Raw genomic sequence first — 69,940 nt, forward strand, 5'->3', positions numbered from 1 at the left:
AAGGGAAATATGGGAAAATATGACTTCAAACAGAACACTGCTGCCCTGATTGAAGTGTGAGGAGATTTCATTTTGGTCATGAGTAACAGTCCAAGTGAGCTTGTCTGTGCAGTTGCTCACTGAGAATGACATGAGGAGAAATGTTGGAGCTAATGTGATAAAAGTCTCCCTCGCTGTGATCTGAAGGCAGTGCTAACCACAGACACTGGTGTGTGCCACAGGCCCGTCGTCTCCGGCTCGTCCCGCAACGCCACAGTCTCGAGGCAGCCCGGTCCCCCCTCCTCCTCCTCCTCGACCGTCCTCGCGACCAAAGCTGCCCCCAGGGAAACCAATCACAGACCTGGTACAGCTCTCTTGACTTTTTATTCTGATGTTTCAGTAAAGTATGTGACAATTTATAATCAACTCTTCACAGTTCGTCTCATAACTCACTGCACTCTGTTTTCACTGTAATCAAAGTGTGCGTTTTGTGTCTCCAGACTCGGCCGTTCAGTCCACCGGTGTCTGGCAGCCCGCCACCTTTTGCCCCACTGGCCCGGGCAGAGAGCTCTTCCTCCATCTCTTCCGTTACCTCGCAGAGTGCAGCGTCCACTCCGACCTTAGGGAGGGATCTCAACTTGTCCAACACAGGTACGCTACCAGCAAGACTGGTCTCACTCATCTCACTGTGTCCATCATGTCTCCGTCTTGTTGAGCGCTCACCTCACAGTCTTGTCCATGTCCTTGTCTCCATGATTCTCTCCTCCTCATGTCTCTGCTCACTCAGAGGTCTCACAGCCTCTGGTATGGTTTGACCACGGCAGGTTTTATTTAGCTTTTGAAGGTGAGTCGAGCCTCTGTAGTGCCGACCAGTGCATGGACTAAAAGCACCTGCCCTGTTTTTACCTCTTTTGCTCATCCCATCCCATGTCCTACTCACTACAACCTCACCTGCAATCTGAATACTAGATTGTCAATTTTGATTTTCTCTGATTGCTTGTGTTTGTTTAAACTCCCTGATCCCCCGCTGAATATTTGAGCAAATAATAGGGAACAGCCCAGGAGAACTTAATTTTTTTCATTTAAAGGTGCCTTTTATGCGTGTATATGTATGTTTAATTTAGGTTGCTCCAGAGGACCCAGCCCTCTTACCATGGGACCCCAGGACACTCTACCAGTGGCAGCTGCCTTCACAGAAACCATCAATGCCTACTTTAAAGGCGCTGACCCCAGCAAGTAGGGCCACATTTTCTACTCTGGACAGATAATGCAGTAATCAAATTACACAATTTACAATTTTGTCATAAATAGTCATTTTAAGTACTTGTATCATAATGTGGGAATAATGTTTACAGACATTTACAGGAAAAATAACATTAAAAAAAGTTTGTGGTGACTGGGGAGAGATATATACAGTGAATCTGTATTATAAAGAGATTCTGGGAGTTTGGGTTTTTTTTACAGCAAGATCTCTGAGTTCTGCTTCTTCTCTCCCTCTGTCTCAGATGTGTTGTCAAGATCACAGGGGAAATGGTGCTGTCCTTCCCTGCTGGTATAACCAGACATTTTTCCAGCCACCCAACTCAACCCATCCTCACCTTCAGCATCAGCAACTACAACCGACTGGAGCAGGTCCTCCCCAATCCACAGCTGCTCTGCTGGTAGGAAGAAATGTCTGTTATAAACGTCAGTGGCTAAAGAATTGGATGCTGGTCTTTGTTTTGTAATATTAAAGCACATAATGTACAGTATGATTAGAGATTGTCTGAATAAAATATGTACCTTTCATCACTTTAGTGATTCCACAACAGACAGTGTCGACACCAAGGAGTTCTGGGTGAACATGCCAAACTTGATGAGCCATCTAAAGAAAGTGGCTGAACAGAAGCCTCAGGCGACGTACTACAACGTGGATATGATTAAATATCAGGTATCTATCCATCCATCCATCCATCCATCCACCCACCCGTCCATCTATACAGCCTACCAATGAACTAATCTCTTTTTCTGTGTGTCTCAGGTGTCAGCAGAGGGGATCCAGTCCACTCCTCTGAACCTGGCAGTGAGTTGGCGAGGTGACACCATCAACACGGACCTTCGAATAGACTACAAATACAACACAGAGGCGATGGCTGCCCCCATGCCACTACATAACATCCAATTCCTGGTCCCTGTGAATGGAGGCATGGCCAGAGTCCAGGCTATGATCCCACCTGCCTCCTGGTGAGGATTCCTTACATTCAGACCATCTTACAGAAATGCTAAGACCAGTGTGGCACAATTTCCCGCATCTTTCACCAACATAGATGTGAAAATGCTATAATCTTATGTTGATGCTCCTATCTTTTCCTTCACTTAATGCATATCAGGCAGATACATGTCCACTGTAATGTGCTATCGTTTTGTTATGAAGGAATCCAGAGCAGCAGACGATACAGTGGAAGATTTCCAGCCTGTCTCATAGGTCTGAAAATGGAGGCAAGTGTTCATTCTTATCATGTTCATAATCTTGTTGTCAAATTTATCATCCTTTTGACCTTTTTGTCCGCTAGATTTTAACACTGAAACAGTATGTTACAGTATACAACGTTTTCTTTAAGGCCATGTGTGTTTTTTTGTTTTTTTGACACACAGCATTTAAATCTTATTACACTAAATAGCATACTGTAGCAGACATGCAAAAACCTAAATTCTCAACTAAGTGTACTGTATCTGTGTCACACAGGAGTAGGGGCTCTCCTGGGCCGGTTCCAGATAACAGAAGGTCCCTGTAAACCCTCCCAGCTGGCAGTCCAGTTCACCAGTGAGGGGAGCACGCTGTCAGGGTGCGAAATCCAGCTGGTAGGGACCGGCTACCGGCTGTCGCTGGTCAAGAAGAGATTTGCTGCAGGTAAGTTTTAGTTTGTGAACTCCAGGTGACTTTATTTCAAATCAAATCACTGTTTGAATTATTCTACTGAAGTAAAACACACACAGCCAGACACTCAACTGTTGAAAGGCGGAATGACTCTCTGACTTTGACTTGTTTTGCTTCACAGGGAAATATTTGGCGGATAATTAGTGGACCTGTTTGTCAACGAGAATCAATGGCTTTTGACTGTGAAGACTACGGATCCATCCCATGTTTAGTGCATTTTAAACTTGAGATATGACAGAATAACAAAGCATAACACACACATACACACACAGATGATATTTGACTTTATAACATCATATTCAGTAGACTGACTGCTGCTGAGTTTATGCAAGTAAATACAAATCATTCGTTTTGTGCACTTGGAACACTTATGGGCTTACATGGAGTAAAATATAGGGAAACCCCGGTTCTTTGTTCTTGTTTCAACATAATTGTGGATTCATACACTGATCCAGCCTTATTCATTTCAGTTTCTTCTGTCTAACTGGTTGTCTTTGCAAATGCACTGTAAAAGATAATGTGAATAGATTATATAATATTGAAACAATCGTAAACAAGGTGGAAAAGAATGGAAAATGTTGAAAAAAAAACAAAATGTAATATAGGTTTGCTTTGCAGTTTTATTCCAGTAAGTTATAGGTTACATGGTAATATCTGATTTACACTGCCATCTCAAATCAGATTTTTATTTTTCAACCATGTGCGACCGATCTTTATTGTTGTCTAAGCAGAATGAATTGTTCTGCATAGACAACCTTGGATATGGCAGAGCCCATTCTATCAGTCTTATGATTAAAGGTGACTGGTCAGTTCACAGTTCAAAATGACCCGCAGCGCCGGACTAACACTCTGAATCTGAAGGTGCTTTTACATGGGATTATGTCTGTGCCTCAATCCTAAATGCATGACGGAACATTTTGAGCAAAGAAAATGAGTTTTTGCAGGAAAATGAGAAATTATCATCAAGAAAAATTTCTTTTGAGCAAACAAAAATCTATTCAGTGCTCAGTTGATGTATTTGCGTGTTTACTATTATCTTCATAATATCCTCTCACCCAGTCTACTCATTGTCAAGTTTTTCATTTAAAGGTGCAGTGCAGATTTAGAGGCATCTAGCAGAACAGACTTGGAAGAAATGGAATATAATATACATAAGTATATTTTAATTAGTTTATTATCACCTGAAAAATAGTTATGTTTGTGTAACCTTAGAATGAGCTTTTTATATCTACATAGGGAACAGGTCCTCATCCACGGAGGCCACCATTGTTGCAGCAAACAAAGTTAGCAACTAGCTGGTTAGCACAGTGAAGCATTTTGCTGCTACAGAGCAGACTATTTCCCTCAGGAGTTAACAGAGATGAAAGAGAAACAGAGGTGAAAGGAGAGCAAATGTTGGACTTCCATTTGTCAGGTGGACACTGATGCTTATGTTAGTAAATAACATAAATTCACCATATCAATGAAATCAATCCATTTTTAAAAGAACTACATTAATGATTAAATGCCCTGTAATGATAGTTAACTGCTGCTTACCTTGCAGGAGTAAGGTAGACTAAATTACGCAGAATAAAGAAAAACTGTAACAATGTTACAAAACTGTATTAACTAATTATTTACCATGCATTTGTCTGTGTTGTACCTACTTAGCATTATTCCAATGCTTTCCTACCTGCTTTTCCTACCTCATTAGTAACCAACAATTCTACTTGACTGAAACTGTGGCAATGAGAGGTTTTTATTACACATGCAACTAAATTTATTGAGCACAGATTGTATTTGCTCAAATTAAATCATTCTCAATGTGATCATTTCTTTCCAAAATATGTGTATGTTCCTGTGCTCAAAATATTCCATCCTGCAATCTGGACTGAAGCTCATTGATAATGCCATACTTTTATACATGCAGCCTTTACCACTACTTTGATGGCATTTTGCCGTTAACGGGTCACGTGAACAAAGAGAACATGAACAATCCCAAGCGTTACATTACCACTGTGGACACGTGCGATGCCGAGATACATCAGATTTCACACAACAGTGGACTTTAGTGGTATTTTTGGTGGCGTGTGATTGGTCGTAAGCTGCTACTTTCAGTTGAACAATTTATTCTGTTGTGACTGAATTAATGCCTGAAAGAGCCTTAAGATGTTTGATGCATACAGAGCCAGATGTTAGTGCCATATGGTGGTGAAAAGGAGCTTTAACTTTAAGGAGGAATATTGAGGGACCAGAGCTGACGATTGTAGGAGTTGCCTTTAATGCTGCTTGGCCAATTCCTTTGACCATGATCTTTGATAGAGGTCTTGAAAACGATTATTGGGGGGCATCAAAGAGTGAGAAGAAATGTCTATTAAGAAGACAGCACTATTCATGTCCCTTCTGTTATACTTTTCTTCCTTTTCCACTATGTTGAATAAATGTGTTATCATTTTCTAATAGCAATATTTAAGTGTAAAAAGTGTACATAAAAAGCTATGTTTCAAATATTTCTCTGGGCATATGGACGTGTCTGTGATTGTCTCTTGGTTTATTGATGTCAGCACTCATAAGGCATTAGGTTACACGTGACGACACCATTTCATCAATTGTTTTACATGTGGGTTTCTTGTACAGTGCAAAAAAAAAGTGTTACTGTTGATGAATAACTCCAAACGGTGCCGCATGAAATCTGCATTTGTCCATCACCAGTCTTTATCAATGCAATACCACCAATTTATCCATTTCAATAAGGTCATAATGCGTGTGTTACCGTATAATCGTGCTATGAGAGGAGACTTTTTGCCTTCATTTAAACCTCCACTCTCTGTTTTGCTATTGTTAAAACCGTCACAGAAACTCATTGTCAATAAATTTGGCATGTATTCATTAATATTCCCACCCCATGAATCTGCTGTAGGTGTTTGACATTCTCCTGTGTTTGACTTGCACACAAAACAAACGTTAAATTTCATCCATAAAATATTTCATGGCTTCATGTCACAACATTTAAGGTTTGATATGTGTTTGAACATCACATTTTATAGAATGTTTTGACGTGTTGACTCACAGATTGGGTGTAATATTTTATTTAGTTCTTGTTGGGCTTTAGAAAAAAAGAAAAAATAACACACATGGGTCTTTGATTTAATTAAGAATAATACTTCAAACTGTTTCTGTTAACGCTTGTGTTTTTCTTTGCCTTATTTGTGAACATACACAAGTCCTCAATATCAGAGGGTTTCTGTAAGTTTATTTTTTCTACAACTTTTTGGCTGTATTTCTTTCACTGTATTAGACACAGAATATGCAAACATTTCATGTAAATTTCCCATCCAAAGATTTTGAAAGTAAATATATGAAAAAAATCAATATAATGTAATACCTGTTTTACTTGGTAATAAAGAAGAGGAAATATGAGAAAATGATGTCTTTCTCATTTGTTCATCATTCACTTATTCAAAGGTTTTATTTGTCACATACAGGGTTGTACTGTATATGTGTCATGTTTAAATAACTATGTTCCTTATTTTCTACTTCTTACAGTTTAATGTGTTTCCATATAAATAAGATTATGGAATTGCACATTAACTATTAATGCTTTTTAATTAATCATCATGATGTATTACTAAGTTACACAAAACCTCAACTGGGTCGAATATAGCCTAGGAATAGAGAAGGCATAGGGACACATTATTAGGTTAGTTGAAAAGATAAAAAGAGCAATTCTGTCCTCCATGTAAGCTTATAAGGTAAGGGAGCAAGGTCATTCTTGGAATCAGTTAATTCAACATGGACAGCAAATTATATATGACTGAAAGCTCAGGAACAACTACTAAATCGACCTTGTGATGTACTTCTTTTCTCAACTGCTGTTTCCAATGTATGAACTTTGAAACTCAAATGATTAGACTATTTGAAGAAAACAAAATCTTGACACAAGGTCTACTCACTAGCTGTTTTGTAATAATAATAGTGTGATGATAAACTGAAATGTAATAGTGATGACATCCGCCGATGAAGACCTTGAGATGCAGCTGAGGGCTTTGGCAAAACCTTGTTAGTGGACTCTGAGGCTCTTTTTTCAGGTCATGAATAAAGAAAATGAGGAAAATGAAACCAACAACTGATGAATATAAATGATGTATATGTTTTTTTTTTTTTTTAAACTAATGACTGTTTTGTAGCCACACTTTTTACATAGGACCTGCAAGTCTTTAAATATGACTAAAAATGTCCTGACAAGGTAACTGCATTGTAGCTACAGAGCAGTTTAGTCATGGATTTATTAGTTTATTTAGGACACGCGTCACACGTACTGACGTCACCCCTCGCGTTGGAAACCCCACCTACTGCCCTGACGACGGTTGTCATGGCAACATCAAGCTCTCCAGGACGAGCCAAGTTAGTAGTTTGTTCTGTTCGGTTCAAGAGGTCCTGAAATCGGTAAAAACATGTTCAATTTCACTCACGAATAATCCTGTATGTCCCATTTTGACACGATATGTCCTGTAAACCTATTCTCTCATCCAGTGAGCGTTAATCCAAAGAATCATCGATTTACAAACGAGCCAATGCAACGAGGTTAACTTAAAAGCTAAGTGAGCAAAGTTTGATTAATTTTAACGTTATGGTCTGACTATATTCATGTATTTTCACTAATAAGCCAAAATAAGTGAGTGTTGTCCTTTATAGACGGTTTGTTTTTGATACGAGTTATGCTCCAAGCACTATTTGGGCTGAACTACAATATGTTTTGATATTAAATGAGCCACTGACAATATATTTATTGCAGGTTTTTCATCCTGTAAAGACGGGCTAAAGGAGGAGAAGGCTGTCATGTCTGATCAGCTTAAAGATAAATCCCAAAGAAGAGAGAAGAAGACAGGAAAGGCGCCTTCAGAGGGAAGCCATGGAGTCAGAGGCAAAGAAACCACTGGCAGGACAAAGGAGTGAGTTGTCCAAACATCCCAACAATATGAGCTGATATCCACCCTTTATCATTCTTGTTATTCTTTTTCAATCCTGATCTTGTGTTTCAGTTCTATAAGTACTGTGTCGTGCATAGATGAACTAGCACACCATGACGACAATGCACGGATGGTTGTATCAATGGAGAACACCTACCAGATGGGTGAGATAAGCATGACGTGACTATGACAAACACAGCGGCTACAGTTTAATACAACTGATTCAGCCCAGATTCAGTTCATCAAAGTATTTGATGATTTGATCAAATTTAATTGGATTTGATTAATTTCACTACTTCAACCTTACATCAAGGGACTGATTTTAATAACTGCATTTTAAAACTAAAATCCTCACTCTTTCATTAGTGATGGAATCTTAACAAGACTAGAAACATGTCAAAGCAGCAGATATTTTGATGCAATATTAATGACAGATTTGAATCTATCCAAGCTTTTCAATCAATGCACATTGCTCTTTTAGTTCAAATCAATGCATAAAAGTGTTTTCACACCCCTCTTAAATACCAAAGCAGTCATACAAAAAGTCACCTATCCAGTCATGTTATTGTTTTTTTGTTCTTTACCACAGGACCTTACAAACGCTTCCCTGTTCCTGCTGTCACAGACATACTGAAGGATGTTCTCACCAGTTACCTCCAAGAGGAGAAATATGAAGTAGAGTGGTCTCGACAAATGACAAAAACCATAAGTGAGGTAAATAAAAATGGGACACATTCTGTGAAAACTCATTTGTGCAGCACCTTGGTAATATCTCAGGCTTTCTGCTGTATCAAGGTTCATTGTCTGGATTGCCTCCCTCAGGTGATAAGAGCCCGTGTAAAGGATCTCATGATCCCCCGATATAAGATCGTCACCCTGGTTCACATCGGCCAGCTCACAGGACAGAGCATGCAGATCAGCAGCCGTTGTCTTTGGGATGCATCTAACGACACCTTCGCCTCTTACTCCTTCAAGAACAGCTCTCTGCTTGGTGTGGCAACTGTCTACGCTGTTTACTTTGAGTGAAGCACAGACACTACCATGGATGTTAAATACACAGGACTCATTTTTGTCATGCTTTTCTAACTGTTATGAAAAGATTGCTGTTGAACTTTTCTGTATCTATGGTGCACATTTTGCCACACATATAACAAGATAAAACAAGAAACTGTTACCAAAATTCATGGTGTTTTTTTATTTTCTATTTTTTGCTAGCATGGAAAGTGAAATCAAATCACCCTAAACATATTCTGATGGTTATATTTGAAACTAATGAATTGCTGCCTGTGACCGATTGATGATGAACTCCTTGGGATGTTGTCCTCTAGCAGAGCATGGAGAGGTCACTTCTTCGACAGCCTAGTTGACAACACACCAACATTAACGCCTGATTTTGGTCCCGACGATGGTCCATCTCTGACATGTCTGTTGTCTTTAGGAGGTTTGGATCCCTGCTGCCTGCCAAAAGATATTAGCCTTTGTTTAACAGGAGCCAAGGCAATTATTTTGCTATTCTTTTAAAATTACATTAAATAACACCACAAGTGACGATATACTAACCATCTGGCACAGCCTCCTCGTTTCCCATCAGCCTTCTCCACCTAGATCCTCCACAAGTGTATACCACCGCCCGCACAAATGCCCGGCCACACAGCCGCAGTGTGTCTGTATTATCATGTGTCTGAACCTGTGCCACACACCACACGCACAGCACCATCGCCAAGAGAAGTAGGGATTTCATGGAGCTGTCGGATATGAAGCCAGATACAGTGCTGAGATACCTTCGACACAAACACACTCTGTTTTTGATTGTCCTTAAAACATCCTTATCAGCCCTTTTATGTAGAGCCTTCAGCGGTGTCACACCCTATCTGAAGTCTTCCTCAGGTAAATTCTGAGGAAGCAGTGTGTATTATCTTGCATAATGGTCATTTAGTTTCAAACAACATGTCATTCTGGCCATTTGGGATATGTGTGGGAATCCAGGCCATTAGAAGGATCGCTGATTGTCTACATTTTCGTAAATGTTAAAGAGAAGGAATTGCTCTTTTATGTGTAAACTGCAGAGATTTTATTGCCATGGATGTAGCAAATTGTTGCCTAATGGATGGGTTGAGATATCTCTCTCACGACAAACTGATGTGATGGCTTTCTACATAGCAACATAGTGGAGTGTGTGGCCACTATCTTGAACATAAATCAATGATTCTAAGAAAAGACACTTGCATTTACCGGTGCACTTGTTGCCTAATTGAACTGTGTCATGCGATAGAGCTGATCTTGAACTAGTCATTACCGGCCCATTTCAAACATATACAAACATGGGGTTAGTGGTGCTAAACAACCAAAATCCAAAATATAGTTTCTGTTATATATTTCTTCAAATCAAATGCACGTTGCTATACAAAACTGATGACAGTTAAAATATGTAAAACTTGACTCAGTCAGGTCTTTTAGCCCCGTCACTTAAAGCAGTTGATACACTGTAAAATTAGCTTGTTTTCTATAATATCTGGTAACATCCATTACTTATTGCACATAGTGCAGTCCTTCCTCTCTTACATTCTCTGGATTTACACACAGGGTGTTTAACCACCCTGGGTTTTTTCTTTTGGTCACAGTTGAGGCATTACAATAAAAGGGGCCCTAGGGTACTGACACCACTGGCCAGGTCAGTAATCCACCTTTGAAGAATTTTAATGCAGCCGTTTTTTTAAAAAGTTTTTTTTTTAAAATTAAAACCTAAATACACCTTTTTCAATGTATCATTTTGTCTTGTTATAAAAAGTACAGGTGTTATATTAATAACATTAATGGCGTTGTGCATGCTCACTCAGTGACATAAGTTACTGGGACACTTTAGTGTAAGTGAGCCATTGTTAATGTTATTCACCTGTGCCAAAATCAAAAAATGTGTTTTGTGAAATAAGTCTAATAATTAATATGAGACAATGAACAGGATCTGTTTTGATCCAACGCTGTAAGATATTAATCAGTCAAAAATGTTCAATTGTAATTACTTTGTTCATTGTTGTATCTTATGAGTAAAGTTGAATATTTGTCATTACTATAATATTACGGTGTATTCTACTCATAATAACAGATCTGTGTCTCTGCACTGCAACAGAGTACTAAGGCCACAGTGAGAGAAAATATGTGTATGTTTGAGAATATGAGAATAATGTCGCAGGAGAAAAAAGTGGTAATATCAGTTGTAACCACCGGTAGCCTTGTAGTCGACCACTTCCAGTCAATACTTCCAACACTTCTTTATTCTTGTAATACTACGACTTTATTCTCCACACAGTATGGCCTTGATATTCTGTCGTAAGATCTGTATCCATGTTAAAAGTTAAGACTTTAGTTATATACATTATATTCGTTAGAGCACTTGTATTTCACAGTGTATTTCGGAGGCATTATTCACCATCCTTCAGGTGGGCGGGGCTCTACATCCGGGAACTGCCGCTGACCCCTGTCGTGACCCTGCAGGATTGCAAACATGGCGGAGGTAAGAAAGTGAAATAAATATTCGAGAGAAAAAATATTATTTAAAACTGCAAGATAGTAACTCCAGACGAATGTACGCGTAGTTTGTGTATCGAAGCTTTAATACACGACACCTAGAGTGGGTCGTTTGGGTTGCTAGGTAACAGCTGTTTACTGAGATGAACATGTTCTAGTAAACTTCGGCTTTAGCTAACGTTAGCTGCGCTAGCCGCGACGGTTAGCGGTATTACTTCGCGGTTTTGTTTGGGAACATTTAATTATACATATTAACACTTTGAATCAGATTCATACCGGAAGTGTCACAGGAGGAGATATATTCTATGTGTTGTTTTTTGCTCATTATTCTCAGGTAGTTGATAGCAAGCTTAGTTTGGACGCGTTAGCTAAACATATATAAATTGAATTAGCTTGTAACTTGTTATCTAAGTTAGCCAGTTGGACAAATGAACTTAGTAAGCACTCGTACTGTATAGGTAACTGTGGTTGAATGTAGGCGGTAAACAGTGCTGTGCTTCTTCTGGTTTTTCAGCACTGAGCCGCTACTTAAATTTCCCCGCAGGAAGTGGTGTCAGTCTTTGTTTCTTTTCTTGTTGAACTGCACAGTCAAGCTTTCAGGGCAGTGGGTCAGGCGCGCTTTTTTTTGTCAACTTCTGTTTCTCTCCTCAAAGGAAGAGTTCACTGCAATAGTTCAAGTATATACAAAGCTAAACATGTGACATTGTACAAGTTGTGTGATGTTTGGTCCTAACGCTGTTCAGTAACTTCATTTATGTTTATCTTTTCCGTTTTGCAGTCCTCCCTCGGGAATTCGAGCCCAGGTACATACCATTTTTGACCTTTCTGTTGTTGTTTAGGTGCATAACATGACTTTAAAAGTTAATAGCACTCAATGCAGTATGATGCTTAATGAGAACAAAAATTAAATTAAAAAAAAAGTTAGGATTGGGACATGTCATTAACATATTGATTGACAGGTATTTTGAGAGTCTTAACAATGGACAACAATTAAATAGTAATATTTTTAAAGTTCAGTTATGAATAATATTGATGATAATAAGAAATGTTAACAGGAGTTAAGCATATTTTCAATTGGGATCACCTTAGGAATTCAAAAAGTTATTAAAAAAGGTCAAACTAATGGTACCATATCTGTAATTTTATATATTCAGGGACGACATAGTGATTGGACTAGGGCTGCAATAAATCATTATTTTCAATATTGTTTAAAATGCTGATCATTTTCTGTTTTGTCTTGAAGGAGTCTGAAAACAGTGAAAATGCCCACGATAATGTCCTAAACCCAAAGATATTCAGTTTACTACCACATATGACAAAGAAAGGCAGTAAATCAACACATTTTAGCTGAAATCTGTGTTTGTTTTGCTCAAAATTTCCTCTGACATTTAGTAAACAAAGCTGTCATCAAAATAAACAAAGATACTTATGTATACTAAAGAGTAATTTTGCCATATATTTATTTGCAAAGACATCTAAAATGCTTGAGGTTTACTTTTTTAGGAGGTTCAGCAGGTTCTGATGACCATGATTTCGACCCATCAGCAGACATGCTTGTTCACGACTTTGACGATGAACGCACCCTGGAGGAAGAGGAAATGTTGGAGGCAGCAGATGAAACCAATGCTAATGAGATCGAAGATCTTGCACGGGTGAGTTTCAGGCTTGTAGCACTTTTTGTTTTTGTGGTGTATCTTTAATTTAACAGCATTGTCACTTCTCTTTCAACAGGAAGGAGAGATGCCCATTCATGAGCTGCTGAGTCTTTATGGTTATGGGGGTGGTTCACCAGCAGATGAGGATGAAGAAGAGGAGGAAGAACCAGAGGAAGAAGATGAGGAAGAAGATGAGGAAGAAGACCTGGACAATGATGAAAGCAGCAGAAGCACTGGCGAGCTGAAAAGAAATGAGGTATGTTGGTGTTGAGTTCCCTTTGTCTCTAAAAACCAAACAGAATTGATATATTTTGTTGTGTTTCTGCAGTGTTGTGACTTAATGTGTGTGTGTGTTTTCAGGGTGAAGGAGTTAAGAACACATCAGCACAGGGGGATGAAGCCCAGGCAACGCCTGAGGTTCGCACACGTTCAGTCAGGTCCCTTTGCACAGCAGAACTTATTCGTCCCCAGAAACTGAAATACTTTGAAAGTATGTGCCATCTTATGTTGCTGCTTTTTCTTTCTTCTTGTTGCAACGTAACTGTGTGTATATTTCAAAACAATGTCAATAAATTGATGTCACATTGTGTCTCAGCTAATAACGATGCGGAGGAGGAGTCAGATGAAGATGAGGACTATGTTCCATCTGAAGATTGGAAAAAGGTATGTGATAGTTTCATTTGTCAGTGTCACACACACACACACACACACACACACACACACACACACACACACACACACACACACACACACACACACACACACACCTTTGTACAGTAGAGTTATATTTATTCTCCACTTACGAAAACATTTGTCAGAACAAAAACAAGATGGTTGAAAAGGAGCGGACCCGGGACAGAACCCTGTGGCACCCCATGTGGAACGTCAGTTCTTTGTGAGGAGAAGCTTGTAACTGACACCAAGTTACAATCTAATACCAAACCGCCTCTCAATGAGAATGATCAACAGCATTGAAGACTGCACTGAGGCCAATCACAATAATGGAACATTTTATTCCTGTCACAGTTGACTTCGAGATAATTATTAACTTTGATCAGAGCAACTTCAGTGCTGTGCTTTCCTCTGAAACCAGACTGGAACTGATTAAATAAGATACTTTTGTTTAAGTAGTCTGTCAACTGTGTGTTTGTTGTTGGGTTTTTTTCAAGATTTTGTGAAGGAACAGTTAATTGGAAATTTAGAGTGGGCACACAATGCAGTTTTTGAAAATGTCTGGGAAATAACCAGTCTGCAAGGAACTGTTGAAAACAGAAAGTAGGTCAGCTGACAAGCACTTTCAGACAATTTTAAAGAAGCTGGCTGGAATGTGTTCAGTGTGATATGAGATACTTTCTGGGCCATGATGATGACTGTGACACTTGGCATGCAGCACATGTTTACATCTTATTACATATCCTACAATAAGGCTCCAACAGAGTGTGAGGTTCAGTTGGGATGCTGTGACCAGGGAGTCATGCTTTTGTCATCCTCCTTTATCTCTTACATCCGACGAAGAATCTGCCCTCACCTTCTGCTGTAGAGGTGGAATCTTGTGTGTGTTTTAAAGCTGATAATTCTGTATAAAAGGTCCAGGACAATATCATTTTCCAGTTTTCGGCAGTGAAAGAACTCGTTGAAAGACAAGTTGGCTGGTAAATCCACAGTGAGCCCAGAAGCAGTCTGATTGTTGAAAGTATCCCAGGTGACCGAGATTAATCCATCAGAAACACTGAAAATGTGAAATAGGGTCAACTAGACTGAAAAAGGTATTTTTTTTTTAAAAATGTATAAAAAGTGTGTGTTTGAGTGAAAAAGCTTATCAAGTGTCTGCTCTGTCTCTGTCAATTCATATTTTTGATTTGGTTACACCTCAGTCTTAACTGTGTGTTTATTTCCAAAAGGAAATTATGGTGGGATCCATGTATCAGGCAGAAACACCTGTCGGCCTATGTAAATATAAAGATAATGAAAAAGGTAAGCTGGCTCATGAGTATTTAGGTTGTTTAACTTTACATCCTATCTAGATCCAAATAAAACAAAGTTGATATAGTGGACAAAATGTTATAATCTTGTTGCCCTTTTCTTGTGAATTTGCTCTGTAGTTTATGAAAATGACGACCAGCTGTTGTGGAACCCAGAGTGTCTTCCTGAAGGCAAAGTGGTGGAGTTCTTGACAGAAGCATCGAGGCGAACAGGAGAGGAGAAGGGAGTAGATGCAATCCCAGAGGGATCTCATATCAAAGACAATGAACAGGTAAGAGTACTACATCTGCAGCTAGTATTAAAAGATGAGACTGGCTGTAATTTTACATTTTCTCCCATGAAATGACCAAAACCAACAATTAATGTGTCCTAAAAGTGATGTGAAGATCCCCTAAGTCATAACAATCATATTAAATATTTCAGTCAATTAACAGCCCTAAAATAAACCTATCAATTAATTGACAAAATCAAGGGGAGGTTAATTAGTAGTGATTGGTTGTTGCAGACAGACAGACATCCATGGCCCCCACAAAATGAATCCTACTGACTTTTCCTCTAGTGGCAACAAGACATGACATTTTTGGCTTTTAGTGTCTCCATAACATTTCATTATTTCAGTTACTAATAGATCCCCATGGACTTCGTCTCACATATAAATTGTTGACATAATCAGTGAAATATCTACCAGATGGCACAAAATATGACAGAAACATTCAAGTTGCCCAGAGAGAATCCTTAATGACTTTAGTGACTCCTGACCTTTCATCTGCCACCACCAGCACATTTACACTTCAGTTTATCCAACATTTTAGGAGTGTTACACTATCACAGAGACTCGAGTGTGGCTTTAGACTTACTTTAGTTTGATGACATTACATCATCAGTAGGAGCAAACAGTTTGGTGCTGTGTGACACACAGGACAGGGAAGTTTAAAAGTACCGAGTGTGTTTTAGTATTAGGAATTGTTGATGGTAATAAAGATATTACACCAGCCTCATCCTTTAAAATAAGAGAGACAAGATCATGTATAACATGTGTACAGCTTTTCACATGTCTAATGAAAACTTGTTCTACTTATATCTCTGTAGGCATTGTATGAACTTGTGAAATGTGACTTTGACACAGAGGAAGCTTTAAGAAGACTTCGGTTTAATGTAAAAGCAGCCAGAGGTAAGCATTGTCTACCTTAATGTTCTCCACAGTTTTTTGTAATTTTTTTGTCTTGTATTTCAGGGAACTAAGAACTGTACAAAAATAAATAAAGTATAGAAATGTTGATGCATCAAGATGCGTCAGTAAATATTTTATCATCACATTGTAGCCCTCTGAATCTTAGTCAAATCGCGAGGTGTTTCGAGGTTTCCACTTCTACTCTGCTTATTTTCTGGAAAGACCTGAAGTGTTAATGTGTTATGTGAATTATCTTGTCTGCAGAGGAGTTATCTGTCTGGACTGAAGAGGAATGTAGAAATTTTGAACAAGGACTAAAAGCCTATGGGAAAGATTTTCACTTAATACAGGCCAACAAGGTAAGACAAGTGCGTGAAAACTTCATGATTTAACATTTGTGATGAAATACAATATATTCACTGCACTGAAATAATTTGATAAGCATGCCATTAATTTGACATTTATGTTGATGTGTTTGTTTTGCGGCTGTTGGATGCAAAACAGTTGAAATCGGCTCGATTTGAACCATGTTGCATTTTGAGACAAATTACATTTCTTTGTGTTTTGAGTACTGTCTGTTTAGACACCTGAACTATCATTTGATTTGTCTCTTTCTTTGTTTTGTTCTGAATCTGTCTCTTCAGACAATGGTAATAATTGCTATTTCATGTCTGCTGAATTAAATCTTTCAGGTGAGAACTAGGTCTGTAGGAGAATGTGTGGCCTTTTATTACATGTGGAAGAAGTCTGAGCGTTATGATTTCTTTGCACAGCAAACCAGACTTGGGAAAAGGAAATACAACCTTCACCCTGGTGTCACGTAAGTTAAAAAAAAACAAAAAACAGTACATTGCTTATATACATGTTGTAAATTATTAAAATGAAATGATTCAGTTTTGTATGTTTCTAAATAAGTGTCAGTGCAGTGCTCATTAATATTATGACTCAGTGTTTCCCTGTTTCAGATTGTTGTTTTTTATTTTGATAGATGGTGATTCAAATCTCTCTTCAAAGCGCCTAAACATGATAATAATGAATACTTAGTGTTAGCTTAATTATATACAGACACATGCTGTATTCAGTCTTGGGTGTCTTAATGATAATTTCAAAATATTTTTAAATACACTGGAAAGCCACAAGTGCAAACATGAAAATAGAACTACCACTAAAGTTGTCCATCCAAACTCAGTGTAGCTGCAGTTTTGTCGCAATTCCACAAAAACAGCTGACAGTTGTTGCGCTCTGCTGTATTTCAGAGACTACATGGACCGGTTGCTGGATGAGACGGAGAGCGCAACATCCAGCAGGGCAGCGTCGCCTCCTCCCACCACCTCCAGCAGCAGCGCCAGCCACTCTGAGAGGGAAGACAGCAGCAGTCAGAACGGTGAGCTGATAAATACAATATTCATACATACATATACACACACAAAGGACGGAGGCGGCTGTGGCTCAGGATGTAGAGCGGGTTTAACTTCCCCCTCCTCCTGTCCATATGTTGAAGTGTCCTTGAGACACTGTGGCTAACGGTGCGGCTCCATCACCATTTGTATGTGTGTTTGTGTGTGTGGATCAGGCAAAAAAAATTGGGAAGTGCTTTGTCCCCTAAGGTAGAAAAGTGCTATGTAAGTGCAGTCCATTTACCATTTATGTGCTGGAATCAGTTGCCTGGCAACCAGCGGAGAAGTTACTACTCCCAGACAAGAATTAAGCTAACCAGCTGCTGGATGTAGCTTCAAACTAACGGACAGAATTCAGAGTGGTATCGATTTTGTTGTGTAACTCAACAAGAAAGTGAATAAGTGTATTTCACAAAATGTCAAACTATTAATTTAAACTATTCTTTGTCTCAGATGACTCACACTTCCTCTTTCTTCGTCAGGTATTGCAGGCCACAATTCCAGCCACCCAGCAGAAGGCGTTCAGTTACCTCCAGCAAACCAAGTCAAACCTGAGCCAGTTCAGTCCAACGGTCCCTCTCATCCGTCAGTGGAAGCTCCTCCTACCATTTCAGACAACAACTCCAATGGCTGCAGCCAGCCCAGTGCACCAAACCACGACCGAAATGGTTCACTGGAGCCGCCCATGGACCACAGAGACACTGCGGTGGCACACGACAGGCCGGCCAAGAGGTGCAGGATGGAGGCAGAGCCGGTGGCTCAGAGTGAGTTGGAACCCTCCAGAACACAGGAGAACTAAAAGCCTCTTGAGCTTGGCGAACTTGACTAATAGACGCTGATTTGGAGTAGAAACAAAAAAGTTGCCCCTTCCCCACTTATGGGCAAGGGGAGCAGAGGAGGAGGAAGATGAGCCCCTCTCAGCCCTCAAGTGTAGTATCTCCTGAGAGAAAGGACTCAATGACTCACTCTCTGATAAGGTCAAAGGTCACTGAAAATCACACCTTGAAGAACACAGCCAACCAAACTGCAGCTGATCCTCCAGGAGGGGCAATGGTTGCCCAGCAGCCCCCCTGCCCCCTCCTCCAACCCATCCATGTAGTGACTGCCTGCAAAGCTCATCCCAAAGTATCACAGCTCCATCAAGTCCTACTAAACACCTTCTACCATCACCTTTATTCCCTTTTTGGAGACTGACAAATTTTTGCCAAGAATCTGTTTTTTTTCTATTTGTACTCAAAGAAAATAAATTCCCTGTAATATTTTTTTACACAAGAGATATTTATATTTTTTAACAAAAAAAAAAGAAAAGTCTATGGTGGGTGTTTGCTGTTCAAGCCATTTGAACATTTGCTGAAACTGGGGACATGTTTTAAACGATTATGTGCTGAAGTTGTCAAAAAGAGGCAAAGTAGGCAAACACAAAATAAGTGAGCCGGTGCTGTCACCGGTTCGCTTTAGTTGCACTTTGATTGTATGTTTCTCATCGTTATTGATAAGGAGTGGTGATGAAACCCAGCAGAATAACATTTTTCACTCCTTCACCTCTGAACCTGCTCTGGCCTCTGTCACGGCTGTCTGTTTGACTCTGATAAATAAACCAATGGGTTTCTCCCCCCGCAGGTTTGTTTGTGTAAAGCAGCTGACATCAGTGATGTCCTGTATTATAACTCATCACGTAGATCGCTGTATTTTTGGATTTTCATAGTCAGTGCTTTGCTCAACGCTTTGTTTTTACTAGACAGAACGTCCGTGATTTTTAATGTAAAGTTTGTATAGATTTCTTACCTTGAGCAGTTGGTACATTTTTTTTTATAACCGTCTGTTCATCTCTGTTCTTTCTGGTCTTCCTTGTAGGCTGTGCTTTTTGTTGAGAAACTTATTTCCGCCTATGTTGGTCTGACATGTATGTTATAAAAGTAGCCATTCCTTTTTTTTCCTCCCTCAGTTTGGCAGCACTTCCCATTCCTAACATGACCCTGCTCTTTTTGAAATGTTTGCTGCAGAGAAGCATCTTTTTGTACATCATAATTTAATGTGCAGCTTGCCTTTGGTTGAAAAACTGCTTGTTCAAAGCTCTTAGTTTCAGCCAACATGTACTGTCTTTTCTCCAAGTGGCTTCAGAGCAGTGGATTTCCAGCAGGTAAACAGGCCAGGTTGACATGAGCGTGTAACCTGAAGGCCTTTAACCATTTTGGTACAGTAGCTGTTCAGCTTAAGTGTTTTTCTTTGTATTCCAGCTTTGAATTTACATTCACAAATTAAGACAAGTTTGTCTCAAAAGACGATCCATTTAGTCTTTTTTTTCTTTCTTTATTGATAATGTCTGTTTTTTTTCTCTGTAAATTACATGAATAAAAATGAAGTGTATTCCAAGACTGGCTATGAATGGAATAACATTGGCTATATTTAATAAATGTATTAATGAATATAAGTTGTTGTATTTTGAGTTTCCAGACTGCGTAGACATGAATACAGCAAAAAGCAACACTTTACAAAGCAATACATTTAATAGATTTCTCTTCTAAAATGCTCATGACTTAGAATTCAGTCAGAGAAATTAATTATAAAAAAATTAAGGCACTTGATTACAGATATAAAAATTGACAATTGAGTCATCAGAAAACAACATTCAGTGATTGTACTGAAAACTGATGACAAAATAGAAAAATGTAATTGATGTAAAACATTACCAGGATGGCTTAAACCCATCCAACCACATACACTGCATGTGTGTCTATATATAAACAATATAAAATACATTGTGGATGTAGGTCTTCAGTGTTACAGTGGGTCTCTGGTTTACGCCTTTTCTGTAAAATGAAAAGATGTCAGAAAATGAAAGCACGTTGGTTCATGAACACACAGAATATTCTACACATTAAAAATGTTTTATGATTGTTATTACTTTATAATGTTCTTACTTGTTTGTTCCTGTGTGAAGGTGATATATGAGTACACCAGGCTGCCAGCAATGCTGCGGGAAACAAATGTGACAAAATCTAGTCCCAAACTGGAAATAAGAGATCTTACGAGAGGGTTGATACCACTCGCATATATATGTCTGTAAGCTTAGCATGTGAAGAAGGAGCTAGCACCTCTAAAACTCATAATTAACATCTTATATCTTGATTATTTAATCCAAGTGTAAAAACATTTGGTGGCATTATGTGGGGTTGTGTTCTATTTCTTGGCAGAAGCAGTTTCAGCTGGTTTAAAGGAAAATGCTCAGAGCCAAGTAACAGTCCTGGACGTAAGGTAAAACCACAACATGCTGTTTTTACACTTTGTTTTTTGTGCAAATTAAACAAAGAAAATGGAACATGTTAATTATCAAGCTTTAGAGATGCATTTTGTTACCCCCAGACGGAACTAAGCTAGCTGATTCCTCCTGTGTCCAGTAACTGTTCTAACTTTCGGCATAAAAAAGAAAAAACATATTTCCTAAAGTGTCTGTCTTACCTTATGTTTAGACCTATAAAGTTAGTCCAGGTGAATATGTAGTCTCCACCAAACACCATTCCAATGTAGGTCACGAGAATATTCTGCAGGAATCACAGACGAGGTCACTGCACACATCTGCACTTGTGAAACAGCAAATAAATGGCAGAACCAACTTTAAATGACATACCTTGATGCAGCCCACAATGGTGGTGGTGAGTGCCGAGTTGTACTGTGTGCACAGCATGATGGAGTACATCAGAATGAAGCTGTGCAAGAGTTTGAGGAAGAATTAGGCGAGAGCAGCAGATATTATCTATTAACAAATGATGGGAAGAGATGTTAGTTTACCCCATGACACAGGAGAGGACAAACTGCACAACAAACAGCTGATCAGACCATCCATCATACTCCAAACCCTGCACACAGACAATGGAGAGTCTCAGCAACTAACTCCATTTATCGAACACTAAACTATAAATACATTTGTCTTCAAGAAACTCCCTTACCATTTGCAAGTCTCCTGTGTAGTAAGCATACACCACAGTAGGTAAAGTCATGATCAAAGCATTGTAGTAGAGAAGTCCATATTTACCCAGATCCTGTGAGGACAGTAGCACACTTTCAAACATAATGTGCAAAAGAAGCATCACACTGAGGTCGTGATTAGAGGCTCTGCTCACCTTAGAGTCTAGTTTCTGCTTCATATAGGCCCCGCTGGCTGCTGTCAGGACATTGTTCAGCATTATGAATATGTATCCTACAAGATCGAACGTTAAATCAGCACTGCAAAACACAGATCATGCAAAAGAGTGAAATACAAGCTCACACACACTGCTTGGGAAAAGGGGTATGTATGTTTTTGTGTATGACTCCATCTCACCTGGCAGCAATGAAAGCACCAAAGATCATAGTAAACACTGTGATCTTAACTGACGTAGAGAAAGTCTTTCTGCAGAGAAGAAATTTGATGTCAGTTATCAACATGAATAATTTTCAGGTGAACACACATTCACATTAAATTGCTGCAGAGGAAATGAAAAGCTACACTTACTTCAATAAGATTCCCTCAAACATCATGGTAAGTAAAATACTGAACCTCCTCAGGACTGTAAACATGGGTAAACTAGATGAGGAGAAAACACTGTTATATTTTGCTGCTTCATATTAAGTAAATTATGTTTTATATCATATAACGATATGCCAGTTAATAGATAACAAGCTCTAACTTGAGTCGTTGTGTCCCAAACAGTCCTGTTATCTGATTCCCAACATAGAGGAGAGGCAGCGGGAACATCTGGAAATATAAATACACAGCGCTTTGAAGCCAGAGTGTAGTTTTGATCTTTAATATGACACTCGCCTCTGCTTATTATCATCTATTTTAGTGCGAGTCTAATTCATAATCTATCTTGTGGCTCACCTTCCGTGGTATACTCAGATCCATATCCGGAAACGAGATAACGCCCAACATCTTTCCAGTCCTCAGAACTAAAATGGTTGCCAGCATCTGCAAAGTTGTTGAAGCAGAGAGACACAGTACGACACGGCCTGTCTGAGTCAAGAGGAGGTTATTGATGAATAAGCTTCAGAATCTTTAGACAAACTTACTTGGCCAATTCCAACACATGTTGATGACGGAAATCTGCAATACATGTAGACAATGTTATGAATGAGGAAAAATACTGACAAAGCAAAGACTGAACTGATACATCATTAAAAACAGTAGAATACTAATGGCCTAAAATAAATCTCTACTGTGTCATCATGCAAGACAGCTGCTTCTCTGCTGCAGGTCAACCTCTGGTTCACTGCCCATCCAGGGCAGCGGCTGCCGTCAAGGACAACACTGTCCTCTGTGATATTACTGGGGAAAATCATCACATGAGGAGGAGTTCACATTCTGCAATCACACACCTATTACACACCTGATTTATATATTTCTTAGACTAAATTTGATTGTTTCAGAAATGCTGAATATGTTTAAATAATATCTTGGACCAGAACATCATGTAAAGAGTGAAAAACACTAAGTAAATACATTTCTGTACCTAAGTACATTTTTGAGGTACTTGCACTTTAACTGAGTACTAGGGTATATACATATATATTTCCATAGTGGGCAAATCCTGTACTCTACTGCATAACATTTAAACTTACTAACATTACAAATTATAATCTTAGAGATTTTATAGGGAACATATAAAATATGATGCAGTTACAGATTAATATGCAACACTATATAAATAGTGACCTCCACCCCCCCAAGACATTAAAATGCTGCTTACAAATTAATACATCAGTAATAATAATTCAATTTCATGATCATTTTCATTTCTGACAGCAGTTTGTCTCGTGTATAACAAATTAAGTTTTACTTTTGAAATCTCTTAGTTTATATTTTGGTGATAATACGCACTTTTGTCATTGTCCATTCTATTTTCGCAACTTTTACTTAAAGGTGTACTATGCAGGATTTTATGGTTGCTGTTTGTAAACACAACATTTAAAGACTGGCCGGTCATCTCTGGCCCACCAGAGAGAGAGAGAGAGAGAGAGAAAGAGAGAGAGAGAGAGAGAGAGAGAGAAAGAGGAGCGGTGGTCTCGTGAGCAAGTGAATGAAGAGAGGGAGCAGTGGTAATGAGAAGAAAGCTGTGAATCAGATAAATAAAACGGTATTTTAAAATTGTATCATAGTGGTTACATTCTTAAGCACAAATAGACATGCTCACACCTCCATACAACCCTATGAGAAGGTACAGCATTGCTAGATTTAGTGTAAATGCAGAGCTTCATCCTGCTGGCTATCAATTCAAGGGATGATAATATATCAATGCTGTGTTCACAGCATGTTTATGCTGTCTCAAAGTTGACCCCAGTCAAAAACAACAACAACAAAACATTAACCCTTACATACTGTTCATATTCTGGCCCTTCAGTATGGAGGGGGCCATTTTTGAATTATTTCTATGGATTTTATTGAAAGTGAAAGATGCGACATTTTTGAATGAAAAATTAATTAAATAAATATAAATACTTTTTTCGCCATTGTGCAGACAGCTTGACAGTCATGCAAAAACACATGGCTGAAAAGCTAACTAAACACATGTGACATTTTGTGCTTTTTATGTCAGGTTTGGTGTTCTTGGGGGCCAAAATGAAACTGTTGTTGAAGTGTATATGCACTCTCTCTGCCCCAAACAGAGGATGAACTAAATCTACCTAAAAGCAGAAGAATATCCTTCTCCCTTCATTTAAACGACCACCACGTCCTTCACAGAGCAGCCTTCTAAACTCCTGTTTGCACTTTGCACCTTTACCTGTAGCTGGTGAGAACGCTTTTGTTGACGACGACAATGAGAAATGAACTAACTCCGTAAAAAGCAGCAGCCAGCAGCTTCAGAAACACGGTGGAGCTTTCAGCAGATGTGTCCCCTTCAGGTGACAACTTTCTGTCGCTGACACCGCGTCGACGTTTGTGGAGCTCTGCCATCATTTAGGAAAAGACTGACGTAAAGACGGAAGACTCCGACACATCCTACGCATGCGTACAATAGTTCGTCCCAGCTGGTTAACGTTTGTCTAAGAAAACGGAAGTTACATTTCGAGGAATAACCGTGTTAGCTGGCACTTAGTTGGCTAAAGCATCCTTATTTGACTGAAAAAAATAATAATAAAGCGCTCATTATATAAACTGTGACTGAACCCCGCTACTTTAAATTAGAAATAAAATAAATATTTAATACCTTTGAGTTTTTGCCGTCTGTCAGTGTTCATCTCTGACGTAAGAGGTTACGCTAACCGTTACATCTTCGATAAAAAAAAGTGCTCCTTTCTCCATGGTAACCCTATATTTGTGAAACTTGAAGGATTTATACGCGTTTCAAGACATTTCAACCCAAACTATGAACTTTTCTAGTGATTTTTGTACTTGAATCTAACCAAAATCTTACCACCTTGTCCCACCACAGGTCTTAACAGTAGTGTGTAACAGGTTAACTGTATATATAACTGCAAATCCATGGTTACCTTCCAGACTAACATACAGAGTTATGGTTTACAATCTCAACATATTACTGACGAAATAAGTGTAAGACTTATATGTGTAAATATGTACACTTACACCCAATATACATGAATCCCTGAATTAATTAAACAATGTCAGTCGATTTAAGTCTCAAATGTGCTACTTTATTAGGTACAGTTGGCTACAACTAATATAGCTACCAAGTTACATCATCAGCCCTGCAGTAAATCTTACATTCATTAAGTTTATGTTGTGTTTTTGTTGAAACTGGAAGTGTTGACTCCAGGCTGCAGGTTGTGGTGTTTTTGTTACTGTCTAATATTTATTTAAAGGAGGGGTAGACAGTAGTAATAACAACATTTTTTTAGTATCAAAAAGCACAACCTAGTTTTAGCTAATTGTACCCAATAAAGTGGCAACTGAGTCCCACTCAAGTCTACAGAGTAGCACTGAAATACACCACAACCTCCCTAACATTACAATTAATGATGAGTCCACAGCACGTTTGTTTACACCTTTAAAATCACAGTATTGATTTTAAAACAACCCAACAGCCATTGGCAGAGTACATGTAACACCTCTAAAGCAAATTTATTAGAACAGGGATGTTTGCAGAGAACATTTTACCGTCATGTGGCTCAAACAGTCCTACAAGAAAGCTGCTCCAGCCGTCTGTATCAGTGCATCGCCAGCAAGTCTTTGCAGAGCACAGCATGTAAAGCTTTAAATTCACTCCGTCATTATACGGTACGACCCCGCCCGCCCACCCACCCCGAACCAATGTGAAATATACCCGCTTCATTAAAATAAAATGCTCACTGGAAAATGCTGACACAGGTGGCTGAAAGCACCAATAGTTTACATTACATTCTGTAGCTCATGATTGTTCCACGATGACAGCAGACATTTCTTTCAGACAAATTATGCATTGGTGCTGCTGCACTGACAAAATAAAATAAAATAAAATAAAAAACCCAGCAATTATGGTTTACAGAAGGGAAAGGGAATGGATGGGAGGGTCTTCAGAGGATTGGTGCTGATAAAACCAAGTGCTTTGAGATCTGAAAGACATTACAGATACTCTTAAGAGCAAGATATGTCAACGGTCTATTCTCACCTAGATTTCAACAATCACTTCTCAAAAGACAGTATCAACTACTTCAGGCGAGAAATGCAGGTCTACCGTCTGAGACTGGCGAGGAATACTTAAATTCTAAGTAATTAGCTGTCAAAAAACAAACAAAATAACATTCAACCCACACACTTCGCTGCACTCATACTCTCACGAACACGCATACTTAACAAAAAATACAATATTTGCTTAGTGGTCCTGAAGTTACAAGTAGTATAGTCTGTATGACCTATGAGGACCAGCCTAAAGATATACATTGGGCCCTGGGACACCCTGAAAACACAGGAAGCACATCTGGATCAGGGGGATACAAAGCATTACTAACCACTGGTCCACCAAAAAAAAGGCAAGCTATCAAAAAAGGAAAAAAAAAAAGAGAGGCATTTTACTTTCACTGCACGACAAGCAGAAAAATACCAAGCTTTTAGTAGGAAGTCACTTCGCCTGGTTACCCGTCCTGACTTTGTGCCTCGCAAAAGGGATGGGTAGTCAGGATCAGAGTAATTACACTTTAAATGCATGTTAAGCCATACTTCAGATAACTATTACAAGTTTCCTATGTAGTGTAGTGCTACCACATCAGTGTGTATTACTGGGAGGGGGAGGGGGTGGGCACTCCAGTAGAAAGTCTTTTCTAATATGACCTCATAATACTGAGCTAAAGTCATGAGGAAAGAGCACAAAAGCTTCAGGGGAAGAGATACAACACACTTCAACCTAATCGCAGAAATGCATAAATTCTAGCAGCACAAAAAACAAAAAACAAAAACAATGAAGTATGCATAATCTCTGAAAAAAAGAAGAAAGTATGAAAACATCCCTGCTTTCATGTTCCTAAATACAAAACTTCAGTGTAACAAGAGGTCCTTTTTTCGCCTTTTTTTTTGTCTTTTGTTCTCCTTTAAAACAGGTAAAATTTTAGTCCTCTGGTGGTGTGAGTGGTATGGGATGACAGTCTTTTTTTTGTCATTAAAATCTTTTTTTTTTTTTCTCTGTTTTCTTATATACTTGAAGATGTGGTAAGCATGCAAGCCTCGTAGAGGGGGGGGCCCCGGAAGGGCTGATGGGTGGGCTGGTGGTGGAAAAGGAGCCTTTAGGCCAGAGCTGGGAAGGCCTCAGGATCATCCACATTGGGGACTGACACTCCACTAGCCTGGTGGGAGAAACACAAAAGAAGGAGGACACGGTTAAGAGTGCCTAAAGAGGAGAAATGGGATTTTTTTTTTAGTAAATCCACCACATGTTAGACACCATTGTCACTTTTGGGGACATTACATTTTCCTGGAAACTTACTCTAACCTTAACCAATGACCCAAAAATCAGCTTTTTTACCCTATTTGGGACATGGATTTCAACAAGCCATTCCTAATACTGGTCTGCGGTCTTAAATGTGTCCCCAAATGTAGCCTATGACAGACCACACACACACACACACGCACTCCCTGCATTGGTACTGGTGCGCCTATTTATAAATTTTCATTCAATTAAAATGAAAAATCCTAAAAAAAATACCCATTCCTATTTTCTAATATTTCACAGATAAAACTTCTAAGCACCATCACTACAGAGAGCCTCCTGTCTGATATGAGGCCACAGTGTGTGTGTTTTGGATGGCGGAGCATGTGGTCATTAGTCTGTTGAAACAGCGTCTGTGTTCAGCAGCACGTTTTCTAAGTTGGTGCTTTTAGGCTTAGGCCTTGTTCACACTCAGTGAACTCAATCTTTTGTGAGCACAATAAAACCTTTGTTGCTGGCAGTGACAACAGCTTTTATTGTTACCTTTTCGGAACGTCCTCCCCCGCGTGCTGGCCTGCTGCCTCCCCCGCCGCCGCGGCCTCCCCTGCCTCCGCGAGCGCCCCCACGCCCGCGGCCGGGGCGGCCCAGGTCTCCGAAGTTGATCTCCAGCTGAGATGTTATGTCGTTGGCTGGTTTGCGGAAATGGTGGTCACTGGACTCGTCAGCGGGGCCCTGCTGAGAGGAGGAGATGATGATGATGATGATGATGATGATGATGATGATGATGACGTATGCTATAGTTTGACTGCTCTCTGTATTTTTTTTTTTTTAAGACTAATGAAGTCATTCTTTATTTCCTCCAGAACCACCCACATTCAACATACATTTTATTCTCTGTATTTTAAGGAGCATTACACCGATCACCATTTTATAGAGGTAAGTCAATACAGATTGTTAAAAGTGAATGTTTTCATGGAGTGTGTGAACTGCAGGTACCTTGTACAAAGCTGGTGGTTCTACTTCCGTCTCTGGGGCGTCAATCAAAGCACCGACAGGCCTCTGAAACACACGGATGAGAAGGTCACATTAGCTGCAGAGAAAGACAAAGTGGCCTCCAAAGCAACCTACAGGCAAGCGTGTGTGCCCAGCACCGAGTGCACATGATGATTTTCTATTACGCTACATTAAATAAGATGAGAAACAAACAGAGGAAGGTCAGTTTTTAAAATGTTTTTTTAAAAATAGCAATAGCACAATAACTTAAAGTCTATATCAGCAAAAAAAAGCAAACGTTTAATGGTTCAATGTTCTCAGATGTGAGAATTTGCCACTTTTCTTGGTCTTACACGTTATACTAGGTCACACAGAAAAACAGGCCCAGGTGATGTACATTACAGTACATTTAATATTTCTGGGTTTTACACCGATTCATCAATAATGAAAATAATTGTTCGAACACACATGGTATCAGTCCATATGTTTGCATGTTTCCTGACTACATGCTTCCTGTTTTCTTGTTTTTTCACTTTGTGCTAGAAAATTCAAACTCGCATTTAACCTCTAAATCATTAATATGCTTCAAATTTTAAAAAAGCTACACAGTGAAAGTGTGGGGTTCATTATATTTGTCTGGTTAAAATGATTTTTTGAAACAGTTGTAAATACATAACAGTGACGTGTATGTGATGGAGCTGAAAATGAGGCTGCGCAGAGCCGCCTTAGCATCAGTTAAACATGTCTGTTCTGAGGGTTCAGCAGAACCAGACAACGATCGGTCCTCCCATACTTACATCTTCACTCTTGGACTTGTGCAGCACGTATCCTTTCTTCCACTGGCTGTCGGTTCCTTCGTTGGGCTTACGGATGTTGAACTCCACCTTGGTGCGTTCCTTGTCCTGCATGGCCTTCCACTCGTCCAGGGTCATCTCTTTGGGGCCTTCGTTTTTCACTTCTTCCACCTCGTTCTCCCTGGAAAACCAGCATACGACAATGTAGGAACTTAAACCTGAAAACCGACAATCCTCTTAGCTCTATACAGTTGACGATGTTTATCCCGTTTGTGCTAAAGCTTTTCTAACCACTGACGCCAAATCAGGGTCGGCTACATTAGGAGTTAAAAGAAAGATCAAGTTATTTGAATGATAAACTAAAGTCACCATCTATTCAACACAGAAAACACTTGCACAACTTCTAGCTTCATTAGAAGTCTTTAGTTACATCAGACGACATGTGTTGGACATGTCCAACAATAAATTAACAATAACAAAGCCTTCAATAGTAAATAACCAATAACATTATCAAATCAATATAAAACATGTTAATCCACAACAGACAGTCAGTCTGACTGGTTTCATATTAAATAATCTGTTTCAGCAGCTTATTGCAACAGACGCACAAACACTGTCTCTCTAACTGTATCAGCCCATTTACTGTCACTGCTAAATGCATTTACACTCAAAGCAGAGGAGTGTTATACAATATAGTACACAGTTCATCACTTTTGTATTGATTGTGTTGGAAGCGTGTTGCTTTCTGCTGTCTGACATTAACCGAGCAGCTGCTTCTGGTAAAAAAGGCTAGTTTAGTGTTAGCATGCCTCTCAGATAGCTAATGTGAACATCTGCAAAGCTACTCCGCGAATTTCCAAAACTTTACGCTTCAGATTTCATCAACAACAACAAAGTGAGCAAATCTTATTATACATCCATGGAGCAGATGGAGGCACGCTACCAGTTTGGATGCGTTTGGTTTAACAACTGGTGTGGCCCTTAAGGGTGGTCACCAATCACACTTTATTTATTAAAGAGTAAGAAGCTCCATGTAATGGTACAACAGTATACTAGATACTTGAGAAAATCTACATAACATTTTCTGACACTGCACATCCCTCGTCTTTTGCATTATTAGTTAATGTTTCTAATCGGTTAAATTATTAACAGCAATTTAACTGACAATCCATGAATCATTGACATCCTTATTTGTGATGGAAATACTAAAGCAGAAATGCTTGTTTATGAGCTAGAACAACTTGTTACTATCTGGATGTTTTTTCCACTTGTCGTGTGTGTGAGGATATGTTGGCCTCTTAGAAGTCCTGCATCAGTGACTGCAGAGTCAATGAACATGAGTGTGAAAGACGAGAAGTGGCCTCTGGTGTCTGTATACAGACTGAATCAAGGTGGAATCGATCCTCAAGTGTCTTACACAAATATTTGCGCCAGTGTTTGTACATTATAACCACAAGAAAACATCACGGTGAGCTGCTAACAACAGTTTACTGGAACTTTTAAAAAAAAGGTGAAATCTCTTTATGGCTCATCCAAACATCACCTGAAACTTGAATTTGTGATGGGAAATGAATACTCACTTGTTCTCAGAACCGGCAGGTGCGTTTTCCTCTCCCTCTGGGGTCGTCTCAGGAGCTGGAGTCTGTTCAGCCTCACTGGAAACACACACACATAACAGGCATGTCAACCCATTTTTTACTTTTTGTGAACTGTGCACTTTTGATATAAAGCTGTCATTAATTTGGTGATTTAACATAGAAAAACCCAGGAAGATAAGATAACCAGATCTGTATTTTTTTCTCGCTGCATCAGTGTATCATCATTAAAACTGGCGCACTTGTTTTAATACAAAAAGAGAGAGTCCAAGTATATACACACACACACACATACACAGCAAGAAAAGTGTGTAGACGTATCAGATGTGCATTATTATCTGGCAGACAGTATGGCTCAGATAAACATGCCACGTGTCTGTTCTTGAACACTCACCTCACTTCATCCTTCACGTTGCCCCAGTTGTGTGATCCGCTACCGCTGCGCTTCTCCTCACTTTTCTGATTGCTGGAACAAACAAAGAACAACACACACACACTGATGAATGAAGTCTGAAAATAGTTACTGCCTACCACTAAGAGGCATTCTCTACCACCAATAACCCTTGACATGAAGTCTGTAGTCAAAAATAGATTAGAGCACATAACGTTGGAGGAAAAAAAACAAAAACAAGAATCTGCTGATCGTAATCTGAGAATTGAGAAACATTTTTTCTTGTGATGTTATTTGGGCTAAATGTGTTTCTGGGAATATGTGCCGTTATTCAATGTGGCGTAAAAAAGAAAAGTGAAATAAATCTTGTGTAAGTGAAACAAAAGGAAGAGAGGAAAATACTGCATGTTCAAATAAATAAGCAGAAGTCTTTCCACCAGTGTTTAAGAACTGCGCCAAACACATTTGCTGTTTACAGTGTCACCTGATCCTGGAAACTTGGAGAAATTACATACCGCCGGGAAGTATTTTTCAATACTAAATAACAAAAGACTGAATAAGTAAATCATTTCTATTTATGGATTCACTGGTCTGTCGAGGTCCAAGTTCAGGACTGACTCACGATTTGTCATTGCCGCTGTGTCTGTCAAAGTCACGTTTCCCACGGGAGTCAAAGCCTTCTCCTCGGCCCATACCCCGACCTCTTCCACCACGCACACCCCGGCCGCCACCACGCCCTCTTGGGGGCCTGTCTCCAGAAGGCCTGATGGACACAAACACATGAACTCATTACAAAATAATAATAATAAAAAAAAGCATAACCACAATCTTATCAGAAGACTGATCAGCTCTAATCATCTATCCAAGCTCACGTGACAAGTGTATATGCTCTTAATATCAGAGGTTATAAACATAGATGTAAAAAAGAGCTTCAAAATCTACAGCTGGCTGAAATATGATGAGGTTAAGTGGGCTACGATTACATCAATAGCTGCAAACACTTCATCTACACACACACACACACACACACACACACACACGCTGATCTTGTGAACGCACCAGACTGCCTTAGGCTTGATGTTAAATATGCTCTCCATTACTCATCACAGCCACTCACTTCTCTACAGAGAACTCTCCACCTCCCTCAGGCTTGTCCTCAGCGGGCTTCTCAAAGCGGCGCTCTCGAGGAGGTCTCCGGTCCGGCCTCTTGTCTCCGGGTCGCCCCTCACCCTGCCCACCCTGATGCTGGGAACCAGGCTGACCCTGCTGGTCTGGCCGCCGGCCCACCCTCCTGATGCCTGTCAATGAAAACAGCACGTTCATAAATGGGTCAGCTCTGTTTAATGTTTTAACTGCTTGCTTTTTTTATGTGTCTGTTTACACATCAACACTTCACTTTTTTTTTTTTTTTTTTTTTTAACAACATGCACGTGCAGTAAACATGTCAGCTGTCGTGTGAGGTGTTTATTTACGCTCGTGATGCCGTGTGTCACCTCTCCTGTCTGCAGCTCTGACAGCACAAAGCACTTTCACTTACTGCAATTATTAACACTAATGGCTAACCGCGGGCCTCTCTTTCATTAACTCAGCTCTGTTGTTATTACATTCGTTTAGGATGAGTTAACTTGGGGGGGGAAGACACCTTCCACTCAGAGGAGACTCCATAAATACAAACAATGAGCCGTCTGTCTAGTTTTACCAGTGCGCAGGTGAATATGTTGCGCATTTGCTGCTGCTGGCGGAGCTGCGCAGCCAGTGCACGAAGCATCAGCCTGCAGCCAGTAACAACACTGATGCTGCTGCTGCTGGGAACCATTTCTGCGACACAAGCTCACCAGTTTGCAGTTTGCAGTCGCAGTTATCCTCTGACAGGGGACAGCTTTTCTTCACTAACCTCAGCCTGAGAGGAATGCTGTTTCTGTCCTCTAATAATAATAATAATAACAGCAGGACAGGGTCCATGTTGACCTCAGACCCAGCAGCAGCTAGCAGGAGCTGTGCACATGACAGTTGACAGAAAAACACCACAAAAAAAAAAAAAGAAACATGCAGGGCACATGAAGGAGAGAGAGGAGGATGCAAATGTTTACCTTCTTTCTTCAGGGGGACCGGAGCCTGACTCTCCTCCTTCTTGTCGAGCAGCGGGTTCTTCCTGTCCTTCTGTGACTCCTTCTTCGGCTGCTTGGCTGCTTGAGCGGCGGTCTTGGTGGCCCCGGCGGCGGCGGCCCCCTCCTTCTTCTTGTTTTCTGCAGCTTTCAGGATCTCAAACGGGTCGGACTCATCGTCTAATAACTGGTCGAACCGGTTGGTCACGACGCAGCCGAAGCCTTCTTGCAGGTGTCCGGGCATGATGGCGCCCCTTCAGCGGGATTCACCTCCGATTCTACGAGGCTTGATGCGAACAATTCGCGGGATGCTGCCACAAGATGGCTGGGAGAGCTGCCCCTTCTCTTCCGGTGCGAGCACCATCCGGGACACCGTGCAGCGCGCACCAATCTGAACACGCGCCCGCCTGCAATGTTTTTATTTACATTATGTAAGGATGTGCTCTCATGTCCTCTTACAATAATCCGGGTTGTCATATCTGAGAGGACGTCACATGCAAAGGGAAGCTATCAATGGGCTGTTAATGTGGCTCCTATTAGAAAAACTGCTTCTTCTCCATCATGCTGCAACAAAACCCACCATTGAAGGACAATAACATGAAAAATATGCATGCATGTCATTATATAAACATCCCATGTTGTGTTGATACGAGTGCTTGACAAAATGAAAAAAATCTATATAATTTATGAGGTAGATACAATTACTGTTGTTAAAACTCACTGTCACTCTGTAAATGCAGCTGCTGATGCAAAGATTAAGTGGGATTTGTCAGTTTATAAAAAGCAGCAAATGGTGTGGTTTATGGCCAGCGGGGGCATGCTGAGTAACAGCTGGTGGAAACATATCTGACAAGTCGGCCCTCTGCAGAGTCAGCTCCTCAGCACACTGAGAGCTGTCACACAGACACTTCTGTATGGAAGCTGAGGCTTGTCTTTGATTTAAGAACAAGTGATCCATGTATCATTTTCAGCTTAGTGCTTTTGGAGGAGATCACTGCAATGCAATCACATAGTAAAGTGTAATACAAGCGTCTATTAAAGCGAGCCAAGCTTGGACATTTGCCCGAATAAGAGTTTGATTTCTCTGCTTTATATTTGTGCATTGTATCTGAACAATAATTTAGATGCTTAGATATCTGCTGAGTCCTGTTATGTTTCTCATTAAACATACAATATATTTTTTTAAACATACGTCACCCTGTATGCTAAGATCCTCAATTTGGACACGGAAAAACTCCACAAAAGACCTTTAACAGGAAGAAAAAAATGGGAAAAACCTCAGGACAGATCCCTCTACCAGGATGGACAGACATGCAGCAGGTGCCATATGTACAGTAGAAGTTTCAGTAGTAGAAATACAGGATCAACGAAAAATAATTGAATGTATAGCACAAAAAATGAAGTAAATATTAAGTGTAATAAATCAAAGAGTTTTAGTCTGTAAAAGTCTTTAAAGTGAAGACCATGGAACAGACTCTCCAAGAGTCTCCTCTTGAAGAGGAAGATAGGAAAGGTGGTGTTAAGTTCATGTAGTGGAAAAGAGCTATAAAAAAACAACAACCCTCCTTTGTACCATGGAAATCTGTAAAGAGGAAAAACTACATGCACACAAGAGGCAAAACTTAACTCATGACACCCAGTGCAGCAGTGAGGCTCATTGACAACAACAGAGGTCTACAGCACAGATGAATAAGAATAATATAAGGCTTTGAATATCACACAAAGAAATGTATCAAAAAGATGGACTTTGGCACTAAAAAGACATTCACTCATTTGACTAATTTGGACTGAAGCCTTATTAGCTTCAAACAAACTTTTAAATACATTTTTGCACAAAATTAGGATTGTGGATCATTTACACTGAAAGCACATTAGGATGGGATCTGTTAAAGGGAAACTTTGGACACTATTTGCCCATCATTTTGTGTCTAAGTGACTGATGGAGACAACACTTTTTGTCTTTCGCTCGAAAACATTCGCTTGAGCTGGTCTGTAATTATGTCTAACCGAGTCTCACTCAAGGAGAAGTCTCAATCTGAACTCTTGCAACAGTTGAGTTGTTGAAATCATCTCATATTTATCCATGGCAGGGTTTGAGAGAGGAATGCCGACTGCAGTGCTCTCACTCAGTGCTGGACAAATTTCAAAAATTGTGGTGCTCATTAGTCACATAAACAGAAAAAAATGGGAAATTAGGGTCCAGCTTGAAAGATGCCAAAGTCTCCCTTTAACACTGAGAATACAGAGAAAAACCTCAAAGAGAGGTGGCAAAAAGGCAAATAACTTGCAAATTAGTCTGGCAGCTGTTGCATGCTTGTCAAATTTGGCAAGCAAAACACTTGCTGTGCTGCAGCAGTGTTTCATATGAGCATATCAGTAAGATAAAGCTTGTGAATAAACAGATTGTGAAAGAAGGAAGTACTATTTTGAACATCACCGATCTAAAGCTAAAGTTATTACAGCCCTCAACAGATGTTTCATGTATTTTAACTGGCAGGATAACTGTGCACCATAATGCATGATTTGTGGTGAAAGGAGCCTCAGATGACAGCTGGAGGTCAGTGGGTGGCTGCAGGACACCAGACCATAAACAAACAGCTACTTAAAGGTTGTAAGATAAGAAGCCTGCTGCGGAAGAAACATGATATATTGCTATCAGGTGAAGACAAGGCTGACAGCGGTATTTAGATTACAGCAAGAAAGCAGCAACAGAAGAGACTGCTGCTACTTAGCTCACATGCATTTGATGATCCCAACATTATGGCTTGTAAAAATGTCAAAAATGAAGTTGTGATTCAATAATAATCATAATTCTATTTATTATTACTATGCTACAGATGTATACAGTATGCATAAGTTTTGATGTCTGCATATGTTTATAATCAGTTGGTGGGGAAACGTGGGGAAATAATATTTCATAAATGTAGTAATTTGTTTTACATTCACCCAATTAATTAGGTAGCCTATTTCTCATTGAGTAATTTGTCACATGTTGATGAGCTAGCCAATCAGTGACCCTGCTGTTGGTGATCATGTCTCCCAGAAAAATGTGAGAGTGATTCAATGTTTACCTTTTATTTATTCCACATAAATAACTGAAATATATTTGTGATTATCTTACTTCAATTCAAAATTCAATATTTGTACATATAGCCACATTGCATGAATATGTAATGTAATTCTACCCACAGGGGGCACTAAATAGAAAATATAACATCATATTTCTAGTCTCGTTGTCTATAATGAAATAAGACTTGGTACAAAGGTTGTCCATAAGAATATACATGACATATGGAAGCATGGCACCAGTATCCCCACCTTGTGGCCATTAATAAAACACCACCATACTACTTAGAAAACGCCATAGTATCTCTTAAATGTAATATTCCATAGTAAATTCAGCAATGTTGTACAGATAGGAATGCCCAAAAAGTGTGTGTTGATAAAATTTCAACATTTAAAAAAATGCTGCTGGAGATCAGCTTGCAGCAGCAGGTCTCTACAGTAGTAGAGCACATGTCTGCCTGAGTGGTGGAGTATGATTTTTCACCCATCTTCATCCAGTAAAACAATAGTTGAGCTCCTTTTTGCCTTGATTGGTGGCATGTCTGCCATGATAATGATTTGGTGTCATCTGACCACAACCTCAAACAAAATAAGCTACAATTGAACAATCTGCATGTGATGTGAGTAGTTAGAAAAGAGCTGCTTTTTCTGAAAGATCACACACACACCCACACAGGTGTTTTCAATTATTCAGGCTAATTAGACATTTTGAAGTTTGAAAGTTGGCTGAGTTATGCTGAGGTCACCAAAATGTATTTAAAAGAGATAAGAACTATGCTGCTTTCAAATAACTGGTAATATTACATTTTTGACTTGAGGTGTAGGTGGTACTGTATGTTTAGAGCTCAAAATCAAAGTCTCATTGTTCCCTTTTCATGAAAAAGGTTAATAATATGTTTTCTGTACATCAATGTCATGCTAGGAACAAAGAAAGCATTTATTAAAAGAAACTGCAACAGTTCAACTTACATATTCAAATCATTGGCTGTTTTCACAGCAGAAATTTGACTTGTCATGGTAGGAAAAGGAGAAGTGTAACGATGTCTTTCTATTCAAGCTTCACAATAAGTCATGATAATGTGACAGTGATAGAGCATACATAATACAGGAGTCTGAAACCAAGGACACTAAATGGAATTCAGTCACTATGAATTGTATTATTTATCTGTGCTTTCCCTACTGTCAGAAATGTCCTCCATGAAACAAAGGCCCATTGGTCATTGAAAGCAGAAGCCCACTTGAGAGCACCAATTAACTGACTAAAACATGTTTGCAGAAGTTTGTAGGTACTTCAACACAAAGAGTAAAGGCAATGTAGAAGTTATTTTGAAGTTGTTTGAATGTTGCAGCTTATGTGTGAAGGTTGATATTCAGCATGTCTTACAGCTGTTAAAAAGATAATTTGAGAATAGTGTCTCATCAATAAATGACTGAGATTCACAAATATAAGAATCATATAAAAAGATCAATAGCAGCACAATTATAATCAATTTACATATAAATACATCTTTGAAATTAGACATGAAAGTATAAGAACAAACCTCGTCCCTTTTCTATTATCACAAAAATGGTTTCTTGTAGTGTTTCTCTGTAAATTGATGCTGATTTTAATATTATTGTGGTAACCAAGTAGCTTTGGGAACAGACTTGGCTGTGCTCCTGCAGCTAACAAAATGACTGATGACATGAAACAGATCAAAGCCGTGGTAGAAGTATGGTTGTGCAAACCCATATTTCAACAGCATTACTTGCAAGCATGAAATAACAAAGAGCACTGTTGATGTTTCTTATCACAAAGTGCACACTGTCCATTTCCAAATAGTAAACTCTCTACTCTACCATTCAGTTACTGTCCATGAGTTTCCTTATCAGCGTTTCTTTCAGTCAGTTTCCTTCTGACCCCTTTTTCAAGTTCAAGAAGTTTCTCATAAAGCACCTCTGACATGCCATCGTCAACGTCCATCTGAAACAGGAATATAAACAGAAAATAATCTTTAGTAACAGATCACACACATTTCTCTATTTTTTCCTGCTTGGCACTCTTATGTTTTGCTGCAATGTACTCTAGTTACTCACCTGTCGAGGCTGAGTATAGTTTGTCCCAAGTCCTGATGTTAAACTGTGATACTTTGCCCTCGGATCCAGAGATTCTGGCTTTTGAAGGAACAGCCAGTGCTGTGAGAGGCCAGAGCAGGAATTCATGTTTATAACTCATTCACTGTAGAAAATATAAATCCTTAAATACTGTTTTCTTTTAATATCAGCACAGTTTGACGCCACATACCAAAGCCTCTGCTCCGTTGTGTGGTGTGAGTGTGAATGTGTTGGTAAAGATTCGGATCTGTTCAACACAAGAAAAAAAAACAACACACGAGACTGTTAGTAGCTCCAGGCAAACGAAACGAGGAATATGTGCATTTCACATAGATAAATAGATCGGACACAAAGAAAGTAAAAATTAACTTACCAGAAACATGATGGGCATGATGAGAGTCCAGAAAAAGGAGGGGAGGATACCGTAGGTTAGATTGGTCATCACCAGCCCGGGACATACAACAGAGGAGAAAAGCCCCTGACAAAAAGAGAAGAGGAAGATGTATACAAAAGTTAGTTAACTGAACTCATTGGGTGTGCAACTTGATATGTTCATGTTGTGTTTACAGCTTGTTTTTCGTTGCCCCAGAGGAAAATGTAGAAAATATTAGAGAGCATGACTCATATCATATTTGCCATATTTCCACTCCCTGTTAACTGGTTTGGACTAACTCTTTATAGGACAATCTGTGCAATTAGAGGTGGATAGGTCAAGAGTTCACACTGTTTCCTGTTTTTTTATCTAAATGTCCATGATCATGTGAGATTGTTCAAGGAGCTGGAATCTTTCAATGTGGCTAGACATCAATTTGATGTTTGCAGTGACAGTCATTACTGTACCAATACAAACCTGGCTGTTCTTGTGTCTGTTGAGCGCCAGACTGAGCAGGTCTGAAGCGTACTTGGAGGAGCTGTAAGGTTCTGTGCCGTGTGTGTGCTGGATGTCGTCCATGCTAAAGGCAGAGCGGCGGGCGTTACTCGAGGAGGTCCACACTATTCTTGACGTGTGACTTGGCTGACACAGAAGAGGCTCCAGCTCCTTAATCTAGACCACAGAGACAAAAACATCAGGCCCACAGACAGAGTAAACTACATCAGGTGAAGTAGAGGAGTGCCAGATACTAGAGCAATTAAATACAACATCACAGCTGTGAGTATTTCATCTACTCTGTGGCATGTAGATGCCCATCCAATAAAAGAAAAGACATCATACGTCTTAATAGCTTCCTTATTATATTCTACATACAATGCACTGATACAAGTGTTTTACAATAATGAATGGATTGAAGTGTGAGTTTTGAATCTATTTGATAAAGCATCTTGATTTTCCAGTTAAATAATTCACTTCATTAATCAAATAAGATATCATTTTTGGTTATTAACAGTTAATCAATTGAACTTCCATCAATTTCCATTTACTGCTTATAACAATTTATTGTGTCTATGTATTTATACTGTGTCAGCCAACTTCTCCATTTCTGAAAAATCTGTCTATATTCAATATGCACAAACTATATGCATCGGCATACCATACAATATACAATATGTTGCTACAACATATAAGGACTATATTATGTCAGATTATGGCCTTTGTTAACATCCTTTAGATTTAAATTCATGTAGGTGAGCGGTCTGGTGTACCAGTAGAAAATGACCAAAGAGGTTGGTGGCAAAAACCTCCTGCAGGCCATCTGAGTTGAGGCGGTCCTGTTGAGTTAAGAGACCCTCTGCTGTTGCAAACATGTTGATGACATTCCTGCAGAGAAGGTAAAAAAGGTAAAGCATTACATAACAGCATGGATAATCATTAACAAGTTGTACTGATATGCCACCACAGCTTTATGGCAATATGAAATAAATCAAATCAAAACAAATGAAGTGATGAGCAGAGTTTTACCTGGAAAACAGGCCTTTGAATAAGGCTTTGATATCCACTTGTGGATTAGGCATAATTCCCGCATTAAGATACAGAAAGTCTATTCTGCTGTACCTGTACAAAAAAAACATAAGTGTACATATATATTCATAGTTGACATTTTAGTTGCTGAAACCACAGAGTGAAGAAAACAAGGAGCTTTAAAAGCTGTATATCTTACCTGGACTGGACTTCCTGCGCAGCAGTGAGCACTGACTGCACAGAGCCCACATCAAGGTGCACTACGTCCACACGGGCATCAGGGTGAGAGGTCAGAAGGGTGGAGCGGGCAGCATGGGCCCGCTGCATGTTTCTGCAGGCCAGACAAAGCCGGAGATGGCTGTCCACAGTAAGCAGCCTGTCACACAAGGCCAGGCCAATGCCGCTGCAGACAGAGACAGATGACCATCACACATTTCTCAGACGAAACCAATGATCATAAAACAGATTGAGTAAATCCACTGCTAATCACAGAGGACTATGTTGGAGTAACAGCATTGTAAAATAGATAATATATTTTAAAATAGTTTGCTCTTGTAAATTATATTTCTTTTGATCCATAAAGCTCAGATAAGTGTGTGGACGCAGCATGGTGCACATGGGTATGTCCTGTTATCAAATACTTTTGAAAGAGGTATTTATGAGTTTCCTTTGAGCCCTAAGCTACATTTACTTGTCAGTAAGTTTTTTTCCTATAATATTCAGGAAACATACTGACTTTGATAAGATGACTTTCATTCACATCTTTCTTGAAAAGTAATCCCACAGAGGATTCCCTGACACAATAACTATTTGTTTCAAAGTGAAAAGCACTAGCACACAGGAACATTTCCACATTTAATGTTATGCTCCTTCACTTTCTGGTCAACATTTAATTGGGACGATCACTCTCATGTCTGTGAGGTACACTAAGTAGCTGGAGCCTGGAAGTGATTAGCATAGCTTAGAAATGACTGAAATGAATGGGAAAAAGCTGGTCTGGCTCTCTTCAAAGTAAAAAAGATACTCCCTCCATCACCTCTAAAGCTAACCGATGAACACATTTATTTAACTCATACGTAAACATTATTTTTAGGTAGGTATGTTTTCTTAATGTGGATATGTCAGTTGTTTGTATATGTATAAAACTCTTTCTGTAAGCTGTAAACATATCCTCCTGCCCAATATGCAACATCATGCCATAACCTGATAGACAGTGAATGATTTGGACACACACAGCACACAAATACGTGCATAAGATATATACTGTAAATATAAGTACCAGTCTTTAAGTAGTGCTAATGTTTCTATTTATATATTTTTTGTGCTGTCCAAATATTTGTTGCTTTGTCAACATTGTTCTTGAAACTCTCATGCCTGTAAAGTCAATTGAATTAGACTGAATTGAATAGTTCAAAGAAGTACACTGTGCTGAGATAAATGTTACTTTATATACTTTGACGCAGACACAAAAACGTTTAAATGAATTAAAAAAAAAAATCAATCACGGTCAGTTTATCACAGATTTATAAGCAGGAGCTCTTAAAGCCTGCTCTCCTTCTGTAGCTACATTTCAGTGTTTATAGCCGAGCTGGAGGCGCTTCTTCGTACTATGTAACAAAGTGAATGTCTAATTATCTTTATTTATTAATCTTACCTGTTGGCGCCGGTCACAATGACAATTCTCTCCATGTCGGAATGTTCACAGCAGCTCTGTGTGAGAAGAAACTGGTTTAGAGAGCCGACTGACCGGCGACAGACAGCCCTATGGTCCGATCCCGGTAGAGACACAGCAGCCTATACACAACCAGGTACGTGGTGCGATTGGATGTCAGCAAACAGCCGGCCAATCAGCTTCAACTACGGAGACGAAAGAGGCCCAAAAGAGCACAGCGCTTGAAAATGTCGCTGCAATCATTTCCCCAGCTTGCGTCTACAAGGCAACAAAGTCCAATGAAAAACGACAAACAATAGTGCTTATTCATATTTATTTATTTACAAGAATCTTTGGTTTAACCGCTATTAAATACTTTGCTACTCTTCAACAATATACAGTTCATTCATTTCTGCAAAAGGACATAAACATGTTTATAAAACATGTCAGTGAGCTGCTGCAGAATTTAAAAAAACACATTCTCATCCAGAAAACAGTTATTATCATATCACAAGTAATGCTGAACAAACTTAAAATAAAGTCACACAACTGTATTGACATTCTCTAATAAATGTGCAATAGAATTAGGTATATGTATGGAAAAGACATTTTAAAAAATATTCACAATTGCGTTTTAAAACCTAGACTTACCATGGAGTAGCCTACTCTATAAATAGACATAGCATAGGAAATAAAAAAGACATTAATAAATACTCAGAGATGTGAGAATAGTGCCCATTTGCATATCTACAAAGTAAGGCCATGTTCAATTGCATGCCTTCTCATCATATCTTATTATTTACAGCACCATTTTGGTAAGCAAGCATAAAACAAATGGAAAACCGTCAATTGGTTGAATCAGTAAAATCCTGACTGAAACGAGCAAAGGTGACAGTGCAAGACAGAGTGAAATTATGCGTCCCATCTGCTACGCCAGGCTCTCCATCAGCCGACTGTGTATTTCCTGGAAGCTCGGCCTCTGCTTGGCGTTTCTCCTCCAGCAGCTCAGCATCAGATCGTTGTACACTCTATCAGGACAACAGGGAGGCTTTGGCAAGTAGACCTGGGAATATGGGGTAAAATTATCCAATGGCTTAGTGTTAAAAGTGCTATGAGTTGCATTTTTTTTAAAACTTAAAACTAAGCAGATTTGTGAAACATTTCCTGTAAATCAGGATCTGTGATATGCAGACATAGAGAAGATATAGTATGTATCATCACTATAAAGAGATCATACCTATAAGGATTGGTGGTCTAAACCTGCTGGATGCTCACCTGCTTGCCCTGGTCCCTGAAGAACTCGCCTGTGTTTTCAATGACCTGCTCGTCAGATAGCTGGGAATAGGGCTGCTTCTTACACAGAGTCAGAATCTCCCACAGAGTCACACCAAATGCCCACACGTCACTGGCCATGGTGAATTTACCCTGGAAATCAGATAAGAGACGTGTTAGGTGGAGCTGTGAGGTTGCCTATATTAATTTACCATAAGTAGTTTGCCTGAATAGACCTTTCTCACAGGAGACATTTTGACATGTCACAGCAGGGAAAGCACAGGTGTAAATAATAAAACGAATGAAGTATGAAATCCATTTAGCTGCTTCAGTTTCAGGGTGCTGGTAATGTTGCATAGTGACTCACTGTCACGCAGTCTCATGACTTGCTGGAGCAGTAAATAGCTCTTAAAAGCCGTATGGGGAACCTCTAGCCTTTTAATACGTTTTTCTCATCACAGGGCACCAATTTCAAAACTAATTGCGCATTTCTACTACATGGGTGACCTAGTTTTAAGAAATCATCATATTTACAGTGGAGTTTCCCTTGAAATAGAACAGTCAGTGTTTTAATTAATGTATTTATTTTAATTGAACATCATACAGACAGTCAGCAGTTAAACAGGAGATGTGCATTCTTGTGCAATTCAAAATGTCATGGTGCAAAATATAACTATATGTAAAGTGAATGAAAATGTAAAAAACAACATAAAATAAATCAAAATAATAAATAAAGTAATATTTAACCCTTATGGCATAAAACATAATACAGATCATATTCAAAAATGATAAGTAACAACATAACTAGTTAATTGGGGGACACAGAAAAATAATTGTACATAAAACCACAATGTATGTACACTTTTTTGTATAAGTATCCATCAACCAGAAAAAACAAAACGATTAAGAGAATCTTGCCTTATGTATGTTGAATTTCACCAATTACAAATATAAGATTCATTATGTAACACAGATTTGTTATTATATTCAAATTTAATAACTCAATAACCAGTTAATGATGTTAATGGTAACACCTGTGCTTTTCATGTCAAAATGTCTGTTGTGAAAAAAAGTCTATCTAGCAGAGTCCGGACACTTCCCCTTAGACCTGGGAGGAGGTGTAATGAGGTAAAATAAGTGCTTTAATGCCTGATTATCATGCTCCTCCTGACTCATTAACCTTAACTGATTAAAGTCTAATGTTACATTTAAACAGTACACAGCCAGTTCTTCTACATCAGCATGTTTTTAATCTTAAAAAACAAAGCTAGACTAATGTGTTACTGACAGACAACATAAACCTTCTTTACATTACTCACCAGTAGGATGCTCTCCCATGACATCCAGCGAATGGGAAGGACGGCTCGGCCCTGGATCCGGTAGTAGTCCCCGCGGTACAGGTTGCGACTCATGCCAAAATCTGCAATCTTTATGGTGTAGTTCTTACCCACCAAGCAGTTACGGGTGGCCAGATCACGATGTACAAAGTTGAGAGAGGACAAGTACTTCATACCTGATGCAATCTGCACGGCCATGCCAATCAATTTACTGTAGCTAAAGAACAAAAGAAATGGAATATATATTATGTGTTAATATGTATTGTATGCGTTATACCCCTCATAATCATTGCAATTAAGCTGAACCTACCTGACCATACTCTTATCCTGTTTATCCTCTTGCCCTGTCTTGTCTTCATCGGCAGCCTCCTTTAGCCTGAGATTACAGAGGAACTGGTTGAGGTCTCCGTTTTCCATGTACTCAGTGATCATACACAGAGGGTCTGTGTCCACACACACCGCCAGCAGACGGACAATGTTGGGGTCCCTCAGACGAGACATGATTCGGATCTCCTTCAGGAAGTCATTCCTTCAGCAGAGCGGAGACAAACAACTTTAATTCACTGACTGATTGATGAATGAATAATCAGGACCATGCAGCTGGAGACAGATGTGTAGATATTCTGCGTGTTTGATGGCAAATGATGAGGAAAATATTGCCTTTTTGAGAGAGAGTCAATACACACAATAAGAGATTGTACAAACAAAAGGAAGTTACCAGTAGCTTTTACCTTGCATTCTTGTTGGCATCTTCTCGCAGTGTTTTAACAGCAACCAGCAGTGGTGACTCATTGTTTCCCTCTATAGACAAATCTTCTTCCAAGAAGTCCTGCATGCCCTCTGCCTCACACAAGTGCACCTGTTTAAAAAAGCACTTAGTCAGTCCATCATCCACTTGGCACCACTTAAACCCATCTGTTTAGCTGCGATAGCTGTGTTGCCTATTTGCCAGCATTTACTGTATAGTTGCTGCATTTCACACTTCAGCATACAACAACATCTACAGTATCATTCAATCATTAAAAATGGGAACTAAGAAAAGTTACATTAATGTTGGAAAACAGAGAACAGTCAAATGAATCTGATAATCATCTCCAAGAATACTTCAAAAATCTCAGGGCAGTGCCAACAAACATCAGAACTGTAAAACTGAGTGTACTTCTCCAAACTGGCCCTCTCCCAGTTTCTCCTTGAAGGTGAGCTTGTTTCTGGGGAATTCTCTCATGGATGAATCGGTGCCTGCAAAGAGATTCATGTTGACAGCCGTGATGGAGTAGGTGCTGCTGTCTGAGGACTCCTGCAGGCTGATGATGTCCGCCTCTGCATAGTGGGGGGCACTGTCTGAGCCACCAGCCGCAAGGGCTCTGCAGGAGGTGCTAGGTCCTGATGTGGAAGACACACACAAATGCTCACATGCAACAGCAGCAGCCATAGCAGACTTCTATGCTCTTCACTGCTTTATTATGCTTTCTGTCGTCTTACCAAGCTGTTCTGTGGACTGAGCAAACTCGGGTAGTTTCCGGATGAGGCGTGAAGGCTCCTGGTAGTCGGAGCAAAGGGGGAAGATTCTCTCATAGGTGGAGTTGGTGGTGGAGCTGCTTTCAGTGGATAGAGAAGAGTGGAGGAAGGAGAAGGCCTGGGTCTGGACTGCAAGACGAGCTGTGAGTTCATCATCTAGCAAGCGACGGGATGCCTAAGAAGGTGAGTGTGTGGTATAGATACAAATCACAACAATAGTCATCTCAAGGCACTTTACACATAGAGCAGGTCTAAAACGTATTCTTTAAGTTTAATTTAAAGAGACCCAACATTCCCACATGAGCAAGCACTTGGCAACAGTGTCAAGGAAAAACTCCCTTTTAACAGGAAGAAACCTTGGGCAGAACCAGACTCAAAGTGGGCGGCCTCGACCGGTTGGGGTTGGGGGGGGGGGGGTACATGTTTATAAGTCATCAAATACAAATGGGAAATCTCTTGGCACCTTCTCAAGCATCTTCTGCCAAACTTGACGCCACAGGATGATCACTATGATAGCTGACAGGATGGCAATGATAGCCACCAAGCAGCCAATCAGGATCCTGGTATTGCTGTCATCCACTTTATGAGTAGGATCATCACCTAATTAAGATGAGATGAGAATTGGGAGTTGGGAATTAAGATGGGTTTGATTTAATGCATCACTGCTCAATTTCTTATCACACCCCAAATTAATTACATTCTTATTGTGTAAAGTCCCTCATGGATCATTGGTAGAACAGTAAGAAAAGCCAGACTTTTTAATGATTAGTAATATTGAACTGTATCAGCAGGGGGCACTGTTTAATCAGAAAACATTTGAAGCTAAGCCACCTTTTTGAACTGTGATAATACCTGCATTTTTCAACTGAAATAAATCATCACACATATTGTAGATGTAAGATTTATTACACCAATTCAAAACAAATTAAGGCAAATGATAAATTAATGATTCTCTAAATATATAATTATATTTATAATTGACTGCAGATTATACTAACCCCACATTTTATTCAAGTGGCCATACACTCTCTTGCCAGTCCTATTCTGCAGTGCCTGATATCTTTGAAATAACATTCAATATTTGAATAAACACACAAATGTAAGGTGCTCGGCTGCTGACCTGGTAGTATGTTTGTTGGGTGTCCATGTTTACGAGGAGTCAGAGATGTATTGTACACTGCTGAACCTGTGAGTGGTAGAAAGAAAGGAGGAAAGACAAAGATGAAGGATCTACTGTACAGTCAGGTCAGACACAAGGCACTAGCTTTTTCTGGAAAATAAAATGGGAAAAATTCGGTTTCAAAACGAGGCAACCCACAGATGGCACCCACACAGGATCCCATTTTACCTGACTGGAAGGCCACTTCACTGAAAAGCATCCAAAGGTCACTGAAGTGGAAACGACACTTGATGGCGCTGGCTGTGCGGTCCCCGAGGGGTACAGTGACAAAACGGGCACTTTGGCTCACACGGTCAACAGTAGGCCTGAAGGACACCGGGTCTGACTCCCAGTCTGATTCTGACCGGAAGTAACAGGTAGCCTGTCTGAACATCCTCACACCTCGACTAAACATGTTGTTACAGTGAACCTGCCGGGGTGGATGTGGGATATGTAAATACATGCACACATGATTAAAGAACTGAGGAGAAACCTTACAAATAGTCAGAGCAGTCAGAAGCTGGTCTAGTAAAGACTAATCTGTCTTGCTGCTGTAGCTGAAAAACATTGTCTTCTATCTTGTTTCTATCCTGTTTACTGACAAACTGATTATACAGAGAAAGTAATTTTCACAGTACAAAGATACTTTGCATCACTTAAAAATGTTTATGTTCTAGTATAATTTGAAGCACCTATAAATGAAGGATTCTTGTACAGCGTGGCGCAGTTCAGTGTAGTGTTGCCTCAGCAATTTTAAAATCATTCCACTTTATCACATATAAGCTGTTCCCTCCCTGCGATGACTTCTTACCTTCATAGAAGTGAAGTTTCTGACATGGTCAAACTCAAAGGTCATCTCCACGTAACCTTTGGGGATGCTTTTGTTGCTCCAGCCCACATAGTCGTATCCTGGCCACATGCCGTAGATGTGGCTGTGGAGGAAATCATCCAGACCCCAAGTGCCATCTGTCAGCTGGCCAAGTCCCTTTGTGAGTTTTGTAAAAGAATGGACGGAAGAACTGAAAATAGAAAACAAAAGTGTGTCAAGTGAAATAAATTCAGGATTGCTGGGATTTGTAAAGTTATGACTGACATTTTAGCTCAAGGAAAAAGTGTACCCACTACACTTATTGGAAACAAGCACGTTCTTTCTATAAGTAGCAGTAAAATCGAGACCTTTCAGCTGATGCTCCATCATACACAGAATCATTGAAGTAGACATCCAGGCCTCTGTAGATCATTTGGTGCCCATCTGGGATACTGTAAGACACCAGGCCATCTAAAAGGGCCAGGTCAAAGGTCAAACATTATAGTTGATATGCAGATTATGACAAATAACACATTCTTCAGCATGTCAAGTCATAAACAATGACCATGATAGAAAAATCAAATACACACATTTTTGTAATTATTATTTTTTTTAAAATTGCTTGATGTTGGTAGTTTGACTGAAGGAGGACATTTGTTATGGAAGCGCATGACTAACCCAGCCATTCACAGCCGTAGAGCTCCACTCTCATACACACAAACATGGAGTGGTCCGTCACTGGCATAAAGCGGATGAAACGAGCTATGATAGGAGGCTCCAGGTCCTTCAGCACCACATCATACGCATTCCTGTTCCCCTCAATGACCTTTCAGAAGAGAGGCACATGACGAAATGTAGACTTTCTTGAATGAATTGTGTCAAGATATAAAAATCTAATTACAACTACATACTGTACATATGAATTATGTTAAAATGGTGCTCCAGCACATTGCACTTCATAGAATTGTGGGACTGACAAAAAACATATCAAAAAGAAAAAAGTCATAATCAATGCAGCAGAGGCTGAGACATGTTAACTTTTTGTCTCTTGTTTCAAGCTTAAAAATGCTGGATCTTATGCAACACATCTGCATAAACTATCAACACTGAACAAAGAATTACTGCTGTGAATCAAGGTGGTTTTGTGACAAAAAAAACAACAGCATTTCTAACACCAGTATGAGTTTTTCTTGTCAAATTATTTGAGTATTTCTGTATACAAACTGGTACTTTATATATCATGTCAGTGCTAGTGTTTCTCGATTTTAAAATCATTGCCTATGAACTATGCTGCTTTCTGTTGCAAAGAACCCATCTAAACACTTTTGACTTTGTTAAACTGAGTATGACAAATTCATGTCACGATGACTAATTGAAGTTAAAGTGGTATATCTGGCACCATCATACCTGTGTCACCGTTAATTAAAGAAACAAAATGAGCCAATGATATGCGTAGGGTGCCCTTGTCTAATTGAAATACACAGATTCAATGTGGCTCCCCAGCTGTCATGGCGGTGTTTACTCTGCACATCTGGTCATGATGATGTTAAGACCTGAACAGAATCACACATGCTCACCTGTCTTCCCTTCCTGTCATGCCAGCCCACCCAGTTGCTGCCGTCGCGGCTGTACTTGATCCTATATCTCTGGGCAAACTCATTACCCATGCCGTCGGCATGGCGACCTTGGGTGCCCACCAGTGTGATGAAGTGCAGTGACCGCAGGTCCACCTGGAGATATTCTTTGAGACCGTCAGGCTCTGCCATGATGTCAGGACACCAGGCACCATCCCCGTCTCCATTGTCAAAGTCAAGTCTGAGAAGGTAGAAAAAGAATATGAGATGAGACATTCAAGAGAAGGACATAGAGTTCAGGAAGATAGGAAGGAAATCTTCAAGCAAGAATAGGTAGATTGTTGAGAGACTTAAATGAGGAGGAATGAGATAGAGAAGACAAAACTTTCAAAGGTAGAGGAAAAGTTAGTTAACTTATCCACTATGCATGATCTTTTCTATGTTAATACATTCATATTTGCATGGTAGCATCTTCGACTACTCTGTCCTCCCCCTGGAAATTTTGTAAAACAGTATTGTAATTATTCAACATGTAGCCAGTTCCTGAAAATGTTAACATATTCTGTTTGCACCACTCTGTCTCAGGAATCTTTGTGTTGGAAACATCCTCTGTGCTGTCAAGAAGTAACAAGGTCAAAGAATATTTACTGATTAATGAACTCAAGTATTGTTAGACCCTGGATGTTCTCTAAGGACATAGTATGGTTTAGACTAGAGCATGTTCTCCATAGTAATGAATTGAAATGAAGGAAAGGAAAATTAATAATCAGACATGCCTGCCAAATTTTGCAGCAGTTGACTCAGACCACTGACTGGAAGCAGAGATGTCCTCATCCTGAATCTGCCCACCGGTCATACCGAGAGGATAGCGACAAATTTCTACAAACACATGAAACATCACTGATACACATGCTTCTCACTTTATGAATATGCCTTTTTATGTGTTTGTACATGTGAGTGTGAGACCTGTCACATGCTGTATGAGTTTTTAAAAATCCTTTTTATGTATTTGCAGGATGAGAGGAGGTAAGTGTTAAGTGGTCAGGGTGTGTCCCTTCCCCCCAGTCCCCTTCCTGCAGCCCTGCAAGGCCTCTAAAGCCAAACAGAGGCATCACTGTGTAGGTGCCAGTCTAAGCAAAATGAGACACGAAAAGGCCCCTAAACTGCCTGCTCTCCGGTTTTCATTCCTTTTCATAATTTCTACAGCAGCCACGTGAGAGAAACTTGAATTTTAAGGGACTGGCATCTGCTGGGCATGAACTGTTGTGCGGGTGCACAAAAAAAGTTTGACAACAATAGAAGCTAGATTATAGTGTTAATATGATTCAGTGGCCATATGGCAGCCCTCTGCATCTACCAGAGTGTCACTGTTTATTCGTACCATCTATACCTGGCAATTAAGGGACATCTGTGTTTTATTCACTGTCCCACTGAAAAGCCTGACATATTACTTGAGAGAGCAGCAGAACAAATAAGCCTTTTACTGTAAAAATATTCGAAGTGGGAAAGTCAAATGACTGTATGTGTGTGTGTGTGTGTGTGTGTGTGTGTGTGTGTGTGTGTGTGTGTGTGTGTGTGCATGCGCGTGTGTCACCTACAACTACGCCTACAAATTTTCAACTTTTTTTTTTCCCCGAATGCCCCCCGCTTGTGAAAGGTCTACCTGTTCAGAGGATATTTGCTGTCTGACCATTAGGTAAACCACATAGACACACACACACACGTACACACACATGCACACACCACACACACACATTACATTCTTGCATTTTAAGCCCACCCACCAAAAATTGCTTTTCCTTCTCCATCTTGTCAACATACCTATCCCTCTGGAATATGAAAACGTTATTTTAAGTGGACATATGACATACCCACATGGGCTGGCTCATACATTTATGCTTTAATCACATACTCCAAACTAAACTGAACTCATTCTATCATTCATTTTTCAAATGCACGTGCAGCGAGCAGGGTGGACTGGCGGTTTGAAAATGTTTGAGGTTTAACTCCCTCAAAAAGCAGCATATCCTACCATAGTGTTCAAGAAATAAAGAAATCCTTCCTGCTCTGAGAAACAGTGTCAGCTAAAAAGCAGAAATGTAAAAGATAAACATCTACCTGGGTTGACTTGAGATCTTACTGTAGCAGCCAGCAGCATAAAGACAAGATGGTGTGTGATCTGTTGAACCTCCATGACCTTTGTTGCTTCTCAAGGAGCTGCACACCTATATGTTTCAAGAAGGTTGGATATCAGTGTGTGAGGTTAGTTGTTAGGCTTGCTGTAATAAGCAAAAAAAAATCCAAACTAAGACTTTTTTTTTAAAGTTTCCATAATCCATGTCAACAACAATTATGGGTAAATGTCAGATGAGTATGAATTAAAGTGATAGTAGGATGTAACAAATTGTTATACAGAGTTAAACATCTCCCAAACCCTGGTGTTAAATGCACACAGAGTCCTCCTTGTGTATAGATAAATCTGTTTCCAGTCCTGCTCTCTCCTGCCTCAGTACTTGCAGTATGAGCTCTCATTTTATATTCCTCATAAAAGCCAGTGAGACCTTCACACATGCTGGTATACACTAGATCTTTAACATCATCCATGTGGTGCATTCACCAAAAACGTGGGGGATAAAGTCATTCTGTGGCAGTGTGACGTGTTGAATGTAGTTGTATTAATAGTGCAAAATAGGCTTGCTCTCTGTTTGAAATCCACATCATATGAAATAAAAGATCATTATTATACACTGAATTTATATGTATGAACTCTGTGATTCATCTTTCACTATAATATCTGCTTTTGAGAGAGAGCTGACATGATGATCACTGACCTTTCTGGTAATGATTACTACTTTAATGTAAATTCACTGGTACCTGATTAAATGATACAAAAAAAGAAATGCACCCTTCTTGTATAGTAGATACGTCTGCTCCTTGTGCGTAGGCTTATTTTTAACTTGTATCATGTGTTTTCCTGCATGAGCTCTAAAGAAGCAAGCTGAAACACATGTTAAAATTCAACGTGGACATTGGGGTTAATAGTCTCATATGAGAAAAATATGAATTAGACTTACTTTCGCAAGTTTTTCTTTCCTTATTATGAAACCATCTGTCTCAGTGAATATTCCTCATCTAGTTTGAGCTGATGAATTCCCCATTGCAAGTCGCTGACCTCTTCCTCGGAGGAACTTTCTGGGAATGGAAAAGAGAGAGAGGGAGAGAGAGAGAGAGAGAGAGAGAGAGAGAGAGAGAGAGAGAGAGAGAGAGAGAGAGAGAGAGAGAGAGAGAGAGAGAGAGAGAGAGAGAGAGAGAGAGAGAGAGAGAGAGAGAGAGAGGGAGAGGGAGAGGGAGAGGAAACGAAGGCTGATGAAACAGTCTTTCTGGCTGGAGTAAAGAAACAGAAAATAACACGCTTTGGGATTTTGAGGGGAGGCCAAAATCCCAGAATTCCACCTGATCCACAAACGGTTTCAATTATGGCCCACGGAGGCAGCTGAGAGCGGCAGTATCTGGCAGCTTCCACCAAGCTACTGACAAAAACAGAGCAGAGTTCATTTTCCTGCAGAGGAGAAGCTGCTAATTACTGGACGAGACGTGATGCTTTACAGAAGAAGGAACTATCACAGGATGCAAACAAAATGAGTCAGAGCAGAGATTCAAAGTAAAATGGACACTGTAGTCATAGCAGAAGGAGGCAGAAGCTTGTTTTGATTGTCATAAATCAATATATGATTCAGAATGGTTTAGAAGCATGGACAACTCACAAAATGTACTGCAGTTTATGCTCAGGAGTCTTCTGACTTCAACTCTTCTGACTTCTTTTATGAAATGTAGAATTGAGAAAAATACACACAATGCGCACACACACACGCACACACACACACACACACACACACACACACACACACACACACACACACACACACACACACACACACACACACACACACACACACACAATACCGGAGAAGTTTTATTTTTTATTCACAGTCGTTTCAAAACTATTTCAGCAGCAAAACACATAGTCCATGAAAAGCTTCCTTAAAGATGTTATCTGAGAAACCAAAGTCTGTTGAAATTTTGCAGCTGAAAGAAACTGAAAAGAGAAAGAAAAATAAGGGGACTTCCTGAGAATTGTGTCATGTTAAAACTTCGACTGAACTGTTTATTTAAATCCAAACATTTCTTTTCAGCCACATTACCATTATTCATTTCTTCAGTTGCAACGCTTAAAAGGGTTTTCAAAACCACCGTAATAAGCAATTACAGAGCCATTTGGAAAGTATGCTCACTGGGTTTCTTGCCGAGAGTTGAGAGAATTAATCCCACTCTCAGATAAAATGGAACTACAGCTGGGTTGCTTATAGTTTCCACGCATAAAGACTGGAAAGAGAGGACACAGCTAGCCTGGCTCTGTCTAAAAGTCAAAAAATATGCCCACCAGCACCTGTGAGGAATGTTAGTGAGATTTAGAGATGCTGTTAGGTGAAGTTTGGTACACTGGGCCAGAGTAGGCTAGTTTTCCCCCTTTGAATCTAATCTTTGTGCTAAGCTAAGCTAACTGCTGGCTGTAGCTTCATTCAGCGTACAGTCATGAATCTTCGCATCAACTCTTGGCAAGAAAGATAATGAGCATATTCTCCGAATGTCAAACTATTTCTTTCATGGGTGATTACTAAGAAATGATCATGATGTGTGTCTCTGTTTAGAATGGATCACGATAGGGTTGCACAATATCAACTGTTGCTCAGGAAGAGATTGAAAGATTCATGAATCATCATAAATCCTGCAGGCTCTCATGGATACATGACGTACGGATACACAGAGACAGCAAGTGGTGGCTCAGTGGCTCACAGGCCTTTTCACATCAGTTGGAACACATGAATCATCACACAAGTGGTAAATTTAACTGGAATAATGAGTAATTAAAATGGATGTAATGGCTGTGTACAGTACCATGCTAGTGGCTTACAGTGAGGTTAATGTTGACGTCAGCATGTTAATATGCTCACAATAAAAAAACACACACCATGTCAGAGGGATGGGAAAGATGACCATGTTAAGGCCTTTATGACTTGGCCTTAGCTATTCGGTCATAAACCAAAAGATACCCATCAAATTTAATAGCAATCCATCCAATAGCTGTCAAGATATTTCACTCAAAACCACAAAATGTCCATTTTAAGGTGGCAGCGTTGGAAAAGTCAATGAATCAACAATATCAGTAGGATCTTCCTCTGGGAACCATGAATATCTGTACAGAATGTTTGCTTATTCATCTAAATGTTTAGATATTTCTCTTATTGCATTGTTATTGTTGTTGTATATCCCCATTGCCAGTCCGCACATTATTTACTTTTTTGACATTGTTATCACTTTGGTTGTTGAATAAACAATGGTTATTATTATTATTGATATTATTATTATTATTATTGTTCAAAACTAATAATGAAATACATTAAACTGTGGTGCTAGAACAAATGTCAGATGATCTCTGGAGTCATTAGACCAAACGAAGGGATAACCATAACACAGCATGTAAATTGAAACAATGTTTTCTCAATGAATTTTACTTTTTTAATTACAATTAAAAATACTAAGATTCATGAGGGGGTGAGCAGAGTGACACTATGATAATCATGCAGAGTAAAAACCAGCTCCTGGAGGCCGCCCACTATCTGTGTCAGCAACTGCACTAGCAGAGCTGCAGGGTGTTGTGGCTGGAGGTAGGTGGGTGGGTAACTGCTGCTATTCTTCATATTTTCCAGCTTATCTGCAACATTAAATCAAGCTGCTGCTGTCTGCACACACAGTAAGCTTTAATGGGTGCTGACCCTGTGCAACGACCACAGCTGCTGTATCTGTAATGATAATAGAGTGCCTCACAAAAGACCTTCTGTGTGCTCACATCCCATTTTCTCAACCAGTTATAAATACTAACAAGGAAAATGCTTTGAAAAGGTCAGCCCAGGGACTGGTGCTGCTTCATTCATCATTTAGATATATTTCAGTTTGAATCACCCATGGACACATTTAAGCAAATAGTAAATGCACTGGATATACCATGACACCAGACAGCATTTGAGAAAGAGCATTTTATTCCACGGGGAGATACATCGATGTAAGTGCACTTCATTTTTAGCACACTTCATGTGAGGAGAAATAACCTTGACAGAGAAATATTGATAGACAGATACAGCAGACAGATTGGGAGTGTAAGAGAGCGAGAGAGAGGTGACGAGATTCAGGGAATAGAGGGGAGGAAGGTGAGGGAGGGAGAGGAGGAGGGAGAGAGGAAGGCCAGGAAGAGATTAATTGATTTTGGAAAGAGCTCAAAGACACGTCCTCGATTCAGTGATTCAAAGAGTTGGCTCGCAGTCAGCACGGTAGAGCTGGTGCGACAGCTGGGCAGAAAATAATATGGAGAAGTCTCCTACGCCTCCATCTTCCCCTGGCTTGGTACTTCAGGACTTTCTTAACAGTTCCTCATAAGGGTGGAGCAACAGTGACACAGCAGTTTATCGCTGCCGCAGTACGGCATTAATAAATAATACTTACATTATGTGGTGGCTACATTTTTAAGCAGCAGAGACAAGCTTGTAGCAGCACCTGCACACAGTGTGATTTTCCCCTCTGAGACACAGCATTGCTTGACTAATCAGAGAATGTACTTCATAATAAATAACAGTGTGTAACAATAATGAATTAAATCATGCCTAGTATTGTATGCATTGCATCAAAATGGATCAAACTATATACAATGTATTGAAAAGGGACAAAATCTATAAGATGTACATGCTCATTGTGTGTCATTACAGATTAAGTGTCAAAGCAAGCACAGCAAGGTTTTACTTTTTACACTCCAACAAATTTGGCAGCGTATCCAGACACACCTGGCCAAGGAGTCTTTTTCTTCACATTAGAAAACAACAAAAATGACAACGTCCATGCCCGATGTGTCACGAATCCATTAACACAGACATAACTACAGCGTAACAAGCCCAACGAGTTGGCGCCAAGGCAGGGGACCAAATGTATCTAAGGTACATCGATAATTAACATACACATGTACGTTATTTAACACACACCAGACACAGAGAGACAGAGCCTGAAACACCACAGTGTTTAAACTTTCTGGCAGTCTGCGACAGTCCCAATGCATTGTGAAAATGCACACTTTTGTCAGCCTACATCACAAAAGGGGAGCTGCAAAAGAGCTGTGAAATAAAAATGGTGATGCTGAAGGTACGTTTCCCTAATTACAGTACTGTATGTGGTGTAGATATCATGAAACTTTATTCACAAAAAAAGTTGGACTGATAACTGTGCTATTTATATAAATTTATATGATAAAGACGTGAATAGTTTAATAAAAACAAGCTTGAACATCTTTATAGTTATTCAGGACTCTGTAGGCTATTATTATAACCTATTATATTATTATTTAATATGCACATTATCTTTGAATGTGCATGTGTTGATCATATGAGGTCTAGCTTCAAGCTTGTTTTTATGAACATTTATCATTCATGTTTTATGATATAATTCTGTAAGTCACCACAGATGAGATAGAAAGTGAAAAATCTGAATTTAAAAGAAAAAAATCTGTCAAAACTTTCCTCAAAACTGTGGCAAGCGAGCACCCTTTCCAGCTGGATTCATTCCCAGCCATCCAAATTTTTACCTGCAGACGATGCAGTTTATTGATGTCACAAGGCATGATTTCTGGGTTTTGGGGTGATTCTGAATTTCACCTTTTTCTTATTGGGGTGATGTGTAAGTGTAAAGTTGGCTACTGCAGATTTAAGAGCACCACTACACAGCCATCTCATCTCCTAAGCAGTCCGGCAGACCTTCTGCATTCAACACGTTCATGAGTCGAGCGGCGCCCTCGATCCCCGTTCCCTCCCCGTGCCCCCAGCTGTCCCTGTCGTCGCTTTCATCTGTGTTTGATTCGTACTCTGATCCAATCCCTGATTCCCTGAACCGGAGCAGCTCCAGGGCTCCAAGGACCTGCTCTCCCAATAGCGAGCTATCATCCATCGCTCCGTCGCTGGGAGTCTCCCCTGTTTCCTGGCCTTGATCCTGGTTGTCCGGTGTCCGGAACGAGAAGCGGAAGCACTCGAGCCGAACTCCGCTACCGCTGATCCCCAGAGGGCTGGCGTCAGTACCCATGGTACCTGGAGAGCAGGGCCCAGGGAGGGCGGAGACCCAGGCACTGTCACTAATCTGCTGCTGAGAGTGAGACACCAAGGGGCCCGTAGAGGAGGAAGGAGTAAGGGGTTCATGGGGAGTGCTGGGGGGCTTGGCACGGAAAGTGATTTCCAGCAGACTGTCCTGGGAGCCCACTAAGGACAAATGAAAAAAGAGATTAGAAGAAAAAACATATGTAACAAACATGCAAAACACAGGAAAAAAATTGATCTCACATTAACATGGAAGCAAGACATTAAAAGAGAGGTCTGAGCAAATCAGATGAGATTGTAGAGTGGGATGAAGTCTGTGCTGACAAGATTTGATCATTCATAGCTATACAGTAGCATATCCCAACTGGCTACAATGCAGAGAGGCAAGAAGAGAGAGCAGCACTGAATCCACAGAGAATGGTGCCAGGGGTATAATTAATTGTCTGCTAGAAGTGGATGAGAAAAGGAGCCATAAAGACAGGAAGGAAAGGGGAGAGGCAAAAACATGACAAGAGAACAGGATGATTTTTGGATGGCATACAATAAGAGGAGGAAATGTGATGAAAATAAAGGAATAAAAAAGAAATAGATACTGTATATGAAAAAGAAATCTTAGTAGTAAGATGGTGGAAGAAGTGGATTTCCACTCACTAGATGTTAACTGGCCTGCAGCTTTGAGCTCCAGTTCCTGGATCTGTTTGACCAGCAGGGAAATATGTTGTAGCAGGTCTGTGTTCTGCTGCAGCAGCCTCTGGACTCTGGTATGGGCTTCGGTTCGAGCACACACCTCCACCGACAGCTGCTCCTGCAGCACGTGTACCTGAACACACCAACACGCACGCTGTTAAAAAAAACTAAAACAGACAATATTGCACACATGTGATACAAATAGAAAAGACCAAGTCTGAGTAAAATCAAATGAGACAAAGCCAAATAAGCTTTCATTATTATTTTCAAAGATTTTTTTTCTCTAATGCTGTTTTATCCAAATTAGAAATATGTATTTCTCTGTTGTTAAGAGGCAATCTGCTAATGAAGTTCCACAGTTAATCCTAACTTTAGTGGGGTTTTTTGGTCTAAAGATTCCCTCTTTGGTTCAATGACTTTGAGGTAATGCTTTGCTTTCATCGGAAACCACATTAGAAGAGACAGACTGAAACCAACACATCAGCCTTGTGTATAAACTTATTCCACTGAGAATCAGCCAAAGTGATTCAAAAAGCGAAAGCTTGAAAAAAGTTTGCTTCAAATCTTCAAGGGTCTTCAAATGCATATTTAATCTGATGTGAGTCTGTATAAATTTAGAGGTATCAAAGAGATACAAGTGTAATAATATAAATTCCTTGCAACACCTTATTTAACACATCACTGAATGAAAAGGATAATCATCATTCTCCACATAAGATGAGAAAGTGTGCCTCCTGAGGTTTTTTACCAACTAGCCAGGTTTTCAGTTTATCAATGTTTACAGAATGTTTACCCTGTTTACAGAAACTTTTGTGTCATGCAAGATGACATTTTTACTATGATTTTAAGTCAAGAATTTGAATGTACATTGTAATATCACTGAGGGCAAATTCATAATCGTGCCTTTGTTTGTCAGGAAGTCATCAACAACCATGCTCTTAAAATTCAGTTCATTGTCAACAACAAAAGAGAAGTGTATGTTCTGGAAGCCATTCCTCTTAAAATCGAAAAAAACACTATCCACTGTCTTCAGTACCTGTGCAGAAGCTGCCAGCGCCTGCTGTTCCTGCTGCTGTAGCTGTTTCTGAAGGAGATGGACCTGGTGGTCAGCAGAGCAGGGAGCCTCTGCTGCTGACAGACCCGATACAGAGGCTCCAAGGATGGGGGAGCTCAGCAGAAGAGAGGGGTCATCGGATTCCTACAGCAGAGATGATACTACATGTGGTACTGCTACTTTTAATATCATATAAAAGTCAGACTCTGTGATGGTTGCATTAAATGTCCAATTGAAAGCAGTGATTTTACCTTTAACAAGCTCATGAAAGATGTAACATTTGTTGTTCTGAACCTCGAGTGTCTGAAATGACTTTCAGGAAAACCTTCAGCAACACAGAAGATTGATTGATACCATATCCCACAAATGTGGTTTGTTAGGAATGGACAGAAGAAGGCCTTGGTAGTTAGATAGATCATAGCCTCCATGAACAAACCGACACAGCAGCACCACCCACAGACATACAAGTCTCTTTAAAAGAAATATGAGGAAAGCTGCTGCAGCCCTGAAGTTGATTGCTACATCATTCCAGGACATTGAGCGGAAAACTTTCTTAGTAATGGGCATTTGGCAACAAAGATGCAGCCATAATCTTGCATACTACCACTTAAAATAAAGTAAACAAAAGGAAAGAGGAAGAGGAATATAGCTGTGGATGAGCTGTGCTTTAGATATAAGTGAAAGTACTGTAATTGGTGGTGTAGTATAACCAACAAACTTAGATATTGGAGTAATAGTGGGAAAAAAACATATGAAAGGTTATGTGTAGGCACCTGAAGAAGTTGTTAAAAAGCAGGCAGTCAGCCTTGTCAGTCTGAGCTCCTCAGGGAGAGGACAGCAAAGAGGAGCTGTCTGTTTTCATCTTGAAAGAAACCCATCAGTGGATACTTAAACTACTAGATAACACTATTAAGTGATTCTAACGGCGTTCAGATGAAATGTTAAACTGTGTATTTTGTGTACCCTCTCTGCATGAATTCACACTGTTCGCTTCACACTTCGGTTAGTGACTTTCATCTTTTCCCAAACTGACATAACTACACAGAAAAATAGGTTTCTTTGTGTTGTAGGTGAGTGCAGGTGGACTGTGTAAGGTTGAGTTAGTTTTTATAGTTGATTAATCATGAGCACAGAGAGTGAAAGATCCATGCTTTATCTACCACGTAAAGGTGTTTAAACATTTCACACCAAAGATAGATCAATACAGAATCTGGCTGCATTCTGATCTATTGAGGTTGATGTTGATGGAGGATTTTGTACCGTGGCTTGAATAGGTGAAACCCTGAGACAAGTGTACTATTGAAAGAACTTAATCTTTGAATGTGTGGGCCTGGCAACAAGACAGAAAATATACTGAAACCTTAGAGCTATTTTACAAGCTGAAGATGGAAATATCTTGAAGTTACTTCACATCAGTCAGACACCAACAATATCTGTTTTAACAGTGTTGTAACATTTTAATAAAGTTAAATGTTTTTTGGCCATTTTGGGCAGTGAAAACAAACTGTTAACACAATATTTATATATCACCCACTTTTACATTGATATGGTAAACATGCTAGCAAACAGCTTCCTTATGCTAGTATTCATGTTTCTGCCCCCCTGATGAATGTACACTCAGTCCAATATTTACACTCCTTTTAGTTCTGTTTTGGTCTCCACCAACTCCTGAGGGACATATATGGTTTTTAGCTGCTAAATGCACCACTATGTTCACCAGCTAGTAGCTAACTTTGTCTGTCTGCTGTGAGCTGCATGGGCAGGTAGTGTGTAACCCCCTTTTAGAGAACAGCTATCAGCTGTTGATAACAATGGGCTGAAATATGCTAAAATGCTCCGTAGAGCTGAGAGGAACTGCAGTGTCTAGTGAAAATCAATTACAGCTTCATCACTATGAGCGGCCACTTTCATATTACACATCATTTGATCCATTAATGTTAATTTTATATTGCTATATTAATTAAAGATTGCTGCTTTATGTCTGTTGTAAGCCTATAAAGGTATCTTGGGGAGTTTCGGACCTCGAGCAGCACTATGGAGCAATTTTTCATTAGTGGGTCCCTGTTTTGTTTGTCTCATGCAGACATGAAGATGACACAGTCCTGCCAATGGTTTCACACCACTGTCAGTGATCTACAGGTGTGTGTAATGTACCAAGACATACAGTGATGTAAACGCAAAGACAAGGAAGTAGAAGAGTACAAGCTAGTAAACATACAGGATTTGAAATACTTGGTTTTGGAGAGTAACACTCACATGTAAAGCTAATTTAAAAAAACATTTGTTAACAAGCGATCTCCACAGAGCATCTTTAAAATTTACATTTCAAACTGGTCTTTTGTCATTTAAAGGGGTGTGCACTTTGACTGGTCCACAACATTATTACACAACAGTCATTCTGTTAATTTCATGTCCACTTGCTGGTTATAGCAAAGACAATTCACCTGTGTTACAAAAAAGAGAGCAGCATCACTCAATCTAATTGTGAAGAGGGCTTCCTGATGGGCATTTGATGAGCAGCATCTATAAATAGATCTATAGATTAACAGGACCAGCTGCTGTTGGATGGTTGGACCATACAGGAATTATGACTCACACAATTATGTTAGAGTGCTGCGGTGGGAAGAGGGACCATGAAGGACACTGCCTATCTGTCTAATCTGAGACAGGAGATCAATGTGGTGGACTCTCTTGACATTAATACTAGACTGTGAAGGACACTTGACCTTCATATTACACACAGAAGAGGGCAAAACTGCACATGAGATCTGAACATATGAAACATTGTGGAAGAATTTCGGATGACCATGTAATTACATCTTTTATATATCTATCAATCAATTCAAACCAATATACCCCTCATCAGCACAACACTAGTCTTTTCTCTTAAGTAATAAACCAACATTTCCACAGAGACTGAGATGGAAAATGAGCTGACACATATCAGAGAGCAGATAGCTGCTTGTCTGACATTGCAGGATTAGTGAACCAGCGTGAGAGAATCCTGCTGTGTTTCCATTAATAAATCATATGATTTCTCATCAATATTGAATATCCTTGTGGAGCATTTCCTCTAAAACAACCCTTAAAGATGGGTTTGCTCCTTGTATGTCCCTCAGCTGTGTTTTCTCATCTTCACACTCCTCCTCTTGAAACCAAACTTTCATCATGCCCCTTTGTGAGCTGTGTGCCTCCCAGAGCGATTTATTTACAGGACATTTTTATAAATGAGAAATTTCCCCAAAATAATGGAAAAATATGCTGTGCCAAACTACATCTTGTACATTCTCAGATGTTTCTTGAACATGCAACTGTAAATGCAATGGGGTTTTGGGAAATAGCAAGAAATAATTTTCACTATTTTCTGACACTTTATAAAAAACAAACAATTAAACCACTAAGAAAATAATCTGCAGATGAACTGATAATGACAATAGCTGGTAGTTGCAGAGTGATGCCATTAAGTGTTCATGTGCTTTAGTGTTTCTAAAGGAGTGAGAAATTAGTGGGACTGAAATGTCAAGGACAACTTATTTTCTCTACCTTTCCATCGTTATCGAGGGCCTCGTCCTTTTTACTCTTCTCCGGGTCTGATGAAGAGACACACTCAATGCTCTCCTCTGTTGTGGCTTCAAGGTCGGTCTCCTCTGACAATGCAAATCTCTTCTTAGCTGTGGAGGGACCAGATACATACACTGTAGGAGAGGGATTTTTTTTTAATGCTGTGGTTTTACTTTGAGCTTTATAGTGTGCAACACATCTAGAGGCAGTGACAGCAGCGGGTAAAGAGCTGGCAGAAGCCCCCACAAGCAAGGTCTTTGATCAGTGGCCTGCACGGCTCACCAAAACCAATCTGCCGCATTGCAAGCTGCTACAAAACACTATGGCGGAGGATAATGACATCTTTTCTCTGGGAGGTGTGTTTGTTTCCGCAGATGCTCAGGTGTTTTCATTTGTGTGAGAGAGAAAGCAAGAGGGAGAGAGGGGGAGAAGGCCTGGGGAGTTTGTGTGTGTTGTTGTGTGATAAGAAAAAAGTAAAAGGTGATTGAGTTTGTGACAAGGAGGACGGGGAGGGGACTGGATTTGTGGATGTAATTTTGTGTGTATGTGTGTAGATGTTATTCACCTGGCGCTGCCTCAGTGTCATCCGCCTTCCCCTCCTCGTCCTCCTGGTCATTGCTTTTCTGCTGCAGGGTCAGCTGATGACACACATCGAATGCCTGACCTACCGTCCGCACAATCCTCATGGCTTGAGACTGGGAGGGAAGACAGAGATATAAAGAGCAAGAGTGTGTGTGTGTGTGTGTTTGTGTTGGGGTTTTGAGAGCAGGGGCGGGGGAAAGAAGCAGCAAGAGCACAGTAAGGGAGGATGCAAAAAATGAAGGGACGCAGCAGGGGAGAAAACGAGGTGCCAGGAAGAAAGTAGGCAGGTAACGAGAAAGCGGATGAAAAATAGACACAAGGAATGCAGGGAGAAAATAGGGAATGTCGGGGCAGAGGGGGAGGTGAAAAATGAACACAGGGAGGATGGAAGGAGCAAACAAGAGAAGAGATAGAGATCAAATTAAAGTTATGAATGCCGAGCTTCAGCTGCTTGTCCTTGTCTATCTGCTCTGCATACATTGTGCTGTCATGGTGATGGATTGGTCCATTTTGGAGGAAAGTAGCTTTGATGGCAGAGGGAGTGACGTTAAGTTTGTTGTTATTGCACAAGGCTCACTATGTGTGTCTGCAACGTCAGGTCATCCATCAGAGATTAATTTGAAAAAATCACAAAAATTAGCCATTAGATTCCAAAGATATAGGATTCTGTTGCATGAGGTCAGATGATTTACAATGCAGCCTGTTCACTCAGGAGTAATGTTTTCAATTTGACTTTAGTCATGTTTATACTCAAGGATTTAAGGTATGAGATATTACAGGTCTGATACACAACACAGGTGATGAAAAATGAGAAACTGATTTATGTATATGATATGAAAAAGACCCCCCCCCCCCAAAAAAAAAATAACAAAAAACTTAAGTGAGAATAAAGGGATAGTTTAACATTCCTGAAATCTACTTATTTAATTCCTTGCCAAGAATAAGCTAAGAAGATTAATATCACTCCTCCATCTGTCTAGTAAATATAAGGCTACAGCCGGCAGAGAGTTAGCTTAGCTTCAACCATCAACAGGGGAAACAGGGTAAACATCTAGTCTGGCTATGTCTAAAAGTACAAAAATGAGCCTACAAGCACCACTAAAAGCTAATTCAAACGGTTTTATCTTGTTTGATTAGTCTGGACAAAGTGTTTAGGATTAAACCTGTTATTTCAGCTGTTTCCCTGCATTTCTAGATTTTATGCGAAACTTAGATAAGGTACAGACATGACAGTGGTGCTGAGTAGGACATGTTACTAGATCCGCATCCCACATTGCATTCCTGGACCAACATTTGCTTTCAACCAATCACAGCCCTCTGACATCATCAGTGTACTGCTCCTGTGCTTCATAACTGATTATTTGTTTAAGTAATATTTAAGCTTTAATTCCAAAAATTACCTTATTTTCACTTTCCAATTGTAAGGATTTGCTGCTTTTTTGTCTTATATGCAAATACATTTATGTTGTGCTGACTAGAAATACAAACCATTTGAAGTGGCTGTGGGGAATTGTGATGGATATTTTTCATTATTTTATAGACCAGCACCATATTGATAAAATAATTTTAATTTGATTAATTAAAAAGGAAAATAATCGTTGGTGATATTGTTCTATTGTCTTAAAGGCTTTTTATTTTTATTCTGTAAAAATATGAATACTAAACAGATTAAATATTGACTTTAATGTGGGTATTAGTTTGTCTGTCTGAACTCTGTGGAGAGAAATATTAATGTGCCTTGTGAGACACTAGCACTACGCCGATCTCCTGATCAATTTCAGGGTTTCTATTTCATAAAGCCCTTATATGCAGTCCAGTGGCGGCATCCTAAATCCAATAGAATTAAACTTGATCCACCATGTCCTTCCCTGATCTGACTAGAGGTGACGTTTTGTGTTTTCTAACAACTGAACAGTGGAAAAAGCAGCATCAAAATTAATTTATTGTTGTCTGCCTCTGGAGGATCATCCTGCCTCAAGGCATTCAGTCAGTATGTCAAGACAACTCAAGCTTGAAAGCAGTTCAACCAGTTCAGTGCTAAATAGAAACAAGAAATAACACAGTAGTTTTAATTTTGGTTTAAAATCATCAAGGAAAACATCCAACCCTCCCAAGGCTTAACACAAAACTCTAGAGAAGTACTGAGCTGACATGTAAGCCCTGCTGGGCCGCAGGATGCAGTGATGAAAATGAATCAAATCTCCTCTTATCATCAGGTCCATCTCCTACTACTAAGCCACACGCTTGGTCTGCAACACCCAGATAAAGCTCTGTGTCCCTGGGGAGGCACCGCTGGCCGTGTCCCTGACAATGAGGTGGGTGTTCATTCGGCAGTGGTGAAAATGTCTTTAACTGAAGAGTGAAAAACCCCCTCTTCTTTTCTCTTCCCACCAGAATGATTAGTATTCAGCTTCAGCTAAGCCACTGTGTGTCTGGTATCCATGGTGAAGTGATGGGAGTCAACCTCGCTGCTGCTCTGTCTTTGTCATTGAGGAAAAAATTGACTGCTTGATATGCAGATAAGTGCAAAAGAACATGCCTTTCATTTTCATGAGCATTTTACCTCAGCACATTTTAATTGGCCATGTATGTGAGACAATGTGCATAATATCATCATTAAAATGATGTACAGAGCTTTCAGCTGAAATGACGGACTTGCTGCAGTTCATATTTGTTTGCAGTCCACTTCAAGAATAATGCTGGATATATAATTTTTATTATTGTCAACAAATTTAATGAAAAGACCAAAACCAACAATATGTTACTCCGTCTCTCAGTGTTTCCCCCCATGTCTGTCCTTTTGCTCTCAAGATCAACGTTAAAAAAGGAAAAGTTTGGCATTTTTGGAAAATATGCTTTTGAATTCTTGGTGAGACTTAAATGGAAACATCGATCAATACTGCTCTCACTTCTTAATGTTAAATATAAAGCTGCCACCAGCAGTTAGATTAACATAGCACAGCTGGAGCTAAGGGGACAAAATCAGCCTACCAACACCTCTGAAACTCACTAATTAGCACATATCTCTGTATCTAATGTGTATCAGTGTGTTAATTCGTGAATTTTAGTAGAGCTGGTAAGTGAATTGTGTTATCTTTGAAAAGAGCCAGACTAGCCGTTTCTCGCCTTAATGCTAAGCTAAGCTAACCAACTACTGACTGTAACTTCATATTTAGCTTACAGACACGAGAGTGGTGTCAATTTATTCTTCTACCCTCTAACAGAAAGCTAAAGCAACTTATTGACCAAGATGTTGGACTATTCCTTTCAAAAAATGTCAATAGCATACAGTACTTTCATTTAAACATTACTAGGGCTAATTTCAACTGTGAATGTGGTTCTCTAGTGAGTGTTTACAGCAGTATACCATCTAGATTTTGGATGTTGTGATATTGTGATATGGCATTAATGTTGTCTTTTCCTGGTTTTAAAGGCAGGATTTAAGTTTCTTAACTCAACAGAGTGTACTAGCTGTTCTATCATTTGCCTTTACTCACTTAGTCATTATATCCACTTTACTGTTGATTATGTATCAAAAATCTCATTGTGTAAATATTTTGTGAAAGCACCAATAGTTTAATTATCAATATTGAGGTATTTGGTCAAAAAATATTGTGATATTTTCATTTTGCCCATATGATCCAGCCCTAGTGCCACACTTGATTTTATTTTTTACAACAAAATACTTATCCTTTCATCATTTTCAGTTTTTCAAGGAATTTAACTTACCTTCCTCTTAGACTTGAAGACATTGCAGCGGAAAATGTTGCTCTGTCCATCTCGTGCTATATAGCTGAAGATCTTTAAGTCTTGAGCATCATGTGAGACATAGAAGATTCTGTTGAGGCAAAACATTACATAGGATCACGTGGATTATTTTCTGGTTAGCTTTATTGTTCAGTTGGTTAAGTGAGCACCCTGATAATTGCTTTGGTCAACTTGTTTTTGATTTAATATCACCAGGAGGGCTTACCTATAGATGGGATCCTGCGTCACCAAGATTGTACTCTCATCCCACGTCAACCCTTTTCTCTGTCACAACGTTAAAAACACAAGAATTGAAAGAAATGTGTTTTTTACAAGATAGCAGAAACAGTTCACGGTATGTGATCAAATAAAATGGTATTTAAAGGACTGACCTTCTTCTTTTTGCGTAAAATCACTTTGACAAAATCAGTGGACACAACAATATTGACCTTCTTTTTCTTTATTTTCTTCAGCTTGAATTCATACTGTAGAGGAAGAATGATTGAAATTAACAGGCTTGGCAAAAAATGATTAAAAAGTGGCATTGCCTGTATTAAATATCACATGGTCCCACTGTCAGAAAGCTCTATACATGAAATAAAACAAAATAGTAAATAGAAATATAAACAGAAATAATAAATGAATCAGAAAGGATCATGCAAATAGAAAAATATGAGTGACTATCTTCTTCTCAGGGGAAATCTGAGATTGAGTAAACACTGAGATACTGTCAGTTTCTGTTTCTGGGAGCTGTTTAAGCTTTCAAAGGCTGACTTCCCACAGGGAGGTAGACATGTTTGGGACACTTTCATCCCTCTATATGATTAATACTCAAGCCTGTACCCTCTGCCTTCACTGCAGGCTCAGACTCCAAATATCAGGGCTTAGAGATCTAAGAACAACCAGGATTTATGTGGAATAACACCCCTCGCTTTGAAAACATCAGATGATTAATTGATCACATGAATTTCTGTGAAATCACCAACCCCTTCTTCAGCGAACGAACCGCCACCGTGCTCTTCTCTGATGACAGTCTTGGATATTCTCTGTCATCTTTACTTTCGTTTATGTAAAAATAACAAGCCTACGCTGTCTCTTTTTTCAGCTGGATTGGACCCGTCCTCCCACTATTTTCTTTTATTCTAAGATGTCAATCTCAGAATAAAAGAAATCTCACAGATTGTTATTCCAGACATGGCAAATGATATATCGTGACTTCAGGCCTAATGAATCTGGAACACTTTTAGCCTGTGACCTGTGCAGAAGAAAAGCCCCAATGGTTCAATGAGCTCTTCTTGTCATACGCTCTTATCCATATCATCCATCTTATAGTTGTGTGGGAGTTTTTCTCCACATGCAGCCAGGAGCATAGATGCTCAGGTGAAGGACACAATTCCCGTAGTGTGTGCATGAGTCTCATCTAGGCTAATGCTATCCATGCAGTCCCCGCGTAAACTGGGACAAGAGTGCCATCCATCTCCACACACACACTGCTGTCAGAGGGCAATGAAGTGGAACAAAAGAAGTGTTCAGGCCACATTTTCATGCACATCCACCTGAAACCAACTCTGGCTTACACTGCCCACAAGCAAACAAATATTCTACAGGTTAGGTCAACTCACCAGTCTTTCAATCTCTACAGCCACGAATACTTTAGGTTCTTTTAAGAGCATGTGAGCTTTTGAATTTTCAGTGTGTGTGCGTGTCTGCCCAGAAGCAGAGACTCCTAATTACTGTGCCATTACAGAGCTCACTAACAGCCACGTTTCTGTACTGACTGGCTTTTATGGTATCAATTTTAATCTCGCCCATGCTTAATATAAAGCGGTTTATTGTATTTTCATTTACATACCTATTTGTTTCTTAATGCATTTTCTTTGTTCCATGTTTTTCATCTTTTATCCAATTGATTATTTTGCTTTGTAACCTACCAGAAAAGCACTTTGCAATCTCTGCTTTTGGATACATAATACAGATATTCAATTTAAAGTTTGTCTTTTTAAGGGCATGAAAAATAAACACTTTGTCAATAAAGGCTTAAACTTTTGTGTGGCTATTTCTTTTGTTCTATTTAACCAGCAGTACAGGAGAAAAAACAGAAAAAAGAAGATTTGTAGAGACAGATCATTGAAATTCTTACACGATACACCAATGAGGACATTCAAACGGACAGCATCATTAAACTCTTGGCCAAAGCAGGACAAATGGCCATTATATTGAACTGTACAAGGGATCAGGATTAAGTCCCTCTTGGGTGTCACTGTGGATACAGCCGACCTCCGCGTGACACAACAACTTGGTTGTAAGATTAGATCCAACAGCTGACAATCAGCTAAATCCTCTCCTGTCTGTGCTTCTGTAACACTGCAGTGATATGCAATGACAAGGCATTGCAGTGGCCTTGTCTGGTCTGAAAGGAGACTCGAGAGATGGTTGGTTTTTCCCAACGGTATCGCATAT

At 39.7% G+C, this 69,940-nt stretch overlaps 7 protein-coding genes and 1 pseudogene across 11 annotated transcripts in view; 3 read left to right on the forward strand and 5 right to left on the reverse strand.

Annotated features, from left to right (window-relative positions):
* The window catches only part of LOC133990420 (SH3-containing GRB2-like protein 3-interacting protein 1), a 7,675-nt gene extending 4,525 nt beyond the window's left edge, over positions 1-3,150 (forward strand). The window contains exons 10-19 of the mRNA XM_062428733.1: positions 222-343; positions 480-630; positions 767-823; positions 1,104-1,215; positions 1,485-1,640; positions 1,777-1,909; positions 2,000-2,202; positions 2,393-2,457; positions 2,705-2,869; positions 3,018-3,150. Coding sequence (XP_062284717.1) covers positions 222-343; positions 480-630; positions 767-823; positions 1,104-1,215; positions 1,485-1,640; positions 1,777-1,909; positions 2,000-2,202; positions 2,393-2,457; positions 2,705-2,869; positions 3,018-3,040 — 1,187 coding nt within the window. The 3' untranslated portion in view covers positions 3,041-3,150. The remainder of the gene's footprint in view (positions 1-221; positions 344-479; positions 631-766; positions 824-1,103; positions 1,216-1,484; positions 1,641-1,776; positions 1,910-1,999; positions 2,203-2,392; positions 2,458-2,704; positions 2,870-3,017) is intronic.
* Positions 3,151-7,714: 4,564 nt separating this feature from the next.
* Positions 7,715-8,871, forward strand: dynlt5 (dynein light chain Tctex-type family member 5). The gene is made up of 4 exons (XM_062429522.1): positions 7,715-7,827; positions 7,918-8,009; positions 8,435-8,559; positions 8,668-8,871. The coding sequence occupies exons 1-4, from the start codon at positions 7,715-7,717 to the stop codon at positions 8,869-8,871; spliced, it is 534 nt and encodes a 177-aa protein (XP_062285506.1).
* A 2,465-nt stretch (positions 8,872-11,336) lies between these two features.
* mier1b (mesoderm induction early response 1b, transcriptional regulator) lies at positions 11,337-19,689 on the forward strand. 2 transcript variants are annotated; one of them, XM_062428847.1, is made up of 13 exons: positions 11,337-11,356; positions 12,149-12,173; positions 12,874-13,022; positions 13,102-13,281; positions 13,386-13,515; positions 13,621-13,688; positions 14,927-14,999; positions 15,128-15,279; positions 16,098-16,179; positions 16,444-16,547; positions 16,872-16,999; positions 17,436-17,563; positions 18,059-19,689. In XM_062428847.1, exons 1-13 carry the CDS (start codon positions 11,348-11,350, stop codon positions 18,373-18,375), a joined length of 1,545 nt encoding a protein of 514 aa, XP_062284831.1. In that variant the 5' UTR covers positions 11,337-11,347; the 3' UTR covers positions 18,376-19,689. The 2 variants fall into 2 exon arrangements, with proteins under 2 accessions (XP_062284831.1, XP_062284830.1); XM_062428846.1 differs by lacking the exon at positions 11,337-11,356 and having other exon boundaries at positions 12,137-12,173; positions 16,444-16,538.
* Positions 19,690-19,886: 197 nt separating this feature from the next.
* LOC133990512 (nucleotide sugar transporter SLC35D2-like) lies at positions 19,887-24,552 on the reverse strand. Its single transcript, XM_062428848.1, has 13 exons — positions 24,335-24,552; positions 22,626-22,659; positions 22,438-22,524; positions 22,244-22,311; positions 22,069-22,140; positions 21,898-21,966; positions 21,698-21,800; positions 21,524-21,616; positions 21,366-21,433; positions 21,205-21,283; positions 21,036-21,118; positions 20,498-20,550; positions 19,887-20,386 (listed from the first exon to the last, which is right to left on the reverse strand). Exons 1-13 carry the CDS (start codon positions 24,508-24,510, stop codon positions 20,376-20,378), a joined length of 996 nt encoding a protein of 331 aa, XP_062284832.1. The 5' UTR covers positions 24,511-24,552; the 3' UTR covers positions 19,887-20,375.
* Positions 24,553-25,598: 1,046 nt separating this feature from the next.
* Positions 25,599-33,651, reverse strand: serbp1b (SERPINE1 mRNA binding protein 1b). Of its 4 annotated transcripts, none has more exons than XM_062428823.1 (9): positions 33,273-33,651; positions 32,300-32,480; positions 31,805-31,945; positions 31,186-31,257; positions 30,777-30,851; positions 29,200-29,377; positions 28,406-28,468; positions 27,953-28,141; positions 25,599-27,326 (listed from the first exon to the last, which is right to left on the reverse strand). In XM_062428823.1, exons 1-9 carry the CDS (start codon positions 33,529-33,531, stop codon positions 27,267-27,269), a joined length of 1,218 nt encoding a protein of 405 aa, XP_062284807.1. In that variant the 5' UTR covers positions 33,532-33,651; the 3' UTR covers positions 25,599-27,266. The 4 variants fall into 4 exon arrangements, with proteins under 4 accessions (XP_062284807.1, XP_062284806.1, XP_062284805.1 ...); XM_062428822.1 differs by having other exon boundaries at positions 27,953-28,144; XM_062428821.1 differs by having other exon boundaries at positions 29,200-29,384; positions 30,775-30,851.
* A 3,615-nt stretch (positions 33,652-37,266) lies between these two features.
* LOC133990491 (3-keto-steroid reductase/17-beta-hydroxysteroid dehydrogenase 7-like) lies at positions 37,267-42,101 on the reverse strand. Its single transcript, XM_062428824.1, has 9 exons — positions 41,999-42,101; positions 40,544-40,747; positions 40,345-40,437; positions 40,089-40,203; positions 39,298-39,492; positions 38,821-38,925; positions 38,638-38,694; positions 38,430-38,528; positions 37,267-38,316 (listed from the first exon to the last, which is right to left on the reverse strand). Exons 1-9 carry the CDS (start codon positions 42,031-42,033, stop codon positions 38,200-38,202), a joined length of 1,020 nt encoding a protein of 339 aa, XP_062284808.1. The 5' UTR covers positions 42,034-42,101; the 3' UTR covers positions 37,267-38,199.
* An 822-nt stretch (positions 42,102-42,923) lies between these two features.
* On the reverse strand, positions 42,924-51,882 carry LOC133990481 (discoidin domain-containing receptor 2-like; annotated as a pseudogene).
* A 5,596-nt stretch (positions 51,883-57,478) lies between these two features.
* The window catches only part of LOC133990925 (carboxyl-terminal PDZ ligand of neuronal nitric oxide synthase protein-like), a 13,452-nt gene continuing 990 nt past the window's right edge, over positions 57,479-69,940 (reverse strand). The window contains exons 3-10 of the mRNA XM_062429350.1: positions 67,873-67,965; positions 67,707-67,765; positions 67,463-67,571; positions 63,717-63,846; positions 63,134-63,261; positions 59,573-59,734; positions 58,501-58,669; positions 57,479-58,011 (exon numbers count right to left, since the gene is read on the reverse strand). Coding sequence (XP_062285334.1) covers positions 57,479-58,011; positions 58,501-58,669; positions 59,573-59,734; positions 63,134-63,261; positions 63,717-63,846; positions 67,463-67,571; positions 67,707-67,765; positions 67,873-67,965 — 1,383 coding nt within the window. The remainder of the gene's footprint in view (positions 58,012-58,500; positions 58,670-59,572; positions 59,735-63,133; positions 63,262-63,716; positions 63,847-67,462; positions 67,572-67,706; positions 67,766-67,872; positions 67,966-69,940) is intronic.

Source organism: Scomber scombrus, chromosome 11, assembly GCF_963691925.1.
Source record: "Scomber scombrus chromosome 11, fScoSco1.1, whole genome shotgun sequence".
Lineage (NCBI taxonomy): Eukaryota > Metazoa > Chordata > Actinopteri > Scombriformes > Scombridae > Scomber > Scomber scombrus.

Bases quoted from the DNA above. Each gene is read 5' to 3' on its own strand.
- dynlt5 (XM_062429522.1), top strand. From the start codon at position 7,715: ATGTCTGATCAGCTTAAAGATAAATCCCAAAGAAGAGAGAAGAAGACA. The intron at 7,828-7,917 runs GTGAGTTGTCCA...CTTGTGTTTCAG, and splicing joins ACCACTGGCAGGACAAAGGA to TTCTATAAGTACTGTGTCGT. The intron at 8,010-8,434 runs GTGAGATAAGCA...TCTTTACCACAG, and splicing joins GGAGAACACCTACCAGATGG to GACCTTACAAACGCTTCCCT.
- mier1b (XM_062428847.1), top strand. The intron at 13,282-13,385 runs GTATGTTGGTGT...GTGTGTTTTCAG, and splicing joins GCGAGCTGAAAAGAAATGAG to GGTGAAGGAGTTAAGAACAC. The intron at 16,180-16,443 runs GTAAGCATTGTC...TCTTGTCTGCAG, and splicing joins TAATGTAAAAGCAGCCAGAG to AGGAGTTATCTGTCTGGACT.
- LOC133990512 (XM_062428848.1), bottom strand. From the start codon at position 24,510: ATGATGGCAGAGCTCCACAAACGTCGACGCGGTGTCAGCGACAGAAAG. The intron at 22,141-22,243 runs GTTAGAGCTTGT...CTCCTCATCTAG, and splicing joins TTTGGGACACAACGACTCAA to TTTACCCATGTTTACAGTCC. The intron at 20,551-21,035 runs GTAAGACAGACA...TGTTTCCCGCAG, and splicing joins TTTATAGGTCTAAACATAAG to CATTGCTGGCAGCCTGGTGT.
- serbp1b (XM_062428820.1), bottom strand. From the start codon at position 33,531: ATGCCCGGACACCTGCAAGAAGGCTTCGGCTGCGTCGTGACCAACCGG. The intron at 31,258-31,804 runs GTGAGTCAGTCC...TGTTTGTTCCAG, and splicing joins CACAGCGGCAATGACAAATC to CAATCAGAAAAGTGAGGAGA. The intron at 28,469-29,199 runs GTAAGTATGGGA...CGTGTGTTTCAG, and splicing joins ACAAGTCCAAGAGTGAAGAT to AGGCCTGTCGGTGCTTTGAT.
- LOC133990491 (XM_062428824.1), bottom strand. From the start codon at position 42,033: ATGGAGAGAATTGTCATTGTGACCGGCGCCAACAG. The intron at 39,493-40,088 runs GTACACCAGACC...TCTGTGGTCTAG, and splicing joins TCTTTGGTCATTTTCTACTG to ATTAAGGAGCTGGAGCCTCT. The intron at 38,695-38,820 runs GTAAGTTAATTT...TGTGTTGAACAG, and splicing joins TCATGCCCATCATGTTTCTG to ATCCGAATCTTTACCAACAC.